The sequence below is a fragment of the Triticum aestivum genome, chromosome 2D, assembly GCF_018294505.1.
Source record: "Triticum aestivum cultivar Chinese Spring chromosome 2D, IWGSC CS RefSeq v2.1, whole genome shotgun sequence".
Classification (NCBI taxonomy): domain Eukaryota; kingdom Viridiplantae; phylum Streptophyta; class Magnoliopsida; order Poales; family Poaceae; genus Triticum; species Triticum aestivum.
In genome coordinates, this window is record NC_057799.1 from 13648448 (window position 1) to 13720536 (window position 72089).

The following is a 72089-nucleotide window of genomic DNA, read 5'->3' on the forward strand; positions in this document are numbered from 1 at the left end:
CGTCATCGTCCCTTCCTTTGCCGGAGTCGGGCAAAACTTGTTGTAGTAGACAGTCGAAAAGTCGTCTTGCTATGACCCAACAGAACTAGCACACCAGAACAACAACCACCGCCATTGAGGAGTAGCATAGATCCAACCTGAAGACACACAAATCTAGATGAACTACGACCATATTCGAGCAAATCAACCAAGGACATCCGCCGGAGACACACCAACACACGCCCACCAACGATGCTAGATGCACCACCGGGACGAGAGCTAAGCGAGGAAAAATCTTATTCCATCTCCAGGGAGCCGCTACCGTCTTATCTTCCTGAGCAGGACACACATCCTATGCAATACATTGATATCATTAAGAGACCCCAGCAATCCAAAGAAGCAATGCCAAATACATAAGTCATGCGAAGCCACGGCTTCGAGCACAATAGTTGGTTTGCGTTGATGATCGGTGTACGGCTTCGAGCACAATAGTTGGTTTGCCTTGATGATCGGTGTACTGCCCGGACAAAGTCTTTGGACAGTTTTTCCAGTTTCAATGCATGCAATCCACACTCCCAAGCATGCCCAGCCATCCTGTTGCTTTGTTCATGGCCATTAATCTTTTTATGTCATCCTCATTGGTAGCTCGGTGGTACTCGTGACCAAATACCCGGATCATTGTCTTCGCAAACACCAGCACACATTTGAGCATGGTATCTTCTCCAGTGCGAAGATTCTCATTGGTGTAATTGGTCGGAATGCCATATACTATCACTCGCATTGCCGTCGATATTTATTGGTATGCACTAAATGCTAACAAACCGGGGGCATTTCTTCGGCGAGTGAAGAACCGATAATTGCTTCCACGATGCGAACAAAAAGAGGCCTACGCATTCGATAACGCCTACGGAAGAGATGACCCGGATAGGCCGGTACTTCGGCAAAGTAGTCTTTCACGAGCAACTTATGACCAAGAGCTCGGTTGCGTGGGATACAAAGCCGGCCGACCGTTGATCTGCGACGCTTCTTCTTCTTGCCGGCTTCAAATTTGTCGATGAGATGCAACAGGAGGAGATGCTAGGCATTGTCGTCAAAAGCATCTCCTCTATGTTGGACTCATCCGACTCCGACGATGAGGACGAACTCCAAATATTATCCATCTACGAAAATAAATTCGTGACTACATCAAAATTCACCCGGCCGTCGACCGATTTGGAAAACGGTATAAAAGATGGAAATCTTACGTTTTACCGGAATCAAGTCCGGCTCAAAGCAGCCGCAACCCCCTTCCCCCCCCCCCCCCCCACCGCGGGCAGAAAGCGCAACCGTCGGAACCCTCTTCTTCTCCACCGCATCCGCCGCCTCCCCTAATTCGTCTCGCCTCCATATGGCTCGCGCGGACGGCGGCTGCTCAATCGTGCCCGGAGCTCCCGACCGGAACCATGGCGACGACGGCTGTAGCATGGCCGCGGCAAGAAATGGCTTCCCCGAGCTCTAATCTTGGTGGAGAAGATGTGGGCAAGGACGGGCGAAGCTCTCCATGGCGTGGGGTGGCCAGAGGTGGCCGGACGAAGCAAAAGTTGCCGGAGATTTGGGGAGGGGGCGGCGGCGGAACGGCTAGCGCGCGGAAATTTCCCTCCCGCCAAGACGCACGCGGAATAGAGGAAACCGCAAAGGAGGAAAGAAAAACTGAAGATTTAAGAGTTGGAGGAAAGAAAAATGTTCGCACATTTCTAAAATTGTTCGGAAGTTAAAATATGTTCCTGTTTTATATTTTCCGCACGAATTCAGATCATTGTGTGTTTTTAAAAACATATTTGTAAGTCTGAAATTATATTCACATTTAAAAAACTGTTCGCGGTTTCAAAAAAAATCACATTTGTCGAAAAATGTTCAGAATTCTAATAGTTGTTCACATGCTATGAAAAATGTTTCGGATTTTCAGAATTGTGTCACATTTTTTGAATAATGTTTTTGGAATTTCATAAATTATTCCATAAATAATGTTTTTAAAAAATGTTTCGGTTATTGGCTGCTCACTCGACTGGGCCGGCCCACCAGACATAAAGCGAGTTTTTTCCTTATCACGCTCCGTAAAAATTATTTCTTTCTTTTTCTTAACGCGCGACGTAATAATTCCAAAAGAGAAACATGTCGTGGAGTCAAACTTGGGACCTGGCAGGGTTGACCTGATTTGAAACCAAAGCGTCGAACTTTGAAAACCTTTTTTAGGAGAAAATAAGTATTGAAAACGTATTTATTTCTGAAATCTTCGAACAATTTATAAAGTGCGTTTTTGAAAATTTCGAATACTTTTAAAAAACCAACAACTTTCAGAAAGAGAACACCTTTTGAAACATAAACATTTTTTTAAACCAGAACAAATTTTAAAGTGCAAACACTTTTTGGAACATAAAATTTTTCTGAAACCTGAACAAAATTTTAAAGTGCGAACACTATTTGTACAATTTAAAAAAAGTTTGTGTGTTGTAAAAAATTGTGTCATAACCTTAACAGAATATACGTGACATGTGTTTGAAAAAAGTGTATGCAAATTTAAAAATGTTGAACCATGTAAAAGAGTGTTCTTGTAGTTTGATAAAATGTTTATTTTCATTAATAAAATTTATAACATGTATTTGGAAAAATATTACCATGTATTCAAAAAAGTTTTGAAAATAGTTAAATAAAAAAATGTCCATAATGTATTTGAAAATATCAAAAGTTTATCAAATATTTAATGTGTGCGTTAAAAATGTACATTCGGTACTGAGAGAAATTAGACATGTGTAAAAATTTAAAAAGAAAAGAAAAAAATCTTCTTCAGGCAGCCAAGCCAAGACTATGCATGCAGGAGACTCGTCCTCTCACAGACATCAGGATGAAAGCTAGCTAACTCATCTTTTTCTGCTTAATTTGTTCTTCCGGCCAATATGCAGACACATCGAGTAAACTCTTAGCAGAGGCATTCAGATTCAAAAAAGTTGGAGAGAACCGGGACGTGTTTTACTTTTTACAGCAACAAACTGATCGAAACTTGACGCCGAGCTTGTTTTAGTATGCACAACAGACTCGAAAGTGCAACCTGATGCTGGGCTGGGCATCAGAATTATTACTACAGCACAGACACGACATATGAAAAGGAAGAAAATAAAGCACGGGAGCCAGACCCTCCGTCGGCGAGGGCATCAGGAGCGAGGCACGCACCTCCATCGCCAAGCTCCATCCGCAGCCATCATCTCTGCCCTCCTAGTCCTAGACGGACGTGCTCATCAGCTCTTGGTCGGCGACGAGCCTGGCGAGAACGTCAGGAGCGAGGCACACCTCCAGTTCCATGCCCCCGGCCCCTCCGCCATCCTCGAAAACCGTGATCAACCCGTCCTCCTTGTCCCCCGGACGCCCACCGGCCTGCCCCACCCAAAGTCGTTGCCGTTTATATTGAAGCACACACTTGTCAAGGCGTTGCCCATGTATGCCTGCGGGATACCCTTCACCCGCGTCCGGCATCCGACGGGGAGCGTGAGCGAAGCGGCCGGCAAGGGGGTGGAAGCGGCCCAAGGCGCGCGCGAAGGACGACGCGAGGTGTTCGACGGCGTGCATGCCGGTCGGAGGCTTTGGCAGGAGGACGCCGTTCTGGCTGTAGCCCACGGTGATCCGCCGCAGGTCCCATGGCGTCAGGTGGACGGTCTCTGGCTCCGGCGGCGGCAGTGAGCTCTTTTGATACTCCGGCTTGACCATGCGCCGGGAGATGATCTGCACACCGCCGTCTTCCATTGATCACCGAACGGAGAATGTGAGTTTGAGCTCGATCGTGCGTCTTGTGTGGGTTCGAATGAGGGGTATATATTGTGGGGAGGCCTTTATTCGCCCATGTGTGACAAAGCATGCCTCGCGGAGCACGAGCGTGTGCTTCAATATAACCATCTCTTATCTTATCTGCTCCCGCCTATATACCCCAGCCCTGCTTTTTTTAGGTGACTTTCAATCAATTCATTAGGGGAGAGCAGTATAAGGAACACAGAAATAACAAAAATTACATTCATGTCCGCGAACCATCCAACAACGACTACAAGCACACCTTGATTTTTTAATTTATTTCAAACCTTTAGACATATTCTTTGTGCGAGAGACAATGTTCTTATCGACTACGAGGCACCTACTAGCTTAATCTCGGATGCGTCCATGTGAAAGGAGAACCAACAAATACCACATAGCACATACCGAATTCGAAGACGTTTTGCAGCCTGATTTTTATTTATAGAAGATTGTCAGACAAACGTGGCACAAATGAATGATTGGCAGGAACTAAGATCAACGACCACTGTGGCTGAAAATCCTCTTTGCTGCTTCGGTCCTGACTGCCGCTGCTCATTTTGAGATCTTGGCGCTCAGCTCCCGGACCAGCTTTGCGGCGACCATAGCCGTCATCCCGTCGACCGTGTCACGCTGTGGGTTGAACTCCACCACATCTCCTGCGACGACATCGCCTTGCAGATTCTGGAGGATGTTGAGAACGTCGCGGAATGAGAGGCCTCCCGGCTCGATGTGAGAGACACCAGGAGCGAATGCCGGGTCGAGGCAGTCCACGTCGACGGAGACATACACCCCCTTCACACCTTCCCCAAGTTTCTGCCCAAAATAATAGAGGAAAACAGTTCAAGGAATTCATATCATTATGCTGATGAAGCATTCCACCAAAGGAATACAAGAAGGAAAAACGAGGTTACTGCATATTAGTTTGAATTAAAATGAGCAAAGATTGGTCTATTATGATTTTGAATACCACCTGAGGTAGATAATACTCCCAAATGACATTAATAGGAAGAACAAAATCATAGTAGGACATATCAATATTGACTGCTGTGGTTTATGTTAGATTGAGTTACCAGATTCTCAAGCTTCTCCCGATCCCTGGAGAAGGTTCGCATCTCATACTGTTCCACACCAAATCTCTTCCCTTGCTCACGTCCTTCTTTAGTAATTGATCTAAGTCCAACCTAAAATCCATCAAAATCAAAGTGAAGACATGGAAGCAGGATAGAAGCAGAATTGTACACTACTGACTACAGGGCACCAAAAGGTTAGTCCAGGGACAGCACAAAAAATAAAAAATAAGTACTTCTAAAACTTTCTAATGGCCTATGACCATTATTTCAACCTTAATCTTCATAATATGTTTTGCAACGAATAAATTACACAACTTAATATTCATATTCCGTACTTACATTGTTTTATTTAAACTTGAGAAAGAACAAGAAAAAGGAGATAGAACTTCAATCAGTAGTAACCCATGGTTCATTTGGAATTCAAAACTCAGACATGAAAAAACAGAGTTACCTGCAAAAGTCGCCTCGCATAACCTCCTTCCATTATTCTTGCAAATGAAGAAGCATGTGAGTAAGTGTTCCCCTCAAAACAGTCATAGATATCTGGATGCGCGTCAAGATGAAGAATGTCAACAGGTCCGCCAAGCTTTTCAGACACAGCCCTAACAACTGGATAAGATATCGAGTGATCGCCTCCTAAGACCAACGGCCGAAGAGGGTCCTATACAACGATGTGTCATAGTTAAATATGTGAAGATCTTCCAAATTTATTCTGCTTCAGTAGCTTTCAGCTTTGTTGAAGCAAATCCCCAGCTTAGCTCATGAAAATAGTTATCACAAACTTAGCCGGATTCTAAAATAAGATACTAACTACAGCACTGGAATGTCTTGGATATTCTGAAATGATATTTCTGAATCAAACATTCTAATGTAATATATAACTTACTTCGTCCATCACTGTTTTGACAGACTCGCTGATTACATGCATCAATCTGTCATCTTCAACACCACAGTCACGAATCTCTTGTATGGGGACATCACCAACATCAGTTAGCACTCTTGGATCATTTAATTCTTTGCCTGCATATCAAGAACTTCATGATTGTTTCTTTGATAAATGTATCTTGTGTACAAGGTACTAGCATTTTGATAATATTAAATTTACCTTCTTCTGTGCTAGAGTTGGTGCTTCCACACCAAATGGCCTCCCTTATGCGAGGAGGCGCAAATGCAGGCCCCTGCAAGAAAGATGAGTTGTGCCCAAGGGGTACTCCTAAGAGTGTCGCAGAAGCTTTGACACCACCCATAGCACGCAGCAACTCTCCCTACATCCAAGCATGACTAAAGTCAGGACCTAGGACTAGTAGAATTCTCATAACTCATATGTGTGTGGTATCCTAACATGCTGTCATAACCTGCTCACAAACTGTCCCATTTCACTTATTAGATCACCTGGTAGGAATGCACGACTGTTGTAACTATCAACAAGCCTTGTGGTCAAATGATAAATTTGAACAAATCAAGCATTTCCTAAAAGAAGCAGGAGAAAGTTACTATTTGAATATAACTTTTGCCCAACTCCCTTTCCCTTTTTTCAGGTGTAGTATTAGTACAGAAGTTCTATATAATAGACCAGCTGCCTGAAAGAAGGAACACCAGAGTAAAGTGTGAAGGTGCTAGATTCCAGCTGAGAAAAGGCTTAACTGCAAAATTGTTGTTCCTAACAGATACTTGGTCTTTTTGTGGTTAGCCTATAATAACAAAATTCTCACCAGGGACAACTTAAGCAAAAGAAGGGTGGTTGAGGACTTGAATTGTTTGTTTTGTAATGAAAATGAAACTGTTCACCATTTATTCTTCGATTGTGTGGTAGCTAAGCAAATTTGGTTTGATGTGGCTGATACTTTTGATTTTAATATCCCAAAAAATATGACTGAACTATCTTCCTTTTGGAAGCTGAATAACAAAAGATCTGTGATTAACATTGCTTGTGTTGCCTCCATTTGGGGGATTTGGACTATGCGTAACGATATGTGTTTCCAGGGGATGCCATGGACAAGTACCCGAGCGGTGTTGGGGCGGATCAGCTCATCTCTACATCAATGGAAGATCCTGTGCAAGGGCGACCAATCGGTGCTGCTCCGACGCTGCCTCCTACTCCTGGACTCCTGGACCGACGAAGAGGCGAGCTACTCAGGATCGCCTGGGCTGGGAGCTGAGAGCGTGCTCGAAGAGGACCCGAGGCGGGAGCGTGCTGAAGGCCCATTCGGGTTGATGCTTGAGGTCAAATTATATGTGTTTGCGATGTAGGGGTGCTTAATACTCTCTGGTTTGCCACCTTTGGTAAACCCGAACGCTTGTTAACAGTCTATGGGCTTTGCTGTGCCCCGCTTTAATAAAAAGTGGGGTGGGGGGAAACCCCTTTTGATCAAAAAAAGGCTCAACTGAGGCCATGTGCATGTGACCAGCTTTGACCATATCTTACTGCTAGTTATAGTCTCAATAAAACAATTAGGCTTAGTCCCCAAAAGACTCGATCGTCACATGAGTACCAAACAACTCCCGAGAACAGTTTATTGAAAGATAGCAGATGGTGTTTCTTAATGCTGAGACTAAAAATGTTTCAGTCCAATCCAGGTGTTCTTCAAAATTCACAGAATTGTGATGTGGGACAATAGGTCTGCTACTGTATTAGTGTGTGCATTTCCCCATCTCAGAAGAGATGGTACAAACGTTCTCCCCTGTTTGCTCTAAAATGTTCTCCCCTGCTTCTTTCTGAAGTATCTGGTGTTTAAATTTTGATAATGGCAGGCTGACCAAATTGCAGTGTACCAAGGGGGCTTAACTTCTTCAGAAGATAGTTAGTACTCCCTCTGCAAACTGCTTATAATAGTTTACAATAGGGAGTAGTAATCACGTGCTTTGAGAGGATAAGAACTTGCAATCTCATCAGCTGATGTGAAAATAATGATAAAAGAAGATTCGAGAAAAAGGAAAGGACACGAGTCGATTCGATTCGGACTGACACGGACGTTGATTCTCCACCCCCAAAAAAGTAGAAACCTTTTTCTATTTCGTCAGTCAGTCACTCAGTGGCGCGCGTGCAATTCGAATCGCGCCGAATGGAATGGAATATGCAGAGAAAATCGATCCGACGCCACGGTGGTTGCAGGAGACGGGGAGCGGAGAAACGAGAAAAAAAGGGAGAGGGAAGGGCGACCTTGAGCTTGGCGCGCTCGCGGATGAGGGTGAGGGAGGCGTCGATGACGCGGCTCTGGCCCCGCTCCAGCGCCTCCGTCGAGATCCTGGCCGCGCTCAGCCGCTGGATCCACCTGGCGGCGCCCGCCGCCGCCGCCGCGCCGCCCATCGCCGAGGAATCGTCGAGGGGGTGGGAACTGGGGAGGAGGACTGGAGGAGGAGACGGCGAGAGAAGCAAACGAGCGAAGCGGCCTCTGGCCTGCGGCTGCGGGGAACTGAAAAAGGAAGGAAGAGACGTGACGAAATACCAAGCGAGTGAAGTGCACGATGCCTGTTTCTCTAGAAGATTCATATGCCTTTTTAGATGTTCAAAGATTGCAAAACACTCGGCACAACATACGAGATGCATAGATAAGAGCGCTGAAATACTTCGGGCTCACGAGGTCTTCAGTTCAAAACCCTTCCAATCATGCTAGCACACATAACTTCTACAAGGTGACTGCCGTGAGGGGGCATAAACCGAAGGGAAGGCCAAGCCGATAAGTACGTTTCACCGAGTGATTCTACAGCCACGGACGAGAACGGCGGACCTTGAGGACAGTGCGCGATTGTTGGAGCGTTCCAAACTAGGATGTTGGCGGCCGTACCTTCCTCCCTCAGCCACCGCTACGATGTACCATGGTGACCTTCGTTTTGTCCTTATTTTGTTGAAGGCATTGCTTGAATTTAAGAGGACATGATCTTTAAGATGAAAACCCATGTTTTGGCCTTCACTGGTTAGATTTGGCAAGGATGATACTTGAGCGTTGTTCTTTTTCTGAAGACGTTGTTGTTGAAAAAGCGGCCCACGGCGCACGTGAAGGACGATGCTAGGTGTTCCACGGCGTGCACGCCGGACGGAGGCTTAGGCAGTACGACGCCCTTCTGGATGTAGTCCATGGTGATACACTGCAGGTCCCATGGCGTCGGGTGCGCGGTCTTAGGCTCCCGAGGCGGCCAACTTTCATTTTTTTTTCCGAGAAAACTTCCAATCTATTCATCTTTAATCATGGTAGTATAACGAACACCGAAAATAATAAAAATTACATCCAGATTCATAGACCACCTAGCGATGACTACAAGGACTGAAGCGAGCCGAAGGTGCGCCGCCGTCATCACCCCTCCATCGCCGGAGTCGGGCACAACCTGTTATAGTAGACAGTCGGGAAGTCGTCGTGCTAAGGCCCCATAGGACCAACGCACCGGCACAACAACCGCCATCGATGAAGAATAACGTAGATCAGAAGGATCCAATCCAAAGACACATGAATTCGAACGTAGACGAACAACAACGAGATCCGAGCAAATCCACCAAAGATAAATCCATCGGAGACTCATTTTGATCGCCGGAGCAGCAGCCAGAATGTGAGTTTACGCTCGATCGTGCTATGTGGCTTGGGGGGTACGGGATATGTATATGGGGAGCACGAGCAAGGTAAGATCTTCACAGCTTTCCTTTTTTCCTCTCTTTTTGCAAAAATCATCACGCATGTGGTTCATTAAACCATAAGATGTGGCTAGGTCTTAGTCGACCGAGACTTAACCAAATTTAAGTCATGTGACATAACATGTAAGAAAGAAAAAACAAAAACTTTGCATGGATCACCATGTAAGATCTCATAAATATAGGATCGACTAAGACTTGATTAAGCCTTAGTCGACTGAAATTTAGTAATCCCGTAAACCATAACCACATCGTACAATGAGCATACAAACTAAACATTTTTTTTAAAACCTGCGGAAGGTAACGTGAAACCAAACTACTACATGTACGACACCTTGGCTCAATCTTCAACATCGTACACACGAACCTCTCAAAAAAAATATCATACACACGAATCAATCCATGGTTAAATGGTTAGAAAGGCAGTGATATTCTAGTTCGCGAGGGTTCAACTGCTAAACTTGATATTCGTGCTTGTATTTTTTATATTTATTTCAGGACATCCATGATGTGTCTTCAGTGTTAGGAATTTATACCTAATAATAAAGTCATCGGTGCTTCTGGCGGTACGTCACATAAACTGTCCTCAAAATTACAAAATATTACCCATCAATGCCGCACTCTGCGCACTGAAAGAAGACGCAACGGACCCGTTTTGGCCGGCCCATGTGCGGGTGGCTTGCTTATAAATTCATTATTTTATTTTCTTTTTTCTTTTACGTTTGCGTTTTTTCTCCTTTAAATAATTTGCTACTTTAAAAGAGTTCCAAAAAATTTAAAACGAGTTTTTTAAATAAAATGTTCAATAGATCATAAAGTGTTTGTGGATTCCTAAAATGTTCATAATTTTTTTTAAATGTTCGCATATTCAAAAAAATTGGGAAATAAAAAAAGTTCATGAATTTTTTAAAAGTCTGTGTATTAAAAAAATGTTAATGAAATTGAATAAAATGTTACAGGTGATGCGGCAAAATATTGTCATGGCCTTTAGAGATAATGATTTTTTTTCTCGTATTGTAACACTCGAGCCGTTTTGCTAGTAATATAAATGTTCTTTGCGGTTCCTGTCATACAACGGTGGCGACTGGCACAGGGACAGTTGTCTGCTGGTTCCTTTATTGTAGATGAAAACACTATTTGTCACTGTTACTGCATTGTAGCTAGGCTGTTGGCTTGGGTCATGAGCCAATCTTGGCTCCGCTACTACTGTCATCTGCCTCGCAGTGTCTTCAAAGCTAATCCGTTAATGTCTTTGGTATATATCCGTTTTTATGTCTGAATGTGGTCTACAGACATGATGCGAGAGGGAGCCATCCAATGCTAATTATAAAGTATCTGGTTGGAAAGAAAAAAGGTAGATGAACAACATGCATATGGTGGGATATTTGTGATTTAGTGTCCGATTGGGAGGAGAGAGAGCAGAGGAGAACCATGCATGTGCGGTTGGTAGGAGAGAAAGAGCAAAGGGACCATGCATATGATTGGTTTTTCAATCTATACTTGATCGGTTTGCGTCGCCTGCCGCCGCCGTCGACCCTCGCGCGCCTCTACTTCAAGCCCGGTGCGACCAGCCGACCTCTCCTCTGACCCAGCGCCCACGCACGCCGAGTAGGCCCGCCAGGGCCAGCCGCCATCCGCACGTTGGCCATCACCGCCTTGTTCCCGAGTTCAGTGTGCCCCACCACCAATCGAGCAACGGGCTACCGATGCGTCGCCCCGGGCCGCAGCGCCGCCGCCCTGTGTTTCTCCCCATGGCTGCACTGATCTGTGCCGCCGCTGCGCCGCCCCTTCGGGCCATAGCACCGCGGCACGTGGTCCCTGCCGTCGCCCAGAGGCCGTTCCCGTGCATGGTTGCACCAACCCGTGCGATGCCGCTGCGTTGCCCCTTCGGGCCGTAGTGCCGCGGCCGTCGGTCAACCGCCGCCCCGAGGCCGTCCGCTCCTGGCCGTCCCCGAGGATGTACCGGCTCTCGCGCTGCCGCTGCTTCACCCCGTCGGGCCGTAGCGAGCATGGCACGCGGTCCTTGCAACCGCCCTGAGGTTTTCCCCGTCGTCGCCCCGACCTGTGCGCTGCCGCAGCATCGCCCCTTCGGGCCGAAGCATCGCGGCGCGCGGTCCACTCCGCCGTCCCCGCGTGTCGACTTCTACGTGGTATGCGTCGCGCCGCCTCCCTAGGCGCGGGAATGCCACCGTCCGCACCGGTCCTCGTCATGCTGTCGGGTTCTTCCTCGCCTACTTCGAGCACCATCGTCGCGCTTCTGACCTAGCCGTTGCCGCCGCTCCCCAGGACGCCGCCGCCGCTCTTCTTCACGGTCCCCGGCGACTACCTCGACACCGGCCACCCCGACTCGACATTGACCACGGCGTCCCTCGCACGGCTACCTCAACAACGGCTACACCGCCCTACATTCTTGGCTAAATCGACGTCGGCACAAAGGGCTACCGCCTTGCTTGAGCAAACTCGTCGGTTTCCACTCCAGCCACGACTTCCACGATGCATCGACCGTTACAAATGGGGGGAGGGGGTGTCCGTCAGCTTACCTTCGGATTATTCTCCAGTCTCACCATCTGCGTCGCTACCGTTTTGACCGTGGGGGATGTTGAGTATCATGATTATTAGGAAAGCTAGGATAGTGTAGGATATTACTCTACGTTGCCTTGTACATACTCCAAGATGATCATGTACTTCTATATATATGCCTATGAGGCTCAAGCAATACAATCGTGCAATTCCAGCATCATACAACTATGATCTGAACATATAGTGAAGTTTTAAGGTTTCGCTTTGAAGATGCCCTTACACAATATCAGCCATGACAGACATAATAGTAGCATGCAACCAAATGATCATGCCATGCGTGGCCAGTCTCACAAATCAGACAATGTACGCAACCATCATGTTGTTGGGGAACGTAGTAATTTCAAAAAAAAATCCTACGCACACGCAAGATCATGGTGATGCATAGCAACGAGAGGGGAGAGTATTGTCCACGTACCCTCGTAGATCGTAAGCGGAAGCATTAAGACAACGCGGTTGATGTAGTCGTACGTCTTCACGATCGACCGATCCTAGTACCGAAAGTACAGCACCTCCGCGATCTGCACACGTTCGGCTCGGTGACATCCCACGAACTCACGATCCAGCAGAGTGTCGAGGAAGAGCTTCGTCAGCACGACGGCGTGATGCCGGTGATGATGAAGCTACCGGCGCAGGGCTTCGCCTAAGCACTGCAACGATATGACCGAGGTGAATTATGATGGAGGGGGCACCGCACACGGCTAAGAACAATATCTGTTGTGTCTATGGGGTGCCCCCTGGCCACGTATATAAAGGATGGAGGGAGGAGGAGGCCGGCCCTCATAGGGCGCGCCCAAAGTGTGGAGTCCTACTAGGGCTCCCTAGTCCTAGTAGGATTCCACCTCCCACATGGAATAGGAAAAAGGGAAGGGAGAAGGAGAAGGAAGGAAGGGGGCGCCCCCATTCCCTAGTCCAATTCGGACCAGTCCATGGGGAAGGGGCGCGACCACCCTTGAGGCCTTTCTCTCCTTTCCCGTATGGCCCATTAAGGCCCAATACGAATTCCCGTTGAGGGAGTCCTGGATTAGGGGGGTCCTTGGACTGCCGGACTATATCCTTTGGCCGGACTGTTGGACTATGAAGATACAAGATTGAAGACTTCGCCCCGTGTCCGGATGGGACTCTCCTTTGCGTGGAAGGTAAGCTTGGCAATTCGGATATGTAGATCTCCTCCCCTGTAACCGACTCTGTGTAACCCTAGCCCCCTCCGATGTCTATATAAACCGGAGGGTTTAGTCCGTAGGACAACAACAATCATAATCATAGGCTAGCTTCTAGGGTTTAGCCTCTACGATCTCGTGGTAGATCAACTCTTGTAATACTCATATCATCAAGATCAATCAAGCAGGAAGTAGGGTATTACCTCCATCGAGAGGGCCCGAACCTGGGTAAACATTGTGTCCCCCGCCTCCTGTTACCATCCGCCTTAGACGCACAGTTCGGGACCCCCTACCCGAGATCCGCCGGTTTTGACACCGACATTGGTGCTTTCATTGAGAGTTCCACTGTGCCATCACGATAAAGGCTTGATGGCTCCTTCGATCATCGGCAACGATGCGATCCAGGGTGAGGTTTTTCTCCCCGGACAAATCTTCGTATTCGGCAGCTTCGTACTGCTGGCCAACTCGCTTGGCCATCTGGAGCAGATCGAGAGCTACGCCCCTGGCCATCAGGTCAGGTTTGGAAGCTTGAACTATACTGCCGACATCCACGGAGACTTGATCTTCGACGGATTCGAGCCCATGTCAGGTGCGCCGCACAGTTACGACGAGCATGACTTAGCTCTGCCGTTGGACGGTGTATGGGAGATCGCACCTGTGGTTACTCCGACCCTTAATCCGGAGCAGATTACGCCGTCTGAGGACGGGTGGATGGACCCCGCCATGGAGGCCGCACACTCAGTGGCGATAGAGCCGAATACTGACTTCACCTCCTATGAGACCTGTGTTGCCGGACTCTTGGATTCGTCCCCGGCCACGGGCTCCGAACCGCCTGCGTCAGTGCCTATCGAATCTGATTGGGCACCGATCATGGAGTTTACCTCCGCGGATATTTTCCAGCACTCACCCTGGGGCGACGTGCTAGATTCTTTAAAGTCTCTCTCCTTGTTAGGAGACCCTCGGCCGAACGATGTCCGGCTCGAGTGGGAAGCGGACGACGAAGAAATTCGTTCCCCACCCACCACCCACTTAATAGCCACTGTTGACGATTTAACCGACATGCTTGATTTCGACTCCTAAGACATCGACGGTATGGACGACGATGCAGGAGAGGAACAGGAACCACCGCCCACAGGGCGCTGGACAGCCACTTCATCACACGATATATATATATGGTGGATACACCCAAAGAAAACAATGATGAGGAACGGAAGGATGCAGCGAAGGATAGTTCCCTCGAGAAGCAATCAAAGCGACGGCGTAGGCGCCGCTCCAAATCCCGCCTCGGCAAAAACAGCGATAACAGCGCAAGAAAGAATAATACCCCGGTCAACTCCAGAGGAAACGATGACCACATGGACCTAGCGACAGAGCAGGATGAGCCAGCGGACGGCGAACATAGTACGGAGCCGCTGCCCGATCACGACGACGCCGAAGATAAAGCTCACCAACCTGCCCCCGGAGAGGAGAATAGTCCGGACGACGATGCACACATCATCCCGGAAAGGCACTTGGAGCAAGAGAACCTCCATAGAAGGCTTATTGCCACCGCGAGGAGTCTGAAGAAGCAGAAGCAAATGAAGGAAATATGCCCTAGAGGCAATAATAAAGTTATTATTTATTTCCTTATATCATGATAAATGTTTATTATTCATGCTAGAATTGTATTAACCGGAAACATAATACTTGTGTGAATACATAGACAAACAGAGTGTCACTAGTATGCCTCTACTTGACTAGCTCGTTGATCAAAGATGTTTATATTTCCTAGCCATTGACATGAGTTGTCATTTGATTAAACGGGATCACATCATTAGGAGAATGATGTGATTGACTTGACCCATTCCGTTAGCTTAGCACTCGATCGTTTAGTATGTTGCTATTGCTTTCTTCATGACTTATACATGTTCCTATGACTATGAGATTATGCAACTCCCATTTACCAGAGGAACACTTTCTGTGCTACCAAACGTCACAACGTAACTGGGTGATTAAAGGTGCTCTACAGGTGTCTCCGAAGGTACTTGTTGGGTTGGCGTATTTCGAGATTAGGATTTGTCACTCCGATTGTCGGAGAGGTATCTCTGGGCCCTCTCGGTAATGCACATCACTTAAGCCTTGCAAGCATTGCAACTAATGAGTTTGTTGCGAGATGATGTATTACGGAACGAGTAAAGAGACTTGCCGGTAAGGAGATTGAACTTGGTATTGAGATACCGACGATCGAATCTCGGGCAAGTAACATACCGATGACAAAGGGAACACCGTATGTTGTTATGCGGTCTGACCAATAAAGATCTTCGTAGAATATGTGGGAGCCAATATGAGCATCCAGGTTTCGCTATTGGTTATTGACCGGAGACCTGTCTCGGTCATGTCTACATAGTTCTCGAACCCGTAGGGTCCGCACGCTTAACGTTTCGATGACAGTTATATTATGAGTTTATATGTTTTGATGTACCGAAGGTTGTTTGAAGTCCCGGATGTGATCACGGACATGACGAGGAGTCTCGAAATGGTCGAGACATAAAGATTGATATATTGGAAGCCTATGTTTGGATATCGGAAGTGTTCCGGGTGAAATCGGGATTTTACCGGAGTACCGGGAGGTTACCGGAACCCCCCGGCAACATAATGGGCCTTAGTGGGCCTAGTTGGAAGAGAGGAGAGGCGGCTAGGGCTGGGCCGCGCGCCCCTCCCCCCTAGTCCGAATAAGACAAGGAGAAGGGGGCGGCGCTCCCCTTCCTTCTTCTCCCTCTCCTCTTTCCCCCCTCCCAAGTCCTAATCCAACTAGGAAAAAGGGGGGAGTCCTACTCCCGGTGGGAGTAGGACTCCTCCTGGCGCGCCCCAAGGCTGGCCGCACCTCCCCCCTTTGATCCTTTATATACGGGGGCAGGGGGCACCCCATAGACACAACAATTGATCATTGATCTCTTAGCCGTGTGCGGTGCCCCCCTCCACCATAGTACACCTCGATAATATCGTAGCGGTGCTTAGGCGAAGCCCTGCGTCGGTAGAACATCATCATCGTCACCACGCCGTCGTGCTGACGAAACTCTCCCTCAACACTCGGCTGGATCGGAGTTCGAGGGACGTCATCGAGCTGAACGTTTGCTGAACTCGGAGGTGCCGTGCGTTCGGTACTTGATCGGTCGGATCGTGAAGACGTACGACTACATCAACCGCGTTGTGTTAACGCTTCCGTTTTCGGTCTATGAGGGTACGTGGACAACACTCTCTCCTCTCATTGCTATGCATCACCATGATCTTGCGTGTGCGTAGGAATTTTTTTTAAATTACTACGTTCCCCAACAGTGGTATCCGAGCCTGGTTTTATGCGTAGATGTCATATGCACGAGTAGAACACAAGTGAGTTGTGGGCGATATAAGTCATACTGCTTACCAGCATGTCATACTTTGGTTCGGCGGTATTGTTGGATGAAGCGGCCCAGACCGACATTACGCGTACGCTTACGCGAGACTGGTTCTTTCGACGTGCTTTGCATAGAGGTGGCTGGCGGGTGTCAGTTTCTCCAACTTTAGTTGAACCGAGTGTGGCTACGCCCGGTCCTTGCGAAGGTTAAAACAGCACCAACTTGACAAACTATCGTTGTGGTTTTGATGCGTAGGTAAGAACGGTTCTTGCTCAGCCCGTAGCAGCCACGTAAAACTTGCAACAACAAAGTAGAGGACGTCTAACTTGTTTTTGCAGGGCATGTTGTGATGTGATATGGTCAAGGCATGATGCTATATTTTATTGTATGAGATGATCAAGTTGTAACCGAGTTATCGGCAACTGGCAGGAGCCATATGGTTGTCGCTTTATTGTATGCAATGCAATCGCCATGTAATTGTTTTACTTTATCACTAAGCGGTAGCGATAGTCGTAGAAGCAATAGTTGGCGAGACGACAATGATGCTACAATGGAGATCAAGGTGTCACGCCGGTGACGATGGGGATCATGACGGTGCTTCGGAGATGGAGATCACAAGCACAAGATGATGATGGCCATATCATATCACTTATATTGATTGCATGTGATGTTTATCTTTTATGCATCTTATCTTGCTTTGATTGACGGTAGCATTATAAGATGATCTCTCACTAAATTTCAAGATAAAAGTGTTCTCCCTGAGTATGCACCGTTGCCAAAGTTGTCGTGCCCAGACACCACGTGATGATCGGGTGTGATAAGCTCTACGTCCATCTACAACGGGTTGAAGCCAGTTTTGCACACGCAGAATACTCAGGTTAAACTTGACGAGCCTAGCATATGCAGATATGGCCTCGGAACACTGAGACCGAAAGGTCGAGCGTGAATCATATAATGGATATGATCAACATAGTGATGTTCACCATTGAAAACTACTCCATTTCACGTGATGATCGGTTATGGTTTAGTTGATTTGGATCACGTGATCACTTAGATGATTAGAGGGATGTCTATCTAAGTGGGAGTTCTTAAGTAATATGATTAATTGAACTTAAATTTATCATGAACTTGGTACCTGATAGTATCTTGCTTGTCTATGTTGATTGTAGATAGATGGCCCGTGCTGTTGTTCCGTTGAATTTTAATGCGTTCCTTGAGAAAGCAAAGTTGAAAGATGATGGTAGCAATTACACGGACTGGGTCCGTAACTTGAGGATTATCCTCATAGCTGCACAGAAGAATTACGTCCTGGAAGCACCGCTGGGTGCCAGGCCTGCTCAGGAGCAACACCAGATGTTATGAACATCTGGCAGAGCAAAGCTAATGACTACTCGATAGTTCAGTGTGCCATGCTTTACGGCTTAGAACCGGGTCTTCAACGACGTTTTGAACGTCATGGAGCATATGAGATGTTCCAGGAGTTGAAGTTAATACTTCAAGCAAATGCCCGGATTGAGAGATATGAAGTCTCCAATAAGTTCTACAGCTGCAAGATGGAAGAGAATAGTTCTGTCAGTGAGCATATACTCAAAATGTCTGGGTATAACAATCACTTGATTCAACTGGGATTTAATCTTCCGGATGATAGCGTCATTGACAAAATTCTTCAATCACTGCCACCAAGCTACAAGAGCTTCGTGATGAACTATAACATGCAAGGGATGGATAAGACGATTCCCGAGCTCTTCGCAATGCTAAAGGCTGTGGAGGTAGAAATCAAAAAGGAGCATCAAGTGTTGATGGTCAATAAGACCACTAGTTTCAAGAAAAAGGGCAAAGGGAAGAAGAAGGGGAACTTCAAGAAGAACAGCAAGCAAGTTGCTGGTCAGGAGAAGAAACCCAAGTCTGGACCTAAGCCTGAGACTGAGTGCTTCTACTGCAAGCAGACTGGTCACTGGAAGCGGAACTGCCCCAAGTATTTGGTGGATAAGAAGGATGGCAAGGTGAACAAAGGTATATGTGATATACATGTTATTGATGTGTACCTTACTAGAGCTCGCAGTAGCACCTGGGTATTTGATACTGGTTCTGTTGCTAATATTTGCAACTCGAAACAGGGACTACGGATTAAGCGAACACTGGCCAAGGACGAGGTGACGATGCGCGTGGGAAACGGTTCCAAAGTCGATGTGATCGCCGTCGGCACGCTACCTCTACATCTACCTTCGGGATTAGTATTAGACCTAAATAATTATTATTTGGTGCCAGCGTTGAGCATGAACATTATATCTGGATCTTGTTTGATGTGAGACGGTTATTCATTTAAATCAGAGAATAATGGTTGTTCTATTTATATGAGTAATATCTTTTATGGTCATGCACCCTTGAAGAGTGGTCTATTTTTAATGAATCTCGATAGTAGTGATACACATATTCATAATGTCGAAGCCAAAAGATGCAAAGTTGATAATGATAGTGCAACTTATTTGTGGCACTGCCGTTTAGGTCATATCGGTGTAAAGCGCATGAATAAACTCCATACTGATGGACTTTTGGAATCACTTGATTATGAATCACTTGGTACTTGCGAACCGTGCCTCATGGGCAAGATGACTAAAACGCCGTTCTCCGGAACTATGGAGAGAGCAACAGATTTGTTGGAAATCATACATACAGATGTATGTGGTCTGATGAATATTGAGGCTTGTGGCGGATATCGTTATTTTCTCACCTTCACAGATGATTTGAGCAGATATGGGTATATCTACTTAATGAAACATAAGTCTGAAACATTTGAAAAGTTTAAAGAATTTCAGAGTGAAGTTGAAAATCATCGTAACAAGAAAATAAAGTTTCTACGATCAGATCGTGGAGGAGAATATTTGAGTTACGAGTTTGGTCTACATTTGAAACAATGCGGAATAGTTTCGCAACTCACGCCACCCGGAACACCACAACGTAATGGTGTGTCCGAACGTCGTAATCGTACTTTACTAGATATGGTGCGATCTATGATGTCTCTTACTGATTTACCGCTATCGTTTTGGGGTTATGCTTTAGAGACGGCTACATTCACGTTAAATAGGGCACCATCAAAATCCGTTGAGACAACGCCTTTATGAACTATGGTTTGGCAAGAAACCAAAGTTGTCGTTTCTTAAAGTTTGGGGCTGCGATGCTTATGTGAAAAAGCTTCAACCTGATAAGCTCGAACCTAAATCGGAGAAATGTGTCTTCATAGGATACCCAAAGGAGACTGTTGGGTACACCTTCTATCACAGATCCGAAGGCAAGACATTCGTTGCTAAGAATGGATCCTTTCTAGAGAAGGAGTTTCTCTCGAAAGAAGTGAGTGGGAGGAAAGTAGAACTTGATGAGGTAACTGTACCTGCTCCCTTATTGTAAAATAGTTCATCACAGAAACCGGTTCCTGTGACGCCTACACCAATTAGTGAGGAAGTTAATGATGATGATCATGAAACTTCAGATCAAGTTGTTACTGAACCTCGTAGGTCAACCAGAGTAAGATCCGCACCAGAGTGGTACAGTAATCCTGTTCTGGAGGTTATGTTACTAGACCATGACGAACCTACGAACTATGAAGAAGCGATGGTGAGCCCAGATTCCGCAAAATGGCTTGAGGCCATGAAATCCGAGATGGGATCCATGTATGAGAACAAGGTATGGACTTTGGTTGACTTGCCCGATGATCGGCAAGCCATTGAAAATAAATGGATCTTCAAGAAGAAGACTGACGCTGAAGGTAATGTTACTGTCTATAAAGCTCGACTTGTTGCAAAAGGTTTTCGACAAGTTCAAGGGATTGACTACGATGAGACCTTCTCACCCGTAGCGATGCTTAAGTCTGTCCGAATCATGTTAGCAATTGCCGCATTTTATGATTATGAAATTTGGCAAATGGATGTCAAAACTGCATTCCTGAATGGATTTCTGGAAGAAGAGTTGTATATGATGCAACCGGAAGGTTTTGTCGATCCAAAGGGAGCTAACAAAGTGTGCAAGCTCCAGCGATCCATTTATGGACTGGTGCAAGCCTCTTGGAGTTGGAATAAACGCTTTGATAGTGTGATCAAAGCATTTGGTTTTGTACAGACTTTTGGAGAAGCCTGTATTTACAAGAAAGTGAGTGGGAGCTCTGTAGCATTTCTGATATTATATGTGGATGACATATTGTTGATTGTAAATGATATAGAATTTCTGGATAGCATAAAGGGATACTTGAATAAGAGTTTTTCAATGAAAGACCTCGGTGAAGCTGCGTATATATTGGGCATCAAGATCTATAGAGATAGATCAAGACACTTAATTGGACTTTCACAAAGCACATACCTTGACAAAGTTTTGAAGAAGTTCAAAATGGATCAAGCAAAGAAAGGATTCTTGCCTGTGTTACAAGGTGTGAAGTTGAGTAAGACTCAATGCTCGACCACTGCAGAAGATAGAGAGAAGATGAAAGATGTTCCCTATGCTTCAGCCATAGGCTCTATCATGTATGCAATGCTGTGTACCAGACCTGATGTGTGCCTTGCTATAAGTCTAGCAGGAAGGTACCAAAGTAATCCAGGAGTGGATCACTGGACAGCGGTCAAGAACATCCTGAAATACCTGAAAAGGACTAAGGATATGTTTCTCGTTTATGGAGGTGACAAAGAGCTCATCGTAAATGGTTGCGTTGATGCAAGCTTTGACACTGATCCGGACGATTCTAAATCGCAAACCGGATACGTGTTTACATTAAACGGTGGAGCTGTCAGTTGGTGCAGTTCTAAACAAAGCGTCGTGGCGGGATCTACGTGTGAAGCGGAGTACATAGCTGCTTCGGAAGCAGCAAATGAAGGAATCTGGATGAAGGAGTTCATATCCGATCTAGGTGTCATACTAGTGCATCGGGTCCAATGAAAATATTTTGTGACAATATTGGTGCAATTGCCTTAGCAAAGGAATCCAGATTTCACAAGAGAACCAAGCACATCAAAAGACGCTTCAATTCCATCCGGGATTTAGTCCAGGTGGGAGACATAGAAATTTGCAAGATACATACGGATCTGAATGTTGCAGACCCGTTGACTAAGCCTCTTCCACGAGCAAAACATGATCAGCACCAAGGCTCCATGGGTGTAAGAATCATTACTGTGTAATCTAGATTATTGACTCTAGTGCAAGTGGGAGACTGAAGGAAATATGCCCTAGAGGCAATAATAAAGTTATTATTTATTTCCTTATATCATGATAAATGTTTATTATTCATGCTAGAATTGTATTAACCGGAAACATAATACTTGTGTGAATACATAGACAAACAGAGTGTCACTAGTATGCCTCTACTTGACTAGCTCGTTGATCAAAGATGTTTATATTTCCTAGCCATTGACATGAGTTGTCATTTGATTAAACGGGATCACATCATTAGGAGAATGATGTGATTGACTTGACCCATTCCGTTAGCTTAGCACTCGATCGTTTAGTATGTTGCTATTGCTTTCTTCATGACTTATACATGTTCCTATGACTATGAGATTATGCAACTCCCATTTACCAGAGGAACACTTTCTGTGCTACCAAACGTCACAACGTAACTGGGTGATTAAAGGTGCTCTACAGGTGTCTCCGAAGGTACTTGTTGGGTTGGCGTATTTCGAGATTAGGATTTGTCACTCCGATTGTCGGAGAGGTATCTCTGGGCCCTCTCGGTAATGCACATCACTTAAGCCTTGCAAGCATTGCAACTAATGAGTTTGTTGCGAGATGATGTATTACGGAACGAGTAAAGAGACTTGCCGGTAAGGAGATTGAACTTGGTATTGAGATACCGACGATCGAATCTCGGGCAAGTAACATACCGATGACAAAGGGAACACCGTATGTTGTTATGCGGTCTGACCAATAAAGATCTTCGTAGAATATGTGGGAGCCAATATGAGCATCCAGGTTTTGCTATTGGTTATTGACCGGAGACCTGTCTCGGTCATGTCTACATAGTTCTCGAACCCGTAGGGTCCGCACGCTTAACGTTTCGATGACAGTTATATTATGAGTTTATATGTTTTGATGTACCGAAGGTTGTTTGAAGTCCCGGATGTGATCACGGACATGACGAGGAGTCTCGAAATGGTCGAGACATAAAGATTGATATATTGGAAGCCTATGTTTGGATATCGGAAGTGTTCCGGGTGAAATCGGGATTTTACCGGAGTACCGGGAGGTTACCGGAACCCCCCGGCAACATAATGGGCCTTAATGGGCCTAGGTGGAAGAGAGGAGAGGCGGCTAGGGCTGGGCCGCGTGCCCCTCCCCCCTAGTCCGAATAGGACAAGGAGAAGGGGGCGGCGCCCCTTCCTTCTTCTCCCTCTCCTCTTTCCCCCCTCCCAAGTCCTAATCCAACTAGGAAAAAGGGGGGAGTCCTACTCCCGGTGGGAGTAGGACTCCTCCTGGCGCGCCCCAAGGCTGGCCGCACCTCCCCCCTTTGATCCTTTATATACGGGGGCAGGGGGGCACCCCATAGACACAACAATTGATCATTGATCTCTTAGCCGTGTGCGGTGCCCCCCTCCACCATATTACACCTCGATAATATCGTAGCGGTGCTTAGGCGAAGCCCTGCGTTGGTAGAACATCATCATCGTCACCACGCCATCGTGCTGACGAAACTCTCCCTCAACACTCGGCTGGATCGGAGTTCGAGGGACGTCATCGAGCTGAACGTGTGCTGAACTCGGAGGTGCCGTGCGTTCGGTACTTGATCGGTCGGATCATGAAGACGTACGACTACATCAACCGCGTTGTGTTAACGCTTCCGTTTTCGGTCTACGAGGGTACGTGGACAACACTCTCCCCTCTCGTTGCTATGCATCACCATGATCTTGCGTGTGCGTAGGAATTTTTTTGAAATTACTATGGTCCCCAACAGCAAAGGCTTAAGGCCGCGCAAAATACACTCAACAGTAGATGGAACAAAGTGCTTGACACTGCAGAAAAGTACGGTGGCAGTCGCCACATGAAGAGCTATCCAAAGCGCAAGCTGCTGCCTGAATTTGATGACGAGGCCTTAGAGCCTACACAGCCGAAAAATAAAACGGCCGATCAGCCGGATCGACCACCCCGTGGCCGCGATAGGGCGGCTAACGATGCCGCACATAAGTCAGCACACGATTTACGTGAGGACTCGCGCCAAAAATCCGGTATGACCAGGTCCATCTATGGATCTAGGAAGCGCGCTCCGGCATAGAATCAAAACCGAACACTACAACCATCAGAATGCCATGACACATCCAAATACAGGGGTGCCGCGCACCCCCTATGCTTCACCGATGAAGTGCTGGATCACGAATTTCCAGAGGGATTCAAACCCGTGAATATAGAGGCATACGACGGAACGACAGACCCTGGGGTCTGGATTGAGGACTTTATCCTTCATATCCACATGGCTCGCGGAGATGATCTCCACGCCATCAAATACTTGCCCCTCAAGCTGAAAGGACCAGCTCGGCACTGGCTGAAGAGCCTCCCCGAAAACTCAATTGGAAGTTGGGAAGAGCTTGAGGATGCTTTTTGGGCTAATTTCAAGTGACTTATGTCCGACCTCCGGATGCAGATGATTTAAGTCATATAACTCAACAGCCCGGAGAGTCAGCCCGAAAGCTTTGAAAACATTTCCTCACTAAGAAGAATCAAATTGTCGACTACCTGGACGCCGAAGCCTTAGCGGCTTTCAAACACAGTGTCCGGGACGAATGGCTCGCCAGACACCTCGGCCAGGAAAAACCGAGGACAATGGCAGCCCTAACAAGCCTTATGATCTGCTTTTGCGCGGGCGAAGATAGTTGGCTAGCCCGTAGCGGCACAAGCGACCCAGGCACATCCGAAGTTAGGGATGGCAATGGAAAACCACGACGCAATAAAAGCAAGCGTCGAAACAATGAAGACAGCCCAGACAACACGGCGGTAAACGCAGGATTCAAGGGCTCTCGACCTGGTCAGCGGAAAAAGCCATTCAAAGGGAGCAGAGATGGACCGTCCAGCCTAAACAAGATTCTATACAGATTCATGGCACCTCCGACAAACCTGCAAATCACACCAACAGAGAATGTTGGGTCTTCAAGCAGGCTGACAAGCTAAACACCGAACACATGGGGAGGGAGACACCAAGTGAAGACGAGGATGAGCCTCGACAGCAAAACACTGGGGGACAGAAAAAATTCCCACCAGAGGTTAAAACAGTGAACATGATTCACGTAACGAACAAGAGGAGCAAATGCGCACTCCGAGACGTATGCGCCGTGGAGCCCTTCACCCCCAAGTTCAACCCTTGGTCGGCCTGCCCGATCACTTTTGATCGCAGGGATCACCCGACTAGTATCCGGCACGGAGGATCGGCTGCCTTGGCGCTAGACCCAATAATTAATGGATACCATCTCACCCGAGTCCTTATGGACGGCGGCGGTAGTCTTAATCTGATATATCAGGACACAGTCCGCAAAATGGGGATAGACCCGATAAGAATCAGCCAAAGCAATACTACCTTTAAAGGAGTAATACCAGGCCCAGAGGCCCGTTGCACGGGCTCTCTAGTACTACAAGTTGTATTCGTCTCTCCCGACAACTTCCAAAGTGAAAAGTTAAACTTCGACATCGCTCCATTCCGAAGCGGCTATCAAGCACTACTCGGAAGAACGGCATTCACTTGTTTTAATGCAGTACTGCATTACGCTTATCTTAAGCTTAAGATGCCCGGTCCACGCGGCATCATCATAGTTAGCGGAAACGCAGAGCGTTCCTTATGCGCGGAAGAATGTGTGGCGGCTTTAGCAGCCGAACACTGAACGGCCTCTCGAACCAGAATAAATGATCGGTCGTCAAGACCGCGGACACGGCTAGACGAGTCCGGCGCACCACTAGCTGTGACAGCTTAGATAAACCTGCGATTGGGTTGATGGATATACCCCCATAGATGGTGCTAGGGGCTTCCCGCATGTAAAAAGGGCTACAGTTCGGCTTGACCTTGTTTAGATTGAATTTTAATGATTTATTAAGAATAACCACTTTTTCGCACAAAGACTTTCACCTGGGCTTTTCTCTTTTACACATGATAATCGTGTGTAACGCCTGGATAATTAGGCTACAGTAAAACTCTCCTGATGATGCCATGTCATCTCTGTTACTGTTGCTAATCAAGTGTTAGTTTAAAACATTGCAAATTCAAAAATGAATAGTGACAAACACCCAAAGTTTTCAAAAGTGAAAACAAAAATGTTCGGTGGGTGCCAAATATTGCATAGGTAATTATGGTGAAGTAAATACATTTTTAGAAAATGTCTAAATACTTAAATTGAGTTAAAACAGAAAAGAAAATAAATAAAAGGAAAAAATAAAATAAAACAAAAGGAAACGAACCCCCCCTCTTGGACCAGACGGCCCAGCTAATAGCCAGCCAGCCGACCGGCCCAGCCGGCCCGGCCCGCCTCCCCCTGCCGCCTCCTTTCCCTGTTCCCCCGACCCGGGTCGGAACAGGGGCGCGCTCCCGCCCGACCACCTCGCCGGCACCGACGCCGGGGAGGATAAGGCCGCCACGCCCCCGCCTCCTCGATCCCGCCTCCCACTCGCCCCCACTCTCGCCTTGGTTCCTGTGCCTCTCCCACTCCCCTCCAGATCCACCTCTGCCGCGCCTCGCCATGGCTGCGCCATAGCCGCGGCCACCGGCCACCCCGCGCCTTGCCAGCACGTCCGCGAGACGCGCCGTCGTCCTCTACCTCGTCTACGCCTCGCCATCGAGCTCAAGGAGCACCGCACGGTCGGGATCGAGCTCGTCCCCATCTTCTCTGTCGCCGGTGACCGCCGTCGTCTCCGGCCACCTCTGTGCTCCTAAGCTGTCGCAGGCTTTTCGTTGCCGCTCGGTGAGCTCCTCCCTACCTCCATTCTTCTCCTCGCACTGCGTGAGTCTCCCTAGCTAGCTCGTCGCCGTTGCTTTGAGCTCGCCGCCGCAGATCACCTCGCCGTCGTGGCCACCGTGGCCCGAGCTCGCGTCCGAGCTCGTAGCCGAACTCCTGGAGCTCCCAGGAGCCCAACGAGCCCGAGCACGTGCCTCCCCGTGCCTCCTAGCATAGCCTTCGTCGAGGTCCCATACGCGCGGCCGCCATAGCTCATCGTCGGTCCCGTTTCCGGCGACCTTTTGGTCTGGCACCACCACCAGTCGACGCGGAACGCTTCCACGGTTCGAACGCAAGTTGTCGCTCGCGGTTTGGTGCTTCGTAGCGTGATCCCGACGATGTCCCGAACGCCACCACCGCCTCCACTCGCCACCGGCGAAGATTCCGGCCGTTACGGCCCGCGCCACCACCACGGTTGGATGCGGCCCAGCCTCACCGTTCGAACGCGCCCGACCACGGCTCAAATGGTGCGCCATAGCGCGATTCCGGCCGTCTCCGGCGTTCGACCGCCGCGGAGAGAGCTCGTCGGCGCAACTCCGGCGCCGGCCGCCGACGTGGCACACCTGGGGCCACCCCCTGTGTCACTGCCAGTGGGGCCCCTGGTCCCCTGTTGACCAGTTGACCTGGTCAACTGTGCTGACTGGGCAGGCCCCAGCCACTGACGTGCGGGTCCCACCTCTTAATCCTCTAATTAAAACATTTTAATAATTAAAACTAATTAGTTTAGTTAATTAGACACTAACAGGTGGGCCCAGTAGTTTTACTAACTAAATTTAGATTAGTTTGAACTCTGTTTAACCCACTGTCTATGACAGGTGGGTCCCTCGTGTCAGTTTTGACCAGTCAACCGGACTGTTGACTGCTGACGTCACTCATACGTCATGCTGATGTCATATTCCTTTTCTGTTAATTTGAGTAATTCCAGAAAATGATTAAATCTTTAGAAAATCATATAAAATAATCCGTAACTCGGATGAAAATACTTTCTACATGAAAGTTGCTCAGAACGACGAGACGAATCCGGATACGCAACCCGTTCGTTCACCACACGTCCCTAGCATAGTGAACCTGCAACATTTCACCTCCGGTCCATCTGTCCAAAAACGCGAAACATCGGGAATACTTTCCCGGATGTTTCCCCCCTTCGCCGGTATCACCTAGTACCGCGTTTGGGCACACCTATCCTCACGCTTTGTCATGTCATGCATCGTTATGCATCTGTTTGCATTGTATTCATTGTTTCTTCCCCCTCTTCTCTCCGGTAGACTACGAGACCGACGCTGCTGCTGGTGCCCCGACCGACTACGCTGTTGACGACCCCTCCTTCTTGCCGGAGCAATCAGGCAAGCCCCCCCCCCTTGATCACCAGATATCGCCTATTCTTCTCTATACTGCTTGCTTTAGAGTAGTGTAGCATGTTACTGCTTTCCGTTAATCCTATCCTGATGCATAGCCTGTCCTTGCTACTACTGTTGTTACCTTTACCTGCAATCCTACATGCTTAGTATAGGATGCTAGTTTTCCATCAGTGGCCCTACATTCTTGTCCGTCTGCTGTGCTATACTATCGGGCCGTGATCACTTGGGCGGTGATCACGGGTATATACTTATATACTCTATACATGATACCTGTGGTGACTAAAGTCGGGTCGGCTCGTAGGAGTACCCGCGAGTGGATCTTTGAGGCGGAGCGACAGGGCAGGTTGAGACCGCCTAGGTGAGAGGTGGGCCTAGCCCTGGACGGCGTCCGCGGTTACTTCAAAATAACACGCTTAACGAGTTCTTGGTATTTGATCTGAGTCTGGCCATTTGGTCTATACGCACTAACCAACTACGCGGGAACAGTTATGGGCACTCCACGTCGTGGTATCAGCCGAAGCCTTCGTGACGTCAGCGACTGAGCGGCGCGTGCCGGATTGGACTGGAACGCCTACTAGGCTAGGTCTGCTTTCGGCTGCCCTCGCAACATGCAGGTGTGCAATGGGCGATGGGCCCAGACCCCTGCGCCATAGGATTTAGACCGGCGTGCTGACCTCTCTGTTGTGCTTAGGTAGGGCTGCGACGTGTTGATCTTCCGAGGCCGGGCATGACCCAGAAAAGTGTGTCCGGCCAAATGGGATCGAGCGTGTTGGGTTATGTGGTGCACCCCTGCAGGGAAGTTTATCTATTCGAATAGCCGTGTCCCTCGGTAAAAGGACGACCCGGAGTTGTACCTTGACCTTATGACAACTAGAACCAGATACTTAATAAAACAGACCCTTCCAAGTGCCAGATATAACCCGGTGATCGCTCTCTAACAGGGCGACGAGGAGGGGATCGCCGGGTAGGATTATGCTATGCGATGCTACTTGGAGGACTTCAATCTACTCTCTTCTACATGCTGCAAGATGGAGGCTGCCAGAAGCGTAGTCTTCGACAGGATTAGCTATCCCCCTCTTATTCTGGCATTCTGCAGTTCAGTCCACTGATATGGTCCTTTACACATATACCCATGCATATGCAGTGTAGCTCCTTGCTTGCGAGTACTTTGGATGAGTACTCACGGTTGCTTTTCTCCCTCTTTTCCCCCTTTCCTTTCTACCTGGTTGTCGCAACCAGATGCTGGAGTCCAGGAGCCAGACGCCACCGTCGACGATGACTCCTACTACACTAGAGGTGCCTACTACTACGTGCAGCCCGCTGACGACGACCAGGAGTAGTTAGGAGGATCCCAGGTAGGAGGCCTGCGCCTCTTTCGATCTGTATCCCAGTTTGTGCTAGCCTTCTTAAGGCAAACTTGTTTAACTTATGTCTGTACTCAGATATTGTTGCTCCCGCTGACTCGTCTATGATCAAGCACTTGTATTCGAGCCCTCGAGGCCCCTGGCTTGTATTATGATGCTTGTATGACTTATTTATGTTTTAGAGTTGTGTTGTGATATCTTCCCGTGAGTCCCTGATCTTGATCGTACACGTTTGCGTGCATGATTAGTGTACGATTGAATCGGGGGCGTCACATCATGCTACACCCTTCCAGGATACGGTACAATGGAGACACAGGCGCAGACGTGCAGCAGGGCCCTGCTCAAAGGTTTCTTTTTAGATTAAGACCCTGTGTAAACCTTTCTTACTGTCTCTTGTTGCTGTACACCCTCCGAATACTCAACACAACTGAGAGGGATGCTGGCGTTATTGGCATTTCGCCACGTCAGACTAATGCACGTACCTGGAAATTCAGGGTTCATTATCAAGGGCGTTACTCAGCCCGGTATATGTTGTAAAGTCCGAATACCTTAGGGAGTGTTCGGCGTCGCGAGTTTGGCCTTATATGCATCAGCTCCGAATCATGTCTTGGGTCAATAGTTGGGTTTGCCCGGCTCCCATGTTTTGCTACCTTACGTTCCGCTCTATCGGCTAAGGTGGCACCGGGAGAACTAATGCGATTGTGCCCTGGTTCATCTGGATGAGCACCTCAGTAGAGAAAGTCGAAAACTGACTGTCATGATAAAGCGCGAGACTGGTCAACCACTCGATGACCCAGCGGAATCTTCGCGATTCCTCTGCATTAACGAAGGACCGGTTTCCCGGTCATGTATGTACGCGCCCCGTATTCGGATGAGCGCGGAGGTACCAGGGGCTATATAGTAGCCCCACCGTCAAACTCCTATGGCTAAGTGAAAGTGTTAAAGCTATATAGTCCGATTGCCTTGTTCGCCGCGCTATCACCTCCTTAATGGACCAAGACGTTGGGTCAAGTGTGAATACGCGCTTTTTTCGAACACCCCGCATTATATGCGTGGGGGCTGAAGCCGACGACTGCAAACTTTCAGGTTATATACATACATAAACGGCCGCACAGGAGGCATCATAATACTTTCAGGCAAAAGTATAAACACAGCCTTTATAATCTAAATAGCATTGTTTTTACAATGGGGATACATGTCACTCGAACATGGTACTCTTCGAGCACTGAGCCTCTATTAAACGAGCACCTTCTAGGACTTCTTCAAAATAGTGCTCGGCCGAGACCTGGCCTACGGCCGGACCCCGGGTTGCAATAGCGGTGGCCTCCATCTCTGCCCAGTATGTCTTAACACGGGCAAGAGACATCCGCGCACCCTCTATGCACGCCGACCTCTTTACAGCGTCGATATGCGGCACAGCACCAAGGAATCGTTGCACTAAACTAAAATAACTATTCGGCCTTGGTCCTCCCGGCCAAAGATGATCTATGACAGACCTCATGGCAAGCCCGGAAAACCTGTGGAGCTCAGCCCACTCAGCCATTTGCTCATTTAACAGCAGCGGACGCGTTGGAGCACTGAATTGCGACCAGAACAACTTTTCCACATCGTGATCTTCTTGATCTTTGAAAAACTCCGTCGCATCAGCAGCACTCGTTGCCAAGTCCAAGTACGCATTTGCAGCACTCCATAATTGATCCAGAGGGGCATACTTCGGATCTCCGAACTTCGTCCGCAACAAAAAGGGCTTCCCAGCCGTTATATCTCCGGCCTGGCGAAGATCCTCCTTCGCCGCTCTGATTTTAGAGCGGGTTTCCTTGGCTGCTACCATGGCTTTCTTCAGGTCCGCCGCTTTCGCTTGGCTTTCCTTTTTAAGAAGCTCATACCGGTCGGCGGCATCCTTCAGCTCAACAGCCATCTTGGCTATTTTGTCTTCGCTCTGGCGATGAGCAGCCTGTTCGGCCCTTAACTCTTTGACCGCCTTTAGGGCAGCCGCATCGCTTCTCTTGGCTTGTTCCTTGGCTTGGGCAAGCTCCGCCCGAAGGGTCTCCACGGCGGCAGCTCCATCTGCAGTCACATCATATTACAAATACTAGCATCATGCTCCTATTAATATCTGTTGACCACCGGAGAATACATACTCTGTGCCTCGTCAAGCCGCTTGTTTACAAGCACGATGTCAGCATCTGCCGCATCAAGTTGCCGCCTCAGTTCGGCAAACTCACCAGTCCGGCCAGCCACCGGACCGTCAGCCGCCTGCACATAAAAGCAGCATGATCATTACCTGGGACTATGATCCTCTGTTTGCCGCCTTTGGACAACAACCAGAGTCTCAGGGGCTACTATCTGCATAGGGCACACTTAGCGTGTGCGGTACCGTAAAAAATATATATATTACTTTGCGTACCTCAAAGCCTTTTAGCAGGCTCATAAAAGCTTCATGCAACCCATTTTTGGCGGATGAAATCCTCTCACCCACCGTACCCATTAAAGTACGATGCGCCTCTGAGATAGTCGCTTGCTCCAGAAGACCCATCAGTGCGTCCGGTCGTGCACCGGACAGTCCCGGACTCTTTCTGTTGCTCTCCTTAGGAGCCAAATACTCCGGACTTCGGGTGGCCGAAGGGTTACCTTCCGGCCTTGGCGGATCAGGAGAAATCCTTCGTGACGACACCTCAGGGTCGTCCGCCTCATGGGGCGGGGAGACAGGGGGAGGCGTTTCGCTCTCCATCATCTCCGGAAGAAGATCCCCCGAAGACGAACTCTGTCGAGAAGGGCTACGATCCGAACTGCAAGACATACATCTCGGTTATTGTCCTCGGAGATGAAACATGATATATTTACCAAAGGTACTCTTGTTCACTTACAGCTCGTTGGAGGGCTGATCCCCTTGCGGGCATTGTGCGGTAAGAATGCCCTCCAGGGCAGGGCCTCCTGGCGAAGGTTTCTTCCCTCGTTTGGAAACCCTTGTTTCCGAGTCTTCAGAGGAGGTCCTCTTCCTTCCTTGGGGAGAGGGAGTTTTAGATTCTTCTCCCCGGTTATCCTCCTTCGTGGAGACACTAATTCCCCCCGTTTGGATGAGTAATGCGTGAGGCCCGCTTTCGGCTTCTTTATTCCTCCCTTTATCTTCCTCTGATGGCACTTGATAAGGTGCATGCTCAAGCATCCTGGCTAGTACAGGATCCAATGAGCTGATGACCCACAAGTATAGGGGATCTATCGTAGTCCTTTCGATAAGTAAGAGTGTCGAACCCAACGAGGAGCAGAAGGAAATGATAAGCGGTTTTCAGTAAGGTATTCTCTGCAAGCACTGAAATTATAGGTAACAGATAGTTTTGTGATAAGATACTTGGTAACGAGCAACAAGTAACAAAAGTAAATAAAGTGCAGCAAGGTGGCCCAATCCTTTTTGTAGCAAAGGACAAGCCTGGACAAACTCTTATATGGAGAAAAGCGCTCCCGAGGACACATGGGAATTATTGTCAAGCTAGTTTTCATCACATTCATATGATTCGCGTTCGGTACTTTGATAATTTGATATGTGGGTGGACCGGTGCTTGGGTGCTATTCTTACTTGAACAAGCATCCCACTTATGATTAACCTCTATTGCAAGCATCCTCAACTACAACAAAAGTATTAAGGTAAACCTAACCATAGCATGAAACATATGGATCCAAATCAGCCCCTTACGAAGCAACGCATAAACTAGGGTTTAAGCTTCTGTCACTCTAGCAACCCATCATCTACTTATTACTTCCCAATGCCTTCCTCTAGGCCCAAATAATGGTGAAGTGTTATGTAGTCGACGTTCACATAACACCAATAGAGGATAGACAACATACATCTCATCAAAATATCGAACGAATACCAAATTCACATGACTACTAATAGCAAGACTTCTCCCATATCCTCAGGAACAAACGTAACTACTCACAAAGCATATTCATGTTCATAATCAGAGGGGTATTAATATGCATAAAGGATCTGAACATATGATCTTCCACCAAATAAACCAACTAGCATCAACTACAAGGAGTAATCAACACTACTAGCAACCTACAGGTACCAATCCCGGACTTAGAGACAAGAATTGGATACAAGAGATGAACTAGGGTTTGAGAGGAGATGGTGCTGGTGAAGATGTTGATGGAGATTGCCCTCTCCCGATGAGAGGAGCGTTGGTGATGACGATGGCGATGATTTCCCCCTCCCGGAGGGAAGTGTCCCCGGCAGAACAGCTCTGCCGGAGCCCTAGATTGGTTCCGCCAAGGTTCCGCCTCGTGGCGGCGGAGTCTCGTCCCGAAAGCTTGCTTATGATTTTTCTTCGGACGAAAGACTTCATATACCAGAAGATGGGCACCGGAGGGCCAACAGGGGGCCCACGAGGCAGGGGGCGCGCCCAGGGGGGTAGGGCGCGCCCCCCACCCTCGTGGCCAGGTGGAGGCCCCCCTGATGTATTTCTTCCGCTCAATATTTTTTATTATTTCCAAAAATAACTTTCATGGAGTTTCAGGACTTTTGGAGTTGTGCAGAATAGGTCTCTAATATTTGCTCCTTTTCCAGCCCAGAATTCCAGCTCCCGGCATTCTCCCTCCTTATGTAAACCTTGTAAAATAAGAGAGAATAGGCATAAGTATTGTGAGATAATGTGTAATAACAGCCCATAATGCAATAAATATCGATATAAAAGCATGATGCAAAATGGACGTATCATGAGCCTTCGGGAAGGGGGGCCGAACACCTGATCATCTTCACCTTTTTTATCCAGTCCTGGTCAAAGAGCGACTTTTTAGAATGATGTTGTGATAAATAAAAAGACAACATGTTCGGCCGCGGAATTACTTACATGGGTATCTGGACGATTGCAGTTTAGACCCGCATCCTCGGTGGTGTCCGGACACTTTATTCGCGATCCGAAGAACAATCCATACATCCCTTCGAGCGTCATGCCGAAGAATTGCTGAATAGTTCGCGGTCCTTCTGGGTAAAACTCCCACATGCGGAGAGGTCGACGTTGGCATGGTAGGACCCGAAGAACTAGCATGACTTGCATTACCTTGACAAGGCTGACATCTCTCTCGAGGAGATCTCGGATGCGACTATGCAATGTCGGCACGTCATTAACTGGCCCCCAGTCCAGCCCCTTGTTGACCCACGACGCCAGTTGTGGCGGGGGGCCCGAACGGAAAGCGAGGGGAGCTACCCACTTAGTACTTCAGGGAGCTGTGATGTAAAACCACTCCCGCTGCCATAATTTGGACGTCTCCGGGAAGGAACCCTTTGGCCATGGGGCACCGGTGCCTTTGCTTATTACGGCACCTCCGCACTCTGCGTGTCGCCCATCGATTATCTTCGGCTTCACATTGAAGGTCTTGAGCCATAAGCCGAAGTGTGGGGTGATGCGGAGGAAGGCCTCACACACGACGATGAACGACAAGATGTGAAGGATAGAATCTGGAGCCAGATCATGGAAATCGAGCCCATAATAGAACATAAGCCCTCTAACAAAGGGATCAAGACTAAAGCCTAGCCCTCGGAGGAAGTGGGAAACAAATACGACACTCTCGTTGGGTTCGGGAGTGGGGATGACCTGCCCTTGAGCAGGCAGCCTGTGCGAGATTTTGGCGGTCGGATACCTGGCTTCTCTTAGCTTCTTGATGTCCTCCTCTGTGACAGAGGAGGCCATCCACCGGCCTTGAAGGTTGGATCCGGACATGATTGAAGGTCCGAAGTGCTTAGCCTGAGCCTTGAGTGTTGGAATTCGAGGTGGGGGAAGGGAAGGATCGAGCGCGAGAAGAAAAGGACAGGCCTTGGCCCCTTTATAAAGAGGGTGAATATCAAGCGTCCTCCGCGTGGCCGTTTGGAACTTGCCTAAAATCGAGGAGTCATACCAGCAGGCACAATTGGGTTACCCACACCCGTATTGATGAGAATCCCGTGATAAGGGGAACACGATCTTTGCTTCGACAAGACGTGCCAATAAAACCGCCTCGCAACACGTGCAGTGGCAGGCTGGGAAAAACAGTTCGTAATGACGGGACCACGGCAGGACGTCGCGTTATGAAAAAGTTGTCAACAGATTAGATTTGTGGAAATATTATACTCTCTACGGTGGTATGTGGAATTTGTTCTGCAGAGCCGGACACGATCCTTGTGTTCAAAATCTTCTATGGTGTATTCGGAGGAGGAACCCGCCTTGCAATGCCGAAGACAATCTGCGCGCCGGACTCATCGTCATTGAAGCCTGGTTCAGGGGCTACTGAGGGAGTCCTGGATTAGGGGGTCCTCGGACTGCCGGACTATATCCTTTAGCCGGACTGTTGGACTATGAAGATACAAGATTGAAGACTTCGCCCCGTGTCCGGATGGGACTCTCCTTTGCGTGGAAGGCGAGCTTGGCAATTCGGATATGTAGATCTCCTCCCTTGTAACCGACTCTGTGTAACCCTAGCCCCCTCCGGTGTCCATATAAACCGGAGGGTTTAGTCCGTAGGACAACAACAATCATAATCATAGGCTAGCTTCTAGGGTTTAGCCTCTACGATCTCGTGGTAGATCAACTCTTGTAATACTCATATCATCAAGATCAATCAAGCAGGAAGTAGGGTATTACCTCCATCGAGAGGGCCCGAACCTGGGTAAACATTGTGTCCCCCGCCTCCTGTTACCATCCGCATTAGACGCACAGTTCGGGACCCCCTACCCGAGATCCGCCGGTTTTGACACCGACACCCGTAACTCTCTGGTACTCCGAAAAATACCCGAATCACTCAGAACCTTTCCGATGTCCGAATATAACCTTCCAATATATCGATCTTTACGTCTCGACCATTTCGAGACTCCTCGTCATGTCCCCGATCTCATCCGGGACTCCGAACAAACTTCGGTCATCAAATCACATAACTCATAGTACAAATCGTCATGGAACGTTAAGCGTGCGGACCCTACGGGTTCGAGAACTATGTAGACATGACCGAGACTCATCACCAGTCAATAACCAATAGTGGAACCTGGATGCTCATATTGGTTCCTACATATTCTACGAAGATATTTATCGGTCAAACCGCATAACAACATACATTGTTCCCTTTGTCATCGGTATGTTATTTGCCCGAGATTCGATCGTCGGTATCTCAATACCTAGTTCAATCTCGTTACCGGCAAGTCTCTTTACTCGTTTCATAATGCATCATCCCGCAACTAACTCATTAGTCACATTGCTTGTAAGGCTTATAGTGATGTGCATTACCGAGAGGGCCCAGAGATACCTCTCCGATACACGGAGTGACAAATCCTAATCTCGATCTATGCCAACTCAACAAACACCATCGGAGACACCTGTAGAGCATCTTTATAATCACCCAATTACGTTGTGACGTTTGATAGCACACAAGGTGTTCCTCCGGTATTCGGAAGTTGCATAATCTCATAGTCTTAGGAACATGTATAAGTCATGAAGAAAGCAATAGCAACATACTAAACGATCAAGTGCTAAGCTAATGGAATGGGTCAAGTCAATCACATCATTCTCTAATGATGTGATCCCGTTAATCAAATGACAACTCATGTCTATGGCTAGGAAACTTAACCATCTTTGATTCAACGAGCTAATCAAGTAGAGGCATACTAGTGACACTCTGTTTGTCTATGTATTCACACAAGTATTATGTTTCCGGTTAATATAATTCTAGCATGAATAATAAACATTTATCATGATATAAGGAAATATAAATAACAACTTTATTATTGCCTCTAGGGCATATTTCCTTCACGTGCTGGAAGGCATGAGCAGACATGTTCGTGCATTAGAATTTTCGATAATAATATTACGCATATTTTATTAATTATATAGATAAAGAATACAACTTAATATCTATGTCAACTGCAGAATAATAAGCAAGAAATTAAGTATTAAATATATTTCCTTTATTTAAAATTAAAATTTAGGATTCAAACATAAATTTAACCAGTAAAACAGAACATAAGATTAAAGTTAAAGTAAATTATAATGCAATTACAATCTAAGTAGAATATAAGTTTGTTCAAGAACAATAAGATATTAAAAAAACCATTTTAAATAAATATACACACCGATAGTTACTTTGTCTCATATAGCGAGACAATTGGTAATTATGCCCCAAAAATATCATCGCTTTTTTACATGGTCCGAGGCTTATTCAGATACCGATGAATTTCTTCTGTGTTTAAATTTGTTAACCGCTTCTTTCGTAGCTGAATTGTTAGGTGTTTTGTTTAGGTGCACATGCCACAGGTGAACCTTTTCTTTTGGGGAACAAAGTACAGACGCAGGAGCTCATATATACGCGTGTTTACTCACTCCCTATGAACACACACATGCACACCCTACTCCTATGAGCACATTCGAAAGACTGAGCCGAAATATCATCTTGAGATTGATGAAGTCACCTCAAGCGCCTCGTAGTCAATGGGAACATCTACTCCCGCTGAATGCACATCACCAGATATCCTGAAATAAATTCAGGATAATGCGAGCACCAGGACTTGAAGCTTGATGGGCTGGGGATATCACCGCCCTAACCATCAAACCACAAGTTGGTTCGCTTATGAACTACTTTATATCCGAATGTTGATGTCAACAACTAAGATACGATACTGTGATACTAATATTTGGCGTGTCAGAACAGTTTAACTCAAAAGCAAAATATTACGTATAACACACGCAAAAAAAGACTGACTAAATCATAATAAATATTGTTCATTTTTTGTTGGTCATGTACTATATTTTTCTGAGAAGAAAACAAAAATGAAGAAAAAAGAATTTTGCTTTTATTTTTCTGCTCGACCCGCTAGTGCCCGTCACCGAAGTACAAGCTGTCAGACTTGGAGTTTCTGCTGTGTGTGTGACACAAACTCCACAATTTTCTCCATTATATTAGCCAAGGATTGACGTTCTTCGTAAACGCTCCTAATATTTATGTTGTTTCTCGTGTGGGAGCATGAAGGATTTCATCAAGTTTGTTGATGTCGTCATGCCTGGTGATGGGTAATGGAGGAGGTGGAGGAGGGGGTCTTGAGCCATTGCTTTAGTGAAGTGGGTTCTTTTGTCTTCCATTACAACACAAGGTCATTTGTGCTACACAGAAAAATATTTTGATGAGATGTTTTCACATATTTGGTTCACTAAATTCGAAAACACATCATATTTTGTTTGTTGCAACGGGCATATGTGCTAGTAACGTCTATAACCGGAGGAGTCTCGACGTAGACATGAGCAGAAATTTTGAAACATATTATCCACTTTTCAATAAACTTTCTTTTAGGAAAAATAATACTCCCTCTGTAAACAAATATAAGAGGTGATCTAACCGCTCTTATATTTCTTTACGGAGGGAGTACTACAGTAGACTTCCATTGTATCTGAATGCCAAACTCCTTCGACGCATTGGTGCACCTACCATCGCGGATCAGTACGTCAGCCCTCCTACCACCGCGGCCATCAGCTCTTCGTCGGCGACGAGCCTGGCGAGCGCATCAGGGGCGACGCAGACCTCCAGCTCCATGCTCCCTGCCCCTCCGCCGCCCTCGTAGACCGTGACCATCCCGTCCAGCTTGTTCCCGGCGCCGCTCCGGACGGCCACCGGCCTGCCCCACCCGAAGTCGTTGCCGTACACGTTGAACCGCTGCGAGCCGGTGACCACCATCGCCGCAGGAGGATCCCCGCCGCACTCGGCAGCGTACTTGAAGCTGGGGTTTCCAGGCCACGCCGCGAGCTCGTCCCTCACGCTCGCCTCGTCGACCGCAGCCACGGCCCGGTTCAGAAGCCACGCCGCCCATCCCAGCCGGCCGTCGCCCAGGATCTCGCCGACGGCGCTCCTGCCGACGGCACCCGCCACCGCGTTGCCCAGGTAAACCTGCGGCATGCCCTTCACGCGCGTCCGGCATCCGACGGGGAGCGCGCACGTCGTCTCCTGGTCCGGCGCGAGCCCACGGGCCCGACACACTGCTCGCCATAGGTGTGCAAGCACGGCCTGCAAGGAGGAGATGGTGGCTGTGCCGGTGGCCATCTCGGCGTTCGCTTTCGCCTTCAGCTTCTTCACGCTCTCCGACGAGAAACGGAGCGAGCATTCCTGCACCGGCGGGTACTCGAACCGCCTGGCGATGTCCTCCGCCCTGGCAAAGGGGAGAGGGATCGGCACGGTGCAGCCCTCAAGGAACCATCTCTTGGGTATCGGCGCCATTGAGATGTCTCCGTTGGCGGCGCCGCCGCTCCGGCTGATATCCGACCATGCGTTGAACAGATCCCAGAACGTGGTCCCGTCGGCGGCGCCGTGGTTCAGCGACATGGCGACCACGAGGCCATCGGCGAGCTCCGTGACCTGCGCGGCCAGGAGCGGCCGGCTGGGGTCGACGATGGCGTCCGCGCCGAGCATCCCGCTGAGAGGGAAGAAGGACCACACCACCCGTGGGATGACGTGAAGCGGGCCGGTGATGTCGGCGACAGTCACCCCGGGCGCCACGGCGTGGACGAACTCGGCGCCTTCGTCGCTGCAGCGGAGCGAGATCGTCAGGCTCGGCCGAGGCGACGGCGCCCCGTCGTCGTCGGTGGCCCCCGGCGCGACGGTGAAGCGGCCGGCGAGGGGGTAGAAGCGGCCCACGGCGCGCGCGAAGGACGACGCGAGGTGTTCGACGGCGTGCGCATCTGCCTGAGGTTTGGGCAGGACGACTCCCTTCTGGATGTAGTCCACCGTGATCCGCCGCAGGTCCCATGGCGTCAGGTGGACGGTCTCAGGCTCCGGCGGCCGGGTGCTCGTCTGACAATCTGGCTTGACCATGCGCCGAGACACGATCTGGACTCCGCCGCCTTCCATTTTGTGTTGTGACGAACCCGGATAGCGCGCGCGCTCTCTCTCACACTCCCTCGGGCGAAGGTGGAAGAAGGAGAGGAGCGCACTACACACAAGGTTTTCCGGCGACAAACGCCACGCCGCACGAACTCCAACAACCGGCCGCGCACGATCCGCGTGCCACACCGGCCGCGCACAGGACGCACTCGGATCGCCCCGGCACCTTTGCAACTAACTCCAACAACCTGATCCTACGGGATGGACTACGAGGCGCGCACACACACACCAACGTAACACAGAGGCACGCACCCGAACGCATGCACGCACACGCGCCAGTCACCGCAGCGGAGTCGTGGTTTACTCCTACAAATCTCTTACTCCTAACATTTTGATCGCCGGAGCAGGGAAGCCAAACTGTTATTTTGTGCTCGACCGTGTTTGTTGTGTGGTCATGGGTTAGGCGATATAAATACGAAAATACTAACGCTCACACGTGTGGCAACATTGCAACTCGCCCACATGCCTGGATCATCGTCCAGTTAAGTTTGCACGAATTTTGACACACCAAGACAGTTTTCGCGTGCCACGTAGGACAAGGCCGGTGTGTGGGCGTTGGAGAGGTCGCCCACACGCCCCACAACACGGTTGCCAGCTGCGCAGTGTGGGCGAACTAGTTTCTGCCCACACAGCCACCACCTAGTCCACGCGCGTGTGGGCAAACTGCTTTTCGCCCACACGACAATCGTACGTTGTTGGATGGCAACTGCAGTTGCGCGTACATGGCAACTATTGTTTGACCATATGTGGTAAGTAGTTAATCACACACGACAATTATGGTTTGATTACACGTGGCTACTACCATAAATTAGACATGGCAACTATAGTTAACCAAAACAAAGAGAGTTGCCATGCTTTTACAACCATATTTGCCATCCCAGATAACTACATCTGCCATCCCGGATGGCAACTAAATCGTCATCGTACCTATTGTAGCTGCGCAAGGACGTGTGGGCATATTTGCTTCGTCCCACACGCATGGGGTGGGGATGAGTAGTACTTGTTGGGCGTGTGGCACGAAGTAGCTGCCCCCACACGTGTGGGCAATTCTACTGTTCGCCCACACACAGCCCGTGTGGGCAGCCCCCTGTTCATGCCACACACGGTGTGTGGGCGAATACCTATTATGCCACCCGTGTGATGGATATGGGCGTCCTATAAATATAGAAGCCTACTCATACACTCATCCTTATAAACAACGCGGTTGGACGAAAACGCCTTCTTCACTAAATGAACTAGTATGGGACTGGGAAGGGAATAGACCGGCGGGCCAAAAGTACCAATGCACGATTCATTTCAGCTGTAATTAACTGCATGCACGGAGTAGTAATTAACTGCAACGAATTGATGGGCGACATGCTTGGATGAAATTTGTTGAGTTCTTCGCACATTACTGGCTGGTCTCACGCGCGCATACATGTAGTTCTCACTCGCGCAGATCGCGGCTGTGTTGCCCGTGCGTGGCGAATCAGAGAGATAATGAGAGATCAATTATTATGCCAGAAAAATAGAGGTTTCATTGGGCACGGCGTAATATCAACGGACGTGCCTCGCTTGCACTGTACGAACAGAGTTTTTTTTTTTTGCTGAACTAACATGCATGTGTGTTTCAATGCACGGGCAAAAGTTGGTGATGTGGCACTACTGCTGGGGATGTGCCTAGACTGCTGAGGTGGATGGTTACATGTTGATTCGTGATGTGGATAGGCTGCATGTCAAGAGAAATGAGATAGTGGGGATGAACTATTTAGGTATTATAGATATCGCTGCAAAGCCTCGCATAAATTCAACTAATGCGAGCAAGAGTGAAAGAACTTGAACTCCGATGAATTGGTTCCAGCATAGAACCTAACCATATAAGTTAGGCTCAGTACACACCCGAGAGGATATAAAGGCAACATATAATAGAGGATAAATGAGAAACTCTCCGAGGAATTGATGATCACCAATTCAACAATCTTTTTGTTATATGCATTCATCAGGCTTATGCATTGATGATCACTTATATATGGACGTACAAAAGGGACAAATGCACAAGGATGATGGTGGAAAACGGAGCAGCAGCCCGACGTCCTCTCCCTCAAGCTCTTCCTATAGGGAAGACGCCCATTGGCCGCAGCGCCGCGTCTAGGATGATGGAGCAGACGTCGGCATATCCAAAATAAGGGTTTTTCTTGGTTTAACTTAACATATCCAAAATCATCAAAATATGTTGGGTGTTTTTTTAAGAAAGAACTCTATAAATCTCCTAATCATTGTGTTCGGACGATGCAACCAGCCATCTGGGTGCTGATTTGTCCAGTTTGCATCAAGTCGCTCGCCAAAGATACAAGTGAATCGCTAAACTGCAATCGTGACAAGTTGGATATTCCTTTCTGACACAAAGTATTCTTCTTTCATATCCAGCCTCAGTTTAAGTTTTAACAACATCCTTCAATGTTTGATATGTGTAATAGTGTGTATCAGTTTAACAAAATCAACAATTGTTGAGCATATATGCTATTCCCTCCTTTTCATAATGTAGTGCATATAGATATTTTAAGAAGTCAAACCTCCCCAACTTTGATCAAGTTTGTGGATAAAAATATTTACATCCAAATTGTCTGACATATATCATTAGTTTCACAATAAGACTTAGTTTCATACTCCCTCCATAAAGAAATATAAGAGCGTTTAGATCACTAAAGTAGTGATCTAAATGGTCTTATATTTCTTTACAGAGGGAGTATTTTATATATTTGGTATTGCAGATATAAATAGTTTTTCCTATAGACTTGAACAAAGTTGGTAAAGTTTGGCTTTTGAAAAAAATCTATACGCACTACATTATGAAACGGACGGAGTACATGATTCATAATTCATATTGAAGTTAAATATCTAATGCGAGAAGCCAAAGAAGTTTTCTAGGTAAAAAATACATGTAAGGTGATTATCTTGAAGTACGAACGCAACTTGCAATACAGGGATCTTCTTTTATTCATGCACTAGGAAATATAAATACTCACTGGACTCAGTTGCCATGCCCCTAGCTTTGCCCTTTTGATTAGGGATAACTTTTTCCTTACTAAAAGGGCAATATATCATTGCGTTATTACTTCCTTGCTTAGTTGGTTCTTAGACCAACACATAATATTGAGGAACCTGATATTTTTTTAGGGTTAACTCTATTGCATTTGTTTACTCAGAGGAAGCAACTGATAGGTGGGGATTCAGAGGAAGCAAATGATAGATAGGGACATTGTAGTTCTTCTTTCTCCAGGTGCTTACTTTTCTTGTGATTTCCTTTTATTATGCCAATGTCATTGCTCTCTACTCCTTTAATGATGTGTCTTTCATTTGGCAGGTTGGTATTGTAGATGTTGATATTTTTTAATATGAATTTGGCCAAACTATGCAAAGTTTGATTTGACATAAATCTAATACGCGGAGTAAAAAGGACCGGAGGGAATACTGCTTACTCAAATTCGTATACGGCCTATATGTACGAAGGAAATGTGACAATGGAAGCAACAGGTGTATTTCAATACAGATTTGTGTTCTATTTGGTTCCCTTAATTTGAGATCAACACAAATTTTTGTTCTGTGCCTATCGAGTGTCACATTTCCATTGCTTACATATAAGCAACAGATCCATTGTCACAGTTGTGTCCATGGCAATTTGTTTTGTAGGGGCATCTCCAACGCCGGCACTCAAACCGCTCGCAACGGTCCGGACCGCGCGATCCGGACGTGTTTTACCATTCAATGCGGGCCGGTGGGGGCAGGGGAGCTCTGGCGGGCGTCCGGACCACTGCCATGCCCGCGTCTGACTAACCTGGCCCACCCAAACCCTCCTCCCTCGCCCGCGTGCTTTCCCGCCGGCGCCAAAAGCCCGCATTCATGCTGCTGTAGAGCGGCCGCTCCGCATTGACGCCAGCCCAGAGCAGACGTGACATCTCATTGGCGCCGACATTGAAGCGGTGCACCAGACAAGGGTGCCGCCCGCACTGCGTCTCCGGTGTTCGTGCTTGTTCAATGCCGGAGAAGTTTATTGGACAGGACGGGACGGATATCTGCCACGCCCATTCAATGGTCGTTTGTCCATATGCCACCATTAAGCAGGCTCACCGGCTAATGAAACCACTCCGGTGCCATGCATTGAAGCACCCAGACGCTTGGGCTCACCGTAATCCGCTATTTAAAGGCGGCCACACCCCGCTAACTCCACGCCACCACACTTTCGCTCCACATCCTCCCCCTTGTACCACATCCGCCATGACTGCAAGTTCTAGCATTTTGTGGGAGAGCCTGACGTCGTAGTAGAAGCACGAGGTGGCCGCCCTTGCAGCCGCCTGGCAGACCCGCCGAGCCTGGCGGATCGAGCACGGCATGCCGGCCAGCTCGCCCGAGGTCTCCGACAACGACCCCATGATAGAGAGGGGCTCTGACGACGATTCCGTGCCGGACTTGCCGGACCCCGTGCTTGTGCGTGCCGTCTTGACCATGGAGAAGGCACGGGCGCACTTCGACGTCGCCATGGCGGAGGAGGAGGAGCCTGCCCCTGCGCCTATGTTTGTGTTCCGGCTAGCGCAGAAAGAGCGGCGGTACAACATGTTCCTTCTCGAGAAGCACCGGCTGGCAGAGGACCAAATCAGCGGGGTGCATGGCGGAGGTGTAATGCATTTAGTGCTAAACATTGGGGCAATGTCAACAATAGGATGACAGTCTTGGATGGACACGGCGGATTTGGATCTCGTGTTTTCATAGGAGTAGTAAATCCGTGCAAATATGTAACAATAGTGGTGTTGTGTGCGGCGTTTTGGTGCTCGGGCTATGAGAAGCCTTTAAAAAAAATCAAAAAACCATGTTACAAAGTTCAATTTTTTTTTTGAAAAAGTTATACATTGAAAAAAAGCCCCTTGAGTTCATGCCTACAAAGCTGCGCATATGGCCATCAATGCATCGCATAGCAAATGATCCTCCTTCACCGAGTACCCCGTCATCATGCTTACTCTAAAAAACAACAAGTTCAACAAAAAAGCTCAATGACATTTGGCCCAACACCTGCCGTGTGTGGTGTCTGCCATGGATATCGCCGACAAGGGGCGAAAGGTACCTAGTTTCGAAGGGATCCTGGGTGGACGGCGGCGTAGTTAAAAGATGACAGCGGCGTTGGTGGGGCTGCGGACGTCCTATGTTGCCTGGGAGATGGCTGGAGAGGTACAACGACGGCGGCGAATGAATAGGGTGCGGATACAAAGTAAGAAAGGAGCAGGGACGGATTGAAAGAAAACTGAACATGGCAAGGATTTGAGTGGGCTAGAAGTGTCAGAGTTCTACGTGGCGGCCGTCCAAACTCCCACAAATCCTCCTTCCCAACTTTCTTTCGGTTTGTGGAGAAACGAGCAATGCTACATCCATGGATTGATAGGGTATCACGTTGGATTGTAAAATAGGTCCGAAAGGTACAAACAGATGCTGGCTGTTTAAGGTCTATTTTGTGGGAACATTGTTGGCAGTCAGACGGGCTGAGACATGGGATCGCCAGCTCACTAGCATTACGGTTTGACTGCTGCATTCATGCCTGGGTGCACCTAGCTACTGTACCGACGCGTCCATCAGCTCTTGGTCGGCGACGAGCTTGGCGAGCGCACCAGGAGCGAGGCACACCTCCAGCTCCATTCCGCCGTCATCGCTGCCCTCGTACACCGAGACCAACCCGTCCACCTTGTTCCCGGCGCCGCTCCGGACGGCCACCGGCAGGCCCCACCCGAAGTCGTTGCCATACACGTCGAGCTCCGGCGAGCCGCTGGCCACCATCGCCGCAGGGCCGATCCCCCAGGTACTTGAAGCTGTGGTTCGCAGGCCACGCCGCGAGCTCGGTCCTCACGCTCGCCTCGTCCACAGCGGCCACGGCCCGGTTCAGGAGCCACGCCGCCCGGCCAAGGCGGCCTTCGCCCAGGATCTCGTCGGCGTCGGCCCTGCCGACGGCCCCTGCCGATGCGTTGCCCACGTAACCCTGCGGCATGCCCTTCACGAGTGTTCGGCATCCGACGGAGAGCGAGCACGTCGTCTCCTGGCCCGGCACACGGCACGCCAGATGTGCGCGGCCACGGCCTGCAGCGAGGAGATGGTGGTTGTGCCGACGCAGGCCATCGTCTCGGCGTTCGCTTTCGCCCTCAGCCTCTTCACGCTCTCTGAAGAGAAACGGAGCGAGCATTCCTGCAACGGCGGGCCCTCGAACCGCCTGACCATTTCCTCCGCCTTGGCGAAGGGGAGAGGGATCGGCACGGAGCAGCCGTCGAGGAACCACCTCTTGGGCACCGTGGGGATATCTTCTCCGGCAGCGGCGCCGCCGCTTCGGCTGATCTCCGACCACGTGTTGAAAAGGTCCCACAACGTTTCCCCGTCGGCGGCGCAGTGGTTGAGCGACATGGCGACGAAGACGCCGTCGGCGAGCTCGGTGACCTGCACGGCCAGGAGCGGCAGGCTGGGGTCCACGGCAGCGTCCGCGCCGAGCATCCCGTTGAGAGGGAAGAAGGACCAGACCACGCGCGGGATGACGCGGAGCGGGCCGGAGATGTCGGCGACGGCGACCCCGGGCGCCACGGCGTGGACGAACTCTGCGCCTTGGTCGTCGCAGCTGATCGAGATCGTCAGGCCCGGCCGAGCGTCCGCGCTGGCTACGGGCGCGACGGCGAAGCGGCCGGCGAGTGGGTAGAAGCGGGCCAGAGCGCGCGCGAAGGACGACGCAAGGTGTTCGACGGCGTGGGCGCTGCCGGCCGGAGGCTTGGGCACGACTACGCCCTTCTGCAGGTACTCCACAGTGATCCGCAGCAGGTCCCATGGCGTGAGGTGGACGGTCTCGGGCTCCGGCGGCCGCGAGCTCGCGTGGTGCTCTGGCTTGACCATGCGCCGGGACAAGATCTGCACGCCGTCGCGTTCCATTTTGATCGCGGGAGCAGTAGCCAGACTGTGAGTCTCTGCTTGATCGTGGCTTTGGGGCATGTGGTCATCCGTATACAAAGAAGCGCATACGCAAGATTTTTCTGGAAACGTGGAGAAGGTACGGGTGTCCAGGAGTAAGAGCAGAAAAAAAAGCACAAAAATTACAAAGAAGCCCTTGAGATCTTCTATGTCCATCCTCATCATCCTCGGCCACCATTGTCGGAGCTCCGTGAAGAAGAAGCGACTAAGTGCCATCGCACCTGGATCAGGAGGGGCATCAAAGCTTTGTCACCCTCGAGAGTAGCTGGCTAGCCTGCAACGGAGCTCTTGTCGTTGTGGCGCGTCGACCAGGGAGGCCCTGGTACACCTAGGACCCTAGTTCCATCACACGCCGCCGCTAAAGCGGAGAGGTGCCACCGCCGTCCTTGCACCTTTGCATTGCTACAAGCAACACCCTCAAGACCACCACTTACTCATGTACACGGTTACTCTAAGATGTATGCAAGCACCAAAGTCAAATCTTCAAAACTGTAGATTCTTTTCTTGTTTTTTATTTATGTTCATTTTTCTACTTTTTGCTCTCACTTTCTTAAAAAACACTTTTTATGTAACACTTGATTTCTTCAAATGCATGAACATTTTTCTAAAAGACATGAACACTTTTGAAATTACATGAGTATTTTGATATAATATATGAACACTTTTTAAATTGCATTTTTAAAGCAAAATACTCCAATATTCTTTTATATGCGTTTACTCTTGGTAAGAACTGCGTGAAATTTTCTAAGATGTGAACAAGTACAAAACAATTAGAAGATATTTTAAACTTTTGAAATAACATGAACATTTTTATAAATGTGTGAACACAGTTTTCGTTACATTACAAATTTTTAAGAAAAAAATACAAAATAATCTTATTTAAATACACGATTTTTGTTACCAGATCAAATTTTATGGGAAAAGAAAAGGAAACTTTACTTTCTTGAATGGGCCACACTGATTCAGCCCATTTACCGCCGGTCCTGGACGAGCGCTCTGTCTCGTGCCCATCATGATGCTTGGCCAACCAATCGACCCCTGCCCAACGAGGTAGTAGTATCACTGAAGGGAATGCAACAGGATGTGTGTGTCGGCCTGAGACTGAGATCCAGAGTCACTGGTGAACAGCAACGGCGACTCATCCACAGCGCCCGTCCTCTCCACCGTGCATGCATACCGTGCCCGGTGCTTAAAAGGCGGTGAGATACTGTGTGCTCGCGTGATTGGAACAGATCGAGGAATAAGACAGTGTACACACCAGCTCAACCCGTCCCTAGTACCAACAGTTAGCAATAAGAAGGCACTTGGTGCGCCGAAAATTCTGTTGTTCAGGTTGCGGTCACGAGCAAGCAACAGAAAGGTCATGGCGAAATAGCTCTACTTGCAGCAGCAGCTACAACAATAAGGCTAACTCCAACCCAACACCTTATTCGAAAAAAAAACCATCCAACCCAACATCACATTTGGTCCGTCCTTGTACGTTTGGGTCGAGGCGGACAAATAGCACGGCCGAAAGCGAGGCCTCTGACCCGAAATCTGTCTGCCGGGCGTCCGTCTGGACTCATTTCCGGCGCAAATATATGCCGATTTCTGTCGACACTCAACGAACGGACGCTTGTCCTCTTGAGGGTGTCCATCCTCGGGCCGCCTGTCAGACGCCCAACCACTTCCCGCCGGCCCAATTTAATCGGAACTCGTGGATGGGCCCGCATGTCAGGCACCCAGCCGACCCTGCCGAGGTCCTTTTTAATGGCTACCCACGTGCATGGACCGGCCAGTCCGCTTATCCACTTCCGTAGCCTTCCACAATCTCCCCCCCCCCACCCCCACCCAAGCGCCCGACAAGCCCGAGGCCGCGCCGCCCAAGCTCCACCCCTCGCCGCCAGCTATAGGGATGTGGAAGTGGATCCCGGGGAAGTCCGCGAAGCACAGCCATGAAGCGGGGTCGTCTTCCGGCTCGTCGGGGCCGAGAAACGCCGCCCCGCACCAGAGGCCCTACATGAAATTGGAGGTGTGCCAGCATTACTAGGACACGGCCAACTCGCTGCCCGTGGCTCGACGCGCACCTGACAAACAGGTGGTGTCTGAGCCCGGATCAGATGCATGTGCCGCCCATCCAGGTGAGCGGTCACACCCGTCTTTTGGAGATCAACCGTCGGTGAGCACGGCTGCCTTCAGATCTCATCCACGAGCCCAGGTTCGTCGTCGACTCGCTGATGTGGGACATGTGATTGCGGGACGAGCACGACATGCGGCGACAAACTTCTTTTTGCCGCGCGTGCTCCGAGCCTGCCACGCCTGCATGCTCGTGCTCTCGCACCACCCAGGATGCGCGGGCGTGCACGCGGCCGCGCTCGCTCACCCTTGACGTCCTCGCCAACACTCAGCGCCAAGGAGGAGGACGAGCTCTATCAAGAAGGCGCTTGAGGACTCCAAGCTCGAGTACGAGTGCAACCAGTGGGACGGCCTGGGTGCAGCTCGCGTTAGGCCGCATGCGATGTAGCCGTCCCGGAGTCGAAGGATGGGGCCGTTTGGGAGCCGCCAGCGATGCCCTGATACCCGGCATTGGAGGGCAGTCCTGGACGTGGGCATCGACAGTGTTGTGCACGTCGAAGTACGTGTCTACTCTGCCTTCTTGGATGGCCGCATAATCGTGGTCCCTATCCTCGGCGCGTGAGCAGCCGCACACGCCGCCCGCCCACCTGTGACAGCCACCGTCCTTCATCGACCTCATAGAGGACTACAACGAAGATGACTAGGACGGCAACGACGACAGGGACTGAAGACGACCAAGACGTCGAGGATGGCCGGTCTAGGGTTTAGTTTTAGTTTTCTTTTAATGTTTTCTTTTCTAGTTTAAGTTTAAGTTTGCCGTACGGCGGCCAGCACGGCCGGGACTTTTGGACTGAATGTAATATATAAGTTTAAGTTTAAGTTTAAATTTAAATAAAATATGCTCACTGTTTGAAATGCATCGGGCCTGTTGGGCGCACGGACGTAAACGGGTAATCATGTCCGTCTGACGGACCCAAGCGGACAAAATCCTGTTTATGTCGGCCGGTTAGAGTTGGCCTAATCAATCCGTGTGCACCAAACCGTTTATTGAACTGAATTTAACGTCCCAAGGCGCCACGGGCAAGGACGGTTACTGCCTTCCTTAGTGAGTGCCTCGAGTTACCAGTTCCGGCCATTCTGTTGCTTAACTTAGCTACCATACCATGCGTGATGGGTGCGTGCTCGATCGATCAATTGCTCGGGGAGGGAGATACCAATTGCAGCAATCACTATCGATCGGCGTCAATTTTACTGATGGTGATGGAGGGGGCACACGCAAGCACACGCCATGTCGACGACTTCATCCAGTTCGTCGTCTACAGATGGACCCCGACGCACTGACAGCACCCAGTCGGCGTCGTTTCCCCACCACCCCCCGGACGTGCTCCTGAAAGATCGCCGGGAAGCTGGATCCTTGCCGTTTCGGACTAACCAGGACTATCAACCAAGGCGTGTAGGTAAAAAGGTTTGAAACACGACGGCTGTGGCTTCCGGTAATTCAAGTCTGACCCAGCCTCATTTACACTTGATGAGATGAGCAGTAAATACAAAAGTATCCTAAAACAATTCTAAAATTTATGCATTTTCTTGGCATCAAAGATGAGAGTGTGATGCAAATTTTCATGCTTTTTGGGCATTCACCAAGCTCTAGGCAAAAAAGACAAAATCAGCCCAAACAGTGTACTTGTTCAAAGTTTGTTTCTATTTAGTATCTAGGCATGAGTGTTCCTATTTAGTGCATCCTAGTCTAAATTATCGTCAGCGTTCGTTTCCATGTCCGGCCAGCCAGGAGCCCCCAAAAACGGAGCTCCGGCTCTGCCTCCGCGGCCTTTAAGCGGCTAATCAGCCGACAAGGATGAGCCCGCCAAGCTTAGCCTCAGCGGGAGGGGAAGAGCGGTAGCCTTCCTATGGTCAGATCGCCAGCATCCTCCCATGCTCTACTCTGTCTCACTGCCGGCGATGCCCGCTGACGTGCCGGCATCACTGTGGCACTGACAAGCATCGCGCGGAAAATCACGTAGGCAAGGTAGGTGGGCTATGTTTGCCAGACGCAGATGTGGCAGCGGTCCGGACCGATGCAGGCCCGCTTGAATGAGAAAACACGCTCGAGCCGCGTGGTCCAAAGGGTTGCGGGCGTTTTCTAATCTAATGACTTAAAAGGTTTGTAGATACAACACATGAGATACAATATATTGAGTCTACATAGTATCTACAAATTTATCCTCATCACCTCCCAGTAAGAAGAAGCCGGGCACGCCCGACTTTGCCTAACATTTTCCTTTTCCAAAGAAAGACCAGAGAAGAAGAAGCCGCGGCGAGTAAAAGAAGAAGGCGTGACGACCGCTGAATGTGCAAGGCCACGGCTGGTCTGGTCACTCGCCACTCCACGGCCTAACAAATCTTATATATTCGCTCTTCTGCCCTTCCCACTACTCCCCGTCGACTTGATTCGCCGGCGCCGACGAGCAACCCCGACTTGACTCTGACCACACCACCACGCCAACACCTTTCCCTCACAACTCCACAGTCCACGCGCACACAAGCAAAGAATCCTCTCCTAACACCGGCACCGGCAAAGCCAAGATGAGCCGGCGCCACCTCGTCCTCCTCCCCTGCCTCCTCCTCCTCCTGGCCGCCGGCGTCGCGTCGGCGTCGAGCCCCCCGAAGGTGAGCCCGGCGGAGGCGACGGGCTTCGTGCGCCGGTGCTGCCGGGCCACGAGCTACCCGCGCGCGTGCGAGCGGAGCCTGGTGCCGCGCGCGCCCGCGGTGGGCCTCAGCCCGCGGCGGCTCGCGCAGGCGGCGCTCGCGGCCGCCGCCGACGCCGCGCGCAACTGCTCCGCCTACATCGGGTCCCCCTCCTCCTCCTCCTACGCGTCGTCCAAGGGGAAGGGGAAGGGCGGCGGCGCCATGGGGGACTGCGCCGAGACGGTGCGCGACGCGGCGGACCTGCTGAAGCAGTCGGTGGCGGAGCTGGGCGGGCGGGTGGGGCGCGCCTCGTCCCCGCGCTTCGCGTGGTGCCTCAGCAACGTGCAGACCTGGGCCAGCGCCGCGCTCACCGACGCCGAGACCTGCCTCGACTCCCTCGCCGCCTCCGCCGGCGCCGGCGCGCCCCGGGAGGACGTGAGGCGCCGCGTCGTCGCCGTCGAGCAGGCCGCCGGCGTCGCCCTCGCGCTCGTCAACCGCCTCCAGCCAGCGCGCCGCCCCGCCGCCGCCGTCCACCAGTAGCCGGCCAGCTCGCTCGCCGGCTCCCTCATCCATTCCCCTTCGCCGGCAGCCGCTGCCGCCGCATATGTAATGTACGGATCAATTACTGCCGGTAAAACGATTTCGTCACCATCATCATCGATTCATCATCGTTGATCGCATTGTTTTGTTTTGCCGCCGACGTGAATGATTAACGAAGTTGCCGGTTTCGTCGGCGCCTGGATCCACCGTACGCACCGCCTTCATTGCGATCGCTAATTCTGTCTCGTCCATGACGGGACAGAGCCGGCAATCTTTCACGAGCATGGACAGGGGGTGGGGCACCGGTCTTGATTGGCGGTGGCGGTGGTCGGGTCACGTCACGTCGCGGCGTCGAGATCGATCGATCTGTAGACGAAGACGAATTGGGTGAACTCGCCGACATGGCGTGTGTGTCCACTCCATCGCCATCAGCAGACGCACATGATGTTGGTAGTCATTGCGATTGCCGATTGGTCCCCGTTGCATTTCGCTCCCAGGGCAGGGCGATTGATGGATCCAGCACGCATGGGCATGGCCGCCCCCATCACCAAATTAACCAGCCAACACAATGACAGCAGTTCGTGGTCCAAGATAAGAAAATCCGTCTTCGTTCAGTCAGATTACTTCAACATGGGTACGCTGTGTGGAGCTTCAGATGGCCAAGCTAACCATCCATCTGAAACAACACTCAGCCGGCTGCTTCATTCGACTATGTACGTAGCGGCAAGGTAATAGCTGAGCTGAACAACTTCGGCGCCATTGATCCGCAGGCAAAGATGGTGGTTTCACGGAGCATTGTTACTGCTACTGCAAAGTGAAACTGTTTCGCCATGGATGGATTGCATTATACTTTTTTTTTTGCTTGTTCGTGGTTGCAACCTGAACAGCGCAATTTTTTGGCGCACGGACGCACTGCCTTTATTCGGCTTGCTAATTCTGGTTCGTCTACCAGGCCGGGAATGGCCCAGCGATCTCGATGGCCGGGAGGTGGGCCACCGGCGCTGATTTGCATTGCGTCCAAGCCAATCCGTTACTAAATGACTGGCTGCCAAGGCGCTGCAGAATTTCTCAGTCGGCAAGCGCGCTGGGATGGATGGATGGACGACGATATGGAAGGTCGGATGGATGAAACTTTGCCATGGAATTCAGAAAGCATGTCATTCTCAACTTTCCTTTTTTTTTCAACTACTATCTGTTTCTTTTCATTTATTTATCTTTTCTGTGCTTGTTTGCTTTCTTTTTTCCCTGCCTCTTATTCCATTTTATGGGGGAAACACATGCATTTTTTTAGGGGGCATTTTTGTATTAATAAAAGTACACGAACATGTTCTCAGAGCAAATATTTTGTTTTCATATTTTCTATTGCACCCCTTTAATTTTTGTGGCATAAAAGGTAAAACGCTTTTCAAAATTCGGCGCACCCTTGAAACCGTCAGTGAGTCCTTCTGTAGCGCGTAATAGGGGGGGGGGGGGGCACCCTGCATTGTGGCAGAAAAAAGTGGAGGAAATGTTGGCAAAAAAGAATGAGAAAGAGACATAATCTTTTCCCCTTGCAGGACGCTATACTCATGTCGTGAAGCTCTAGAAGCGGAGTTGTGTGCTTGCATGGAAGGATTGTCCCTTGCAATTCAGAGAAGTGAGCTCCCAGTAGCAATTGAGATGGACTCTTTAGCTGTAGTGAATATGATTTAGGGGCAGATCAAGACAGGTCCATTTATACTTCTTTAGTAAAGGAGATTAGATATCTCTTAGCTCTTCGTGAAAATTGTATTACTCATATTAGTCGCAATCAAAATAAGGTTAGCGATAGCCTAGCGATTTTTGCTCGTGTAGAGGGAAGAACCATGACATGGATTGGATCTGGCCCAGCAGGTGCACTTGAGCTAGCTACAACTGATTGTAACACTTCGGAATCTTGAGTAATACTATCTTTCACCCGCAAAAAAAAAAGAATGCGAAAGGGGGGGGGGCACCCTGCATTCTGCCGGACCAAGAGGGGCGTGGATGCGTGTTTGGCGAACATCCGTTGTGTTACACGCGAGTAGGGAAACACGGAAGTCCTACTAGAGGCGACTCCTAGCATGTACTCTATTTTGCAAACTGGCACACACACACACACCCCCCCTCTTTGCTGGGCCGGCCCATCTACACTTTATCTTTTCTTCTTTTTAAAACACGGAAACAACGCGCTCGTGGAGAATCAAACCAGACACCTCCCTCTTGGTGCTGCGCTGAGGTAACCAACCCGCCACACAGACAGATCTTGTATGCTTTTCCCTTATCAACGTTTTTCGTCTTTTATTCTATTTTTCTATTTTTCCTTTTTTCCTTATTTACTTTTCGTTTTCTATTTTTCTTTTCTTTTTAAATTTGATGAACTATTTTTCAAATTGATTGAACTTTGTTAAATTCCGATGAACTTTTTTCAATTTTGATAAGCTTTATAAAAAATTGATGAACTTTTCTTAAAGAATGATGAACTTTTTTTCAAATCCACTGAGCTTTTTTCAAAATCAAAGAATTCTTTTCAGATTCGATCAACTTTTTCAAATTTGATGTACTTTTTTCAGATTCGATAACGTTTTTCCAATTTTGGTGAACTTGTTTCAGATTCGATGAACTTTTTTTATAACTCTATGAACGTTTTTATATTTGGTGAACATTTTCTAAAAATCTAAAAACATTTTTTGAAATTCATAAACTATTTTAAAATTTGTGATATTTTTTAAATCCATAGACATATTTGAATTCACGGTATTTTTCCTTTTTCGTATTCTAAAAAATAATGTATACTACATATATAGTTTATGTTATTTGGTGTACTAGAATGAGGCTCAAATAAAGCACTTTTCAGATTGTAGTCGAGATGGTGAGGTCGGTCAAGTGGTTATGGCGAGATCGAGACCCAGTTCTCCCATTTGACGATTTACATGTTTTTTGCCAGTTTTTGTCTTGACGTTCACCACCTGCGAGCGCACGCGAGAGTTACTGGGCCAGCCTGCTACGCGCCCTTGCGAGCGCCAGATTATCTAATCGTCGCCAACAGCGCCGAATAGGAGCTCCCCCAACTGGACGATTTGTGCACGTAAATGTCAGGAAGAGGCATTTGCCGTCCACTTAGGGCTGGCATGTAATAAGAGGATGACTCCGGGTAGCGAGCAGGTTTCCACTTTTTTTTTCTGATTTTTATTGGTTTTCAGGCGACTTTCGATTATTTTTTCATAAAATATGAATAATTATTATTTTTAAACTTCTTTTGAAATTTGAGATTTTTTTAAAAAACATGATTTTTTTGAAGATTTATGAGTGTTTTTCTAATAAATGGAAATATTTATTGAATATTTTCAACATTGGTGAAAAACATTTACGAGAATATCTTTAAGTAAAATTGGGCCCATCATACATCATTAGCACGTAAATATCCATCGCGTGTCGGTGTGCTCGTCGAACAAGTACATTATTTCGAATAATTCACCCGCTCGTTCAGAATGACACGTGAAGGGTGTCTTGGTCATGTTCCCCATCAGTCAAGCTTCGCATGTGCCAAATGATTTAAAATCAAAAGACGGCAAAACTCCATCTTTATGAAGTCTTTTCATACGTTTCTCTCCGATGTGGCCAAGTCAGCAGCGCCACATGAAAGTGGTATTTGTATTGAAGCATGCATATTTGAAAGACAACATCATATATTGTAGGAAAATAATTTTTTTTACAAAAAAGGGTGTGAAATTTCTGATGGAAGAAACGGTGGCATGAGCTAGCGAATGCAAGACGAACCGATGAGTTGACATCAGCTAAAGCAAATTATTTGCACAAAAACAAAACGAGTAGAGAAATAGAACGATGAAATGATTGAAAGGAATAACGTGGATGGCGCGAATGAGACAAGTACAAGTTGACCGAGGAAGAAGAAGGTGAACATCACCAATGTACGACTAGAGCTGCTTGGACAATAAAGAAGATGTGGAATAGAACGGGAAGACGGACCATAGGCACGGAACGACGGACGTAAAATTGTACTCCCTCCGTTCGGAATTACTTGTCGCGGAAATGGATGTATCTAGACGTATTTTAGTTCTAGATACATCCATTTCCGAGACAAGTAATTTCGAACGGAGGGAGTACAATGTAAACATGTATATTGTCTTGTATTGAGAGAGTTTCAAATTTACGTCCATCTCTCAGATGAACAGATTTTCGGATGACGGCGCGGATCAACAGTTGGTTGGACAAGGATGCCGTGCGATTTTTCGCTCTTTCATTTTTGTAAGACCAAGACAAGCAATGTTGCCTCAACTAGTAGCATGTACGTGGTGCAAGTTGAGTGCACGCACCCTTGTTGGTGATCGAGAGCCGAGCGGAGTGACGGAATTGTCGGGTATTTTTGGTGCATTGCCAGCTTTGTAACGCTAGCTTGTTCGTCCGGCACCCGCGGGGCGTTAATGAGGCAGCAATGTTTCGCGAGCGCTCGTTAATTCGTGGCCGGCGGTTGGGTTCCGGTTGTCACATTTGCCCTGAATTTTGGCCATGTGAAGCTCCAGACGGCACCCGATGATGGAGAGAGACGTACAGATAGGGATCGGCCAACGCACGTTTTGTGTGTGCGTGGGAGAGGGACCATTATCCTGGATCGATCAATCAATGGACTGGCCCTCGAGGGAGGCATCATCAGAACGCAACGCAACAGGAGCTATGGCCATCTATCTATCTCACTCGACGTCGCACATCCGCACAGATGGGCAGACACGCCCAGGCCACGTCGCCACGTCCACGAGCTCGCCGAGTTCGTGGACGGCAATGCATGTGTTCCCATCGCCATCGATCCGTCCATGACTGCTCATCAGAAAAGAAAAGAAAAATCGACAACGTTATCATCCATGATTGTGTTCACCTGTCTCAATTAAACCTCTGCCTATCTCGGAATAGTTATTTTATGACAAAAAATGTTTTCTATAATCATACAAGGGGGGGTTGTAGTAAGTCAATTTATAATCTTTAACACTGGAGTGAAATCCAGCACCCAGTTTACTTTTTGCTTGTGGTAACATAAGTCCCTCCCTTGAAGTAAGATTTCGCACAATAACTAGGTCTTCTCTATGCCAATTAGGCATAAATGAAACCCTAGTAAAATCACATAAAACTAAAAGGAGATAATATTCGATCATTAAAGAAAGTTGAGGGCATGCTTAAGTTAATTGATAATTTTCATTCATACTTGTTGTGATTCAAGTTAACACAATTTGTTTTTAAACCATGGATATGAACAAAAATCAATTTATGTTAAAAAGTTTTATGGAGATTTTCTTATGCCCGTGAAATACGTTCCTGTATTTAACAAAACTGTTCACATAACTTGCTAAAAATATTTGGCACAACAAAGTAACTCCATTGCTTTGTTTTACCTTCTTCTCAAAATAAATTGCTACTGCTACGCATTATATAGATCTGTGGACAGAAATATATACTACATGAACATCCTTATAAGCTGCTGTGTCAATTGTGTATTAAAACTACAGAAAATAATTATAAATAGCTAAATAATGAAAAAAAGAAAGAAGATAGTATGTGTGGGATCCGACAACCTAATTGTTTATTCTTGGTAGCCTATCTTACCGGGAAATGCCTCCTAGTGCTTCCACTGAGCCATGGTAGCTTGCTACTACTCCGGAACACTTAGGCTGGCCGGCATGTGTCCTTCTTCGTTCTTGTGTCTGTCCCTTCGGGGAAATGTCACACGTTGTTCCTTTAAGTCCTTGTAGCTTGCTACGACTTGGGTTCATACGTTGTTGATTGACACGTTCGTTGCTGGGTCATGTATGCCCGTCCCTGTAAGTTAGCTGTGATGCCCGGATAATTAAGCTACAGTGAACCTCTGCTAATGATGCCACCTCATCTCGGTTACTGTTGATAAACTCGCGTTGATTCGAAATCGATTTAAATTTAAATTCAAATTTAAGTCAAACGATAAAGCTTTTCAAATATTAAAACTAAATTGTTCAGGTTGTGCCAAATAATGCATATGTAATTATGGCAGAGAAACCATACTTTTATAAAATGTCTCAATACTCTAAAATGAGTAAAACAGTAGCAAAAACAATTATTTAAATGCTTTTAAAATAATAAACAATTACAAACTATTATATTTAGGTGCCAAGTTAATTGTGGCAGTGGTATAATTACTATTACTAATTTAGGAGCTAACTACAGGTTTTACAAAACTAAAACAATTTGAAAGATGAAATAAACAGAAAAGGAATTGAAAGATAAAAGAAAAACAAAAAAATCAAAAGGATAAACCCCCACCCCCGGCCCAACTGGACCAGCCGACCCAGCAGGCCACAATGGCCGGCCCAACTGGCCCAACCGGCCACCCCCTCTTACCTTATCCACCCACCCGGTGAAACCCTAACCCCCCACCGACGCCCCACTCGCCCCCTACTCCCCCACGATGCCCTTCTCCTTCCCCATCGATCTGGATCGGGATCGGCCCGATCCCGTTGCCCCCGACGCCCTGCGCCGCCCGTCGCCGTCCACCGCCGCCTGGAGCTCCGCGAGCCCCACCGAAGCCACCCCGTCGCCCCCTTGCCGTCACCATCGCCTGGAGGACCACCTCGCCGGCCTGCTTCCTCCTCCCCGCCGGCCTGCCTCCACTACATCCGCGTCGACCCCGACGACCTCCTCGCCCCCCCGCTGCCCCGTCCCTACAGATCTCGGTGAGGCCACGGCCTCCACCCTCCTTCCCCTGTCCCCGCGCCGTCCGCGCCTCCCTCGGTGCGCCACCGCGCGCACACGCGCCCGCGTGCCGGAGCTCACGCTCTGGGCAGCACGCGTTCACCTCACGCCCGCTCCGGCGCCGCCTGGTGCTCCTCCCGTCCCGTCCACTCCGGCCACTGGCGGTTGGCCTCGCCGCGGCCGCGCCCCCCCTCTCTGGCCGTCGCTCAGGTCCGTTCCGCCCGGCCACCGCGCCCCCGTTCACGGCCACGCACGGCCAAGCATTCCCTCCCCCCCGCTGCGCCCGGCGCCCGCGCCCATCGGGCACCCACGGCCTCGTCCACCTCACGCACCCCACTGGCCGCTCGTCGGCTCCCTGAACCGCCGCCCCTTTTCCATCCCGCGGCGGTCCTGCTGCTGTGCCGCATCGGCGCGCAGCCCCGGCCTCCTGCGCTGCTGCTGCCGCTCGTCGCGGTGGCCGCCGACGCCCATCGCCGTTTCCCCCCTGTCGACCTGGGCGGGTGCCCAGCGCCGCTCCCGTCGCCCGTAACCTGTCGCCCGCGCCCTGTATGGCCTCTAGGCCAATGACAAACGGGGCCCACGCCCTGAGAATGAAAAAAAAGATATAAAAAATATTAATTAATTAATTAACTAAATAAAATAACTTGATTAATTGAGTTTAATTAACCTAATCAATTAACTAAACTAATTAAACCTGCTTAGTTAGTCTTAGACAATGACAGTTGGACCCACATGTCAGTTTGACTAGGTCAACTGACTAGTTGACTGCTGACATCATGCTGACATCATAATTGTATTTTCTAATTAAATTAATTCTGTTAATTCTAAAAATGAATTAAATATTTAAAAATTAATATAAAATAATTCGTAGCTCGGATGAAAATACTTTGTACATGAAAGTTGCTCAGAACGACGAGACGAATCCGAATACGTAGTCCGTTTGTTAGCCACATGTCCCTAGCATAGCGAACATGGAACTTTTCCCCTCCGGTCCGTCTATCCGAAAACGTCAAACACCGGGAATACTTTTCTGGATGTTTCCCCCCTTCGCCGGTATCACCTAGTACCGCGTTTGGGCACACCTAGCATCACACTTTGTCATGTCATGCATCGTTATGCATTTGTTTTTATTGTATTCATTGTTTCTTCCCCCTCTTCTCTCCGATAGACTACGAGACCGACGCCGCGGCTGGTGCCCCGACCGACTACGGTGTTGACGACCCCTCCTTGTCTAAGCAACCAGGCAAGCCCCCCCTTGATCACCAGATGTCGCCTATTCTTCTCTATACTGCTTGCATTAGAGTAGTGTAGCACGTTACTGCTTTCCGTTAATCCTATCCTGATGCATAGCCTGTCATTATTGCTACAATTGTTACCCTTACCTGCTATCCTACTGCTTAGTATAGGATGCTAGTGTTCCATCAGTGGCCCTACACTCTTGTCCGTCTGCCATGCTATACTACTGGGCCGTGATCACTTCGGGAGGTGATCACGGTGTTGGAAATATGCCCTAGAGGCAATAATAAATAGGTTATTATTATATTTCCTTGTTCATGATAATCGTTTATTATCCATGCTATAATTGTATTGATAGGAAACTCAGATACATGTGTGGATACATAGACAACACCATGTCCCTAGTAAGCCTCTAGTTGACTAGCTCGTTGATCAATAGATGGTTACGGTTTCCTGACCATGGACATTGGATGTCGTTGATAACGGGATCACATCATTAGGAGAATGATGTGATGGACAAGACCCAATCCTAAGCCTAGCACAAGATCGTGTAGTTCGTTTGCTCAGAGCTTTTCTAATGTCAAGTATCATTTCCTTAGACCATGAGATTGTGCAACTCCCGGATACCGTAGGAATGCTTTGGGTGTACCAAACGTCACAACGTAACCGGGTGGCTATAAAGGTGCACTACAGGTATCTCCGAAAGTGTCTGTTGGGTTGGCACGAATCGAGACTGGGATTTGTCACTCCGTGTAAACGGAGAGGTATCTCTGGGACCACTCGGTAGGACATCATCATAATGTGCACAATGTGACCAAGGAGTTGATCACGGGATGATGTGAGTTACGGAACGAGTAAAGAGACTTGCCGGTAACGAGATTGAACAAGGTATAGGGATACCGACGATCGAATCTCGGGCAAGTAACATACCGATAGACAAAGGGAATTGAATACGGGATTGATTGAATCCCCGACATCGTGGTTCATCCGATGAGATCGTCGTGGAACATGTGGGAGCCAACATGGGTATCCAGATCCCGCTGTTGGTTATTGACCGGAGAACGTCTCGGTCATGTCTGCATGGTTCCCGAACCCGTAGGGTCTACACGCTTAAGGTTCGATGACGCTAGGGTTATAGGGAAAGTATGTACGTGGTTACCGAATGTTGTTCGGAGTCCCGGATGAGATCCCGGACGTCACAAGGAGTTCCGGAATGGTCCGGAGGTAAAGATTTATATATGGGAAGTCCTGTTTTGGTCACCGGAAAAGTTTCGGGTGTTATCGGTAATGTACCGGGACCACCGGGAGGGTCCCGGGGGTCCACCAAGTGGGGCCACCAGCCCCAGAAGGCTGCGTGGGCCAAGTGTGGGAGGGGACCAGCCCCAGGTGGGCTGGTGCGCCCCCCACCAAGGCCCAAGGCGCATGGGAGAGTGGGAGGGGGCAAACCCTAGGTCCAGATGGGCCTTAGGGCCCATCTAGTGGGGCGCCTCCCCCTCTCCTCCCCTTGGCCGCCCCCTTGATGGGATCTAGGGCTGGCCGCCTCCTCTGGGGGTGGGAACCCTAGAGGGGGGCGCAGCCCCCTCCCCCCTATATATAGTTGAGGTTTGGGCTGCCATACAGACACGAGAACGTCTCCTTTTGGCGCAGCCCTACCCCTCTCCCTCCTCCTCCTCTCCCGCGGTGCTTGGCGAAGCCCTGCGGGATTGCCACGCTCCTCCATCACCACCACGCCGTCGTGCTGCTGCTGGATGGAGTCTTCCCCAACCTCTCCCTCTCTCCTTGCTGGATCAAGGCGTGGGAGACGTCACCGGGCTGCACGTGTGTTGAACGCGGAGGCACCGTTCTTCGGTGCTTAGATCGGAATCAACCGCGATCTGAATCGCTACGAGTACGACTCCGTCATCCGCGTTCTTGCAACGCTTCCGCATCGCGATCTACAAGGGTATGTAGATCCACTCCCCTTCCCCTCGTTGCTAGAGTACTCCATAGATTGATCTTGGTGATGCGTAGAAAATTTTGAATTTCTGCTACGTTCCCCTACAGTGGCATCATGAGCTAGGTCTATGCGTAGTTTCTATGCACGAGTAGAACACAAAGTAGTTGTGGGCGTCGATGTTGTCAATTCTTCTTGCCGCTACTAGTCTTATCTTGTTTCGGCGGCATTGTGGGATGAAGCGGCCCGGACCGACCTTACACGTACGCTTACGTGAGACAGGTTCCACCGACTGACATGCACTAGTTGCATAAGGTGGCTAGCGGGTGTCTGTCTCTCGCACTTTATTCGGAACGGATTCGATGAAAAGGGTCCTTATGAAGGGTAAATAGAAATTGGCACATCACGTTGTGGTTTTACGTAGGTAAGAAACGTTCTTGCTAGAAACCTATACAAGCCACGTAAAAACTTGCAACAACAATTAGAGGACGTCTAACTTGTTTTTGCAGCATGTGCTATGTGATGTGATATGGCCAGAAGATGTGATGAATGATATATGTGATGTATGAGATTGATCATATTCTTGTAATAGGAATCACGACTTGCATGTCGATGAGTATGACAACCGGCAGGAGCCATAGGAGTTGTCTTTATTTTTGTATGACCCGCGTGTCATTGAATAACGCCATGTAAATTACTTTACTTTATTGCTAAGCGCGTTAGCCATAGAAGTAGAAGTAATCGTTGGCGTGACGACTTCATGAAGACACAATGATGGAGATCATGATGATGGAGATCATGGTGTCATGCCGGTGACAAAGATGATCATGGTGCCCCGAAGATGGAGATCAAAGGAGCAAAATGATATTGGCCATATCATGTCACTATTTGATTGCATGTGATGTTTATCATGTTATGCATCTTATTTTCTTAGAACGACGGTAGTAAGTAAGATGATCCCTTATAAAATTTCAAGAGACGTGTTCCCCCTAACTGTGCACCGCTGCGAAGGTTCGTTGTTTCGAAGCACCACGTGATGATCGGGTGTGATAGATTCTAACGTTCGAATACAACGGGTGTTGACGAGCCTAGCATGTACAGACATGGCCTCGGAACACATGCGAAACACTTAGGTTGACTTGACGAGCCTAGCATGTACAGACATGGCCTCGGAACACAAGAGACCGAAAGGTCGAACATGAGTCGTATAGTAGATACGATCAACATGGAGATGTTCACCGATGATGACTAGTCCGTCTCACGTGATGATCGGACACGGCCTAGTTTGACTCGGATCATGAATCACTTAGATGACTAGAGGGATGTCTATCTGAGTGGGAGTTCATTAAATAATCAGATGAACTTCATTATCATGAACATAGTCAAAAGGTCTTTGCAAATTATGTCATACGCTTTAGTTCTACTGTTTAAGATACGTTCCTAGAGAAAATTTAGTTGAAAGTTGGTAGTAGCAATTATGCGGACTGGGTCCGTGAACTGAGGATTGTCCTCATTACTGCACAGAAGGCTTATGTCCTTAATGCACCGCTCGGTGTGCTGAACCTCGGCGTCGTCTGTAGATGTTACGAAACATCTGACATACATGTTTTGATGACTACGTGATAGTTCAGTGAGTAATGCTAACGGTTTAGAATTGTGGCACCAAATACGGTTTTTGAAACGTCGCAGAACATATGAGATGTTCCGAAGACTGAAATTGGGATTTCAGACTAGTGCCCACGTCAAGAGGTATGAGACCTCTGACAAGTTTCTAAAGCCTGCAAACTAAGGGAGAAAAGCTCAATCGTTGAGCATGTGCTCAGATTGTCTGAGTGCCACAATCGCTTGAATCGAGTGGGAGTTAATCTCCCAGATGAGATAGTGATAGTTCTCCATATTCACTGCCACCAAGCTAGTAGAGCTTCGTGATGAACTATAACATATCAGGGATGGTTATGATGATCCTTGAGCTATTCGCGATGTTTGACACCCCGAGAGTAGAAATCAAGAAGGAGCATCAATTGTTGATGGTTAGTAAAATCACTGGTTTAAGAAGGGCAAGGGCAAAAGGGATACTTCATGAAACAGCAAGTCGTTTGCTGCTCTAGTGAAGAATCCCAAGGTTGAACCCAAACCCGAGACTAAGTGCTTCTGTAATGAGAGGAACGGCCACTGAAGCAGTACTACCCTAGATATTTGGTAGATAAGAAGGCAGGCAAGGTCGACAGAAGTATATTGGATATACATTATATGAATGTGTACTTTACTAGTACTCCTAGCAGCACTAGGGTATTAGATACCGGTTCGATTGCTAAGTGTTAGTAACTCGAAATAAAAGCTGCGGAATAAACGGAGACTAGCTAAAGGTGAGATGACGATATGTGTTGGAAGTGTTTCCAAGGTTGATGTGATCAAGCATCGCATGCTCCCTCTACCATCGAGATTTGGTGTTTGCGTTGAGCATGATTGGATTATGTTTATCGCAATACGGTTATTCATTTAAGGAGAATAATGGTTATTCTGTTTATTTGAATAATACCTTCAATGGTCTTGCACCTAAAATGAATCTCGATCGTAGTGATACACATGTTCGTGCCAAAAGATATAAAATAGTAATGATAGTTCCACATACTTGTGGCACTGCCATTTGAGTCATGTTGGTATAGAACGCATGAAGAAGCTCCATGTAGATGGATATTTGGACTCAGTCGTTTTTGAAAAGATTGAGACATGCGAACCATGTCTATTGGTATATATGCATGAAGAAACTCCATGCAGATGGATCGTTTGGACTCACTTGATTTTGAATCACTTGAGACATGCAAATCATACCAAATGGGCAAGATGACTAAAAGTCCTCGTTTTCAGTAAGATGGAACAAGAGAGCAACTTATTGGAAGTAATACATTTTGATGTATGCAGTCCAATGAGTGCTGAGGCATGCAGTGGATATCGTTATGTTCTTACTTCACAGATGATTTGAGTAGATGCTGAGTGTATTTACTTGATGAAACACAAGTCTGAATTATTGAAAGGTTCAAGTAATTTCAGAGTGAAGTTGAAGATCGTCGTGACAAGAGGATAAAATGTATGTGATATGATCATAGAGATGAGTATCTGAGTTACGAGTTTGGCACACAATTAAGACATTGTGGAAAGTGTTTCACAACTAATACCGCCTGGAACACCATAGTGTGATGGTGTGTCCGAACATCATAACTGCACCCTATTGGATATGGTGCATGCCATGATGTCTCTTATCGAATTACAAAGGTTAGGCATTATAGACAACCGCATTCACTTTAAAAGGGGCACCACGCAATTCCGTTGAGACGACACCGTTTAGAGAAACCTAAGTTGTCGTTTCTTAAAAGTTTGGGGCTGCGAAGCTTATGTGAAAAAGTTTCAGGCTGATAAGCTCGAACCCAAAGCGGATTAATGCACCTTCATAGAATACCCAAAAACAGTTGGGTATACCTCCTATTTCAGATCTGGAAGCAAAAGTAATTGCTTCTAGGAACGAGTCCTTTCTCGAGGAAAAGTTTCTCTCGAAAGAATTGAGTGGGAGGATGGTGGAGACTTGATGAGGTTATTGAACCGTCACTTCAACTAGTGTGTAGCAGGGCACAAGAAGTTGTTCCTGTGGCACCTACACCAATTGAAGTGGAAGCTTATGATAGTGATCATGAAACTTCGGATCAAGTCACTACCAAACCTCGTAGGACGACGAGGATGCGTAATACTTCAGAGTAGTACATGATCCTGTCTTGGAAGTCATGTTGTTGGACAACGATGAACCTATGAGCTATGGAGAAGCGATGGTGGGCCCATATTCCGACAAATGGTTAGAAGCCATGAAATCCGAGATAGGATCCATGTATCAGAACAAAGCATGGACTTTGGTGAACTTGCCCGATGATCGGCAAGCCATTGAGATAAATGGATCTTTAAGAAGAAGACGGACATGGACGGTAATGTTACCGTCTATGAAGCTCGACTTGTGGCAAAGAGTATTTCCACAAGTTCAAGGAGTTGACTACGATGAGATTTTCTCATCCGTAGCGATGCTTAAGTCCGTCGGAATCACGTTAGCATTAGCTGCATTTATGAAATCTGGCAGATGGATGTCAAAACTAGTTTCCTTACCAGTTTTCGTAAGGAAAGGTTGTATGTGATACAATCAGAAAGGTTTTGTCGATCCTAAGGATGCTAAAAGGTATGCTAGCTCCAGCGATCCTTCTAAGGACTGGAGTAAGCATCTTGGAGTTGGAATGTACGCTTTGATGAGATGATCAAAGTCTTTGGGTTTATACAAAGTTTGTTAGAAACTTGTATTTACAATAAAGTGAGTGGGAGCGCTACAACATTTCTGATAAGTATATGTGAATGACATATTGTTGATCCGAAATGATGTAAAATTTCTGAAATGATAAAGGGTTGTTTGAAAGGAGTTTTTCAAAGGAAGACCCGGATAAAGCTACTTACATATTGGGCATCAAGATCTACAGAGATAGATCAAGACGCCTGATGATACTTTCAAAGAACGCACACCTTGACATGATTTTGAAAGAGTTGAAAATAGATCAGCAAAGAAGGAGTTCTTGGCTGTGTTACAAGGTGTGAGTATTGAGTAAGACTCAAGACCTGACCACAGCAGAAGAGAGAGAAAGGACGAAGGTCGTCCCCTATGCTTTAGACGTAGGCTCTACAGTATGCTATGCTGTGTACCGCACATGAAGTGTGCTTTGCCATGAGTTGGTCAAGGGGTACAATAGTGATCCGGGAATGGATCACATGACAGCGGTCGAACTTATCCTTAGTATCTAGTGGACTAAGGAATTTTCTCGATTATGGAGGTGAAAAGGAGTTCGTCGTAAAGGGTTACGTCGATGCGAACCTTGACACTAATCCGGATGACTCTGAGTAGTAAACCGGATTCGTATAGTAGAACAATTATTTGAAATGGCTCCAAATAGCGCGTGGTAGCATCCGCAAGATGACATAGATATTCGTAAAGCACACGGATCTGAAAGGTTCAGACCCGTTGACTAATAACCTCTCTCACAAGAATAACATGATCAAACCAGAACTCATTGAGTGTTAATCACATAGAGATGTGAACTAGATTGTTGACTCTAGCAAACTCTTGGGTGTTGGTCACATGGTGATGTGACCTGTCAGTGTTAATCACATGGTGATGTGAACTAGATTATTGACTCTAGTGCAAGTGGGAGACTGTTGGAAATATGCCCTAGAGGCAATAATAAATAGGTTAATATTATATTTTCTTGTTCATGATAATCGTTTATTATCCATGCTATAATTGTATTGATAGGAAACTCAGATACATGTGTGGATACATAGACAACACCATGTCCCTAGTAAGCCTCTAGTTGACTAGCTCGTTGATCAATAGATGGTTACGGTTTCCTGACCATGGACATTGGATGTCGTTGATAACGGGATCACATCATTAGGAGAATGATGTGATGGACAAGACCCAATACTAAGCCTAGCACAAGATCGTGTAGTTCGTTTGCTCAGAGCTTTTCTAATGTCAAGTATCATTTCCTTAGACCATGAGATTGTGCAACTCCCGGATACCGTAGGAATGCTTTGGGTGTACCAAACGTCACAACGTAACCGGGTGGCTATAAAGGTGCACTACAGGTATCTCCGAAAGTGTCTGTTGGGTTGGCACGAATCGAGACTGGGATTTGTCACTCCGTGTAAACGGAGAGGTATCTCTGGGCCCACTCGGTAGGACATCATCATAATGTGCACAATGTGACCAAGGAGTTGATCACGGGATGATGTGAGTTACGGAACGAGTAAAGAGACTTGCCGGTAACGAGATTGAACAAGGTATAGGGATACCGACGATTGAATCTCGGGCAAGTAACATACCGATAGACAAAGGGAATTGAATACGGGATTGATTGAATCCCCGACATCGTGGTTCATCCGATGAGATCGTCGTGGAACATGTGGGAGCCAACATGGGTATCCAGATCCCGCTGTTGGTTATTGACCGAAGAACGTCTCGGTCATGTCTGCATGGTTCCCGAACCCGTAGGGTCTACACGCTTAAGGTTCGATGACTCTAGGGTTATAGGGAAAGTATGTACGTGGTTACCGAATGTTGTTCGGAGTCCCGGATGAGATCCCGGACGTCACAAGGAGTTCCGGAATGGTCCGGAGGTAAAGATTTATATATGGGAAGTCCTGTTTTGGTCACCGGAAAAGTTTCGGGTGTTATCGGTAATGTACCGGGACCACCGGGAGGGTCCCGGGGGTCCACCAAGTGGGGCCACCAGCCCCAGAAGGCTGCGTGGGCCAATTGTGGGAGGGGACCAGCCCCAGGTGGGCTGGTGTGCCCCCCCACCAAGGCCCAAGGCGCATGGGAGAGTGGGAGGGGGCAAACCCTAGGTCTAGATGGGCCTTAGGGCCCATCTAGTGGGGCGCCTCCCCCTCTCCTCCCCTTGGCCGCCCCCCTTGATGGGATCTAGGGCTGGCCGCCTCCTCTGGGGGTGGGAACCCTAGAGGGGGGCGCAGCCCCCTCCCCCCCTATATATAGTTGAGGTTTGGGCTGCCATACAGACACGAGAACGTCTCCTTTTGGCGCAGCCCTACCCCTCTCCCTCCTCCTCCTCTCCCGCGGTGCTTGGCGAAGCCCTGCGGGATTGCCACGCTCCTCCATCACCACCACGCCGTCGTGCTGCTGCTGGATGGAGTCTTCCCCAACCTCTCCCTCTCTCCTTGCTGGATCAAGGCGTGGGAGACGTCACCGGGCTGCACGTGTGTTGAACGCGGAGGCACCGTTCTTCGGTGCTTAGATCGGAATCAACCGCGATCTGAATCGCTACGAGTACGACTCCCTCATCCGCGTTCTTGCAACGCTTCCGCATCGCGATCTACAAGGGTATGTAGATCCACTCCCCTTCCCCTCGTTGCTAGAGTACTCCATAGATTGATCTTGGTGATGCGTAGAAAATTTTGAATTTCTGCTACGTTCACCTACACACGGGTATGTACTATATACTTTATATACATGACACATGTGGTGACTAAAGTCGGGTCGGCTCGTTGAGTACCCGCAAGTGATTCTGATGAGGGGGCTGAAAGGACAGGTGGCTCCATCCCGGTAGAGGTGGGCCTGGGTTCCTGACGGCCCCCGACTGTTACTTTATGGCGGAGCGACAGGGCAGGTTGAGACCACCTAGGAGAGAGGTGGGCCTGGCCCTGGTCGGCGTTCGCGGATACTTAACACGCTTAACGATTGGTATTTGATCTGAGTCTGGCCATTTGGTCTACACGCACTAACCAACTACGCGGGAACAGTTATGGGCACTCGACGTCGTGGTATCAGCCGAAGCTCTTCTTGACGTCAGCGACGGAGCGGCGCGCGCCGGATTGGACTGGAACGCCTGCTAGGCTAGGTCTGCTTCCGGCCGCGTACGCAACGTGCATGTGTGCAATGGGCGATGGGCCCAGACCCCTGCGCGCATAGGATTTAGACCGGCGTGTTGACCTCTCTGTTGAGCCTAGGTGGGGCTGCGACGTGTTGATCTTCCGCGGCCGGGCATGACCCAGAATACTGTGTCCGGCCAAATGGGATCGAGTGTGTTGGGTTATGTGGTGCACCCCTGCAGGGAAGTTTATCTATTCGAATAGCCGTGTCCCTCGGTAAAAGGACGACCCGGAGTTGTACCTTGACCTTATGACAACTAGAACCGGATACTTAATAAAATACACCCTTCCAAGTGCCAGATACAACCCGGTGATCGCTCTCTAACAGGGCGACGAGGAGGGGATCGCCGGGTAGGATTATGCTATGCGATGCTACTTGGAGGACTTCAATCTACTCTCTTCTACATGCTGCAAGATGGAGATGGCCAGAAGCGTAGTCTTCAACAGGACTAGCTATCCCCTCTTATTCTGGCATTCTGCAGTTCAGTCCACTGATATGCCCCTTTACACATATACCCATGCATATGTAGTGTAGCTCCTTGCTTGCGAGTACTTTGGATGAGTACTCGCGGTTGCTTTCCTTCCTCTTTTCCCCCTTTCCTTTCTACCTGGTTGTCGCAACCAGATGCTGGAGCCCAGGAGCCAGACGCCACCATCGACGACGACTCCTACTACACTGGAGGTGCCTGCTACTACGTGCAGCCCGCTGACGACGACCAGGAGTTAGTTAGGAGGATCCCAGGCAGGAGGCCTGCGCCTCGTTTGATCTGTATCCCAGTTTGTGCTAGTCTTCTTAAGGCAATCTTGTTTAACTTATGTCTGTACTCAGATATTGTTGCTTCCGCTGACTCGTCTATGATCGAGCACTTGTATTCGAGCCCTCGAGGCCCCTGGCTTGTATTTTGATGCTTGTATGACTTATTTTATTTTTAGAGTTGTGTTGTGATATCTTCCCGTGAGTCCCTGATCTTGATCGTACACGTTTGCGTGTATGATTAGTGTACGGTCAAATCGGGGGCGTCACATTAGCGCCATCTTGGGTTTACGACTAGTCATGTCGGTCCGGATTCTGTCATATGGATGCTAGCGGCACTATCATATACGTGAGCCAAAAGGCGCAAACGATCCCGGGCCAGGTAAGGTGGCACCCGTGGAAATACCGTGCGTGAGGCCGCAAAGTGATATGATGTGTTACATGCTAGATCGATGTGACCTAGGATGGGGGCCCTGACAGAAAATAAAATAAATAAAATATAGCAATAATTAAATAAAATAAAGGGGAAATCGTAAAGTGAACCTGGCTTAATTTTTTGACCATTTACAGTAGGGAAAAATCACTACTGTGCTCTTTTTCATTATAAATTAGGGGTTAAAAAGAGTTACAAGGTGGCATGATCATGCCAGTTACAGCCGGTTAGTGAGGAACATGATTACATAAATAATTATTACATACTATCTAGTCAAGAAATCATGCCCTCCTTGATACCAGGCCTAGCTCTGATCATTGTGTCTTCGAAGTGTCTTGTGAAGTTGATCCTGCCTTGTAGGTGAGCCTGGCTTACTTGTTTAGGAAAATGGATCCTTATTTATAAAAATTACATTCCTATCTATACGATACATACAAAGCACATCCATATGTTTGTACGATACAATTTTTTGGCGCAGACCTTTTTTTTTGCATATTCATCAACTATTAAGATAGTACAAAGAACATTAGAAGTAAAAAAAACATTACATTCAGGTCCGTAGTCCATCTAGTGACGACCACAAGCACTGGAGCGAGGCGAAGGCGCACCGCCATCATCACCACTTCCTTATCTTTTTTTTTTTAAAACCACCTCATATATTAATTAACCAACATAGTTATTACAATCACTCGTTACAAAATTCACCACGTAGGGCGGAACACCACTAACTAAGATACCATCTGATCTATTATCAAAGCTAAATTTAGCAATCATATGGGCCACCACATTGGCCGAGCGATTGATCTTGAAGATCTTAAGACTAGATATAAGCTTGAAGATACTCATCGCTTCCTTCTTCAAATCCACCAACGATGATCTATCAAAATTTTCATTTTCCAGGGTCGCCACCACAAACGCACAGTCAGTCTCTAAGATTATAGAATTTTATAGAGTAATACCTATATAAAGACTGGCAATGTAAGCACGGAGCTCCGCCTCCTCCATACTTTTACAAAGTCCAATGAAATCCCAGGAGGAGACTATGACCGCGCGTGTGGTCTGGTCTGGGCTCCACCACCCCCACGCTCGCCGTACTAATGCTCTCCACAAAACTTGCATTGCCACTTCCTTATCGAAG

General features: G+C 48.4%; 3 protein-coding genes and 1 pseudogene across 3 annotated transcripts; 1 reads left to right on the plus strand and 3 right to left on the minus strand.

Moving 5' to 3' along the window:
* Positions 1–4197: 4197 nt before the first annotated feature.
* On the minus strand, positions 4198–8328 carry LOC100859948 (arginase 1, mitochondrial). Its single transcript, XM_044473886.1, has 6 exons — positions 8026–8328; positions 5971–6130; positions 5752–5885; positions 5317–5526; positions 4866–4976; positions 4198–4608 (listed from the first exon to the last, which is right to left on the minus strand). Exons 1-6 carry the CDS (start codon positions 8170–8172, stop codon positions 4348–4350), a joined length of 1023 nt encoding a protein of 340 aa, XP_044329821.1. The 5' UTR covers positions 8173–8328; the 3' UTR covers positions 4198–4347.
* A 30151-nt stretch (positions 8329–38479) lies between these two features.
* On the minus strand, positions 38480–40513 carry LOC123048274 (uncharacterized acetyltransferase At3g50280). Its single transcript, XM_044471410.1, has one exon. The coding sequence runs from the start codon at positions 40112–40114 to the stop codon at positions 38711–38713; it is 1404 nt and encodes a 467-aa protein (XP_044327345.1). The 5' UTR covers positions 40115–40513; the 3' UTR covers positions 38480–38710.
* A 5018-nt stretch (positions 40514–45531) lies between these two features.
* Positions 45532–47089, minus strand: LOC123048275 (uncharacterized acetyltransferase At3g50280-like; annotated as a pseudogene).
* Positions 47090–51424: 4335 nt separating this feature from the next.
* Positions 51425–52597, plus strand: LOC123048276 (pectinesterase inhibitor 7). Its single transcript, XM_044471412.1, has one exon. It carries the CDS (start codon positions 51752–51754, stop codon positions 52391–52393), a length of 642 nt encoding a protein of 213 aa, XP_044327347.1. The 5' UTR covers positions 51425–51751; the 3' UTR covers positions 52394–52597.
* Positions 52598–72089: the final 19492 nt, after the last annotated feature.

What these genes read in the sequence shown, in the direction of transcription:
- LOC123048274 (XM_044471410.1), bottom strand. Translation starts at nt 40,114, where the DNA reads ATGGAAGGCGGCGGAGTCCAGATCGTGTCTCGGCGCATGGTCAAGCCA.
- LOC123048276 (XM_044471412.1), top strand. Translation starts at nt 51,752, where the DNA reads ATGAGCCGGCGCCACCTCGTCCTCCTCCCCTGCCTCCTCCTCCTCCTG.
- LOC100859948 (XM_044473886.1), bottom strand. Translation starts at nt 8,172, where the DNA reads ATGGGCGGCGCGGCGGCGGCGGCGGGCGCCGCCAGGTGGATCCAGCGG. An exon ending in CAACTCTAGCACAGAAGAAG is followed by an intron (nt 5,886 to 5,970) that starts GTAAATTTAATA and finishes CTTGATATGCAG; the next exon opens with GCAAAGAATTAAATGATCCA. An exon ending in TCAAAACAGTGATGGACGAA is followed by an intron (nt 5,527 to 5,751) that starts GTAAGTTATATA and finishes ATCGTTGTATAG; the next exon opens with GACCCTCTTCGGCCGTTGGT.